The sequence below is a fragment of the Pleurodeles waltl genome, chromosome 4_1, assembly GCF_031143425.1.
Source record: "Pleurodeles waltl isolate 20211129_DDA chromosome 4_1, aPleWal1.hap1.20221129, whole genome shotgun sequence".
Lineage (NCBI taxonomy): Eukaryota > Metazoa > Chordata > Amphibia > Caudata > Salamandridae > Pleurodeles > Pleurodeles waltl.
The window spans coordinates 218,331,007-218,403,095 of record NC_090442.1 but is presented as its reverse complement, the minus strand read 5'-3'; positions in this window follow the sequence as shown (position 1 = coordinate 218,403,095).

The window sequence follows — 72,089 nt, the reverse complement described above, 5'->3', positions numbered from 1 at the left end:
AGAGTGGCTGTGAGAGTCTCTATCTGGGTGTGAGAGTGCGTGCATCAGTGTCTTAGTGGGTGCGTCAGTGCCTCAGCAAGTCTGTGAGTGGGTGCATGAGAGTGCCAGTGGTTCTGTGAGTGGGTGTTTGAGACACTGAGTGGGTCTGTGAGGGGGTGCACGAGGGTCTGAGTGGGTCTGTGAGTGAGTGCGTAAGAGTGAGTTGGTGTGTGAGGGGGAAAAGATTAAAAGAGAGAAAGAGTGAGAGAGATACAGATAGTTTTTTAGGCTTTGATGGATGATATACTTAGAATGAGATATTTCTGCACAAATTGAAAAGAAAAATGCATTTGTCAATTAAAAACAGTGATATCAACTTCAGTATGAGCCTTAAACATTTGTAGTTGAAAATAAATTAAAGGGGAAATGTCTAAGGATACACCAGGAATTGAACCCTGAACACTCAGTTGGCCATTCCGAGTGTGGCAGTAACCTGACCGCCACACCGGTGGTGGTATAATGACCGCCACCAGGGTGGTGGTGCAGACCGGCATATATAACGAGTAAGGCAGTGAACCCAACGCAACACAGACAACTAACCACCAGCACCGCTGACGAGCAGCACCCCGCGGCGGAAGCTGACTCCATGCAGGCAGAAGCCAATGTCCTGCCCACCATATTCAGAGTCACCAAACCACCAGGATATCCGGGGCGGGCTTGCCGCTATGAAAAACCTGGCAGAAACGGAAAGTACAAAAGGAGATACCCACCTCCAGGCACAGAGACGCCTCCGCGGCCGCCATGGCAAACAAACTGCTAGTCTTCCCAGCGTTGTATCTCACCATACAACTTCAGGGCCACCGACAACAACAAAGACAATAACTGTAAGTATGCCTAGAACAGAGGGGAGGGAATGGCAGTGATACACTCCCACACATAACACACATTCCTCCCACAGACTACGAAGGCTACGCATAGGCACACACAATATACATCAATGCCAAGTACCCAATACACACACAAAGCCAAGCAGACACGTGCCAAACATAACAGCACAATACACAACAACACCACCAACACACCCCATAACCACACAACGACAACTAGACCACAAACACCTCAACGCAGGCATAGACAGGCACGTTGTGCGACATCACACGTACACACACACACACCATGAACAGTATGTAGCAATGACCCACAATCAATAGCAGTGAACCCACATTCAAACAATGACTCAGATGACACAACACTTACAACCAACAATCAAGGAAATCCACACATGCAGCACCATACACACAGACGCACACAACACCCCATACAATCCCACAAGCAAGCAGTCACACATTACACCATCCCCGTGGCCCATCCTATCTACCCAGCGCATGCAACAACCCAGACACAATCCATACGCAGACCTCACACACCGTTGCACATAGATGTCACACCACCAAGTGGAAGAAAGCCAGGACAAGCCACAAATCTTGCCAATCACAGCAATGTGGGCAGATGTAATTTGAACCATAAGCATTTCAAAATAAATATATACATAATCTGCCAAATGGCAAGTCCAACCTGCATTAATGCACAAACGCATCAAGTCCATATATATTATGGCCCCAACTTCACTCCCAACAGCAAATAGGCCTCCACATCATAGGGGCATCAGTGGGATAGGCAGGCACCTCAGGGGCGTGGGAGTGGTGGGGGGAGGCTTGGATGTGGAGGGGCATGTTTTGGTTTGGGTTTGGGAGGGGTGATTTGCCACTGGGAGGGGTGGATACCTTGCTGGGTGGAGGAGTAGGGTAAACACCAGAGGGGGCACCCGAGGAATGGAGGTGGAAGGGCCTAAGAGGGGCAGGGGGGACACAGCGTTAACTGGGAACATGGGGTGGGAGGGGAGTAGGGAAGAGGTCAAGGGCAGCAAGGCAAACTTTCTTAGGTACACGGGGCCGGTCACATGATTGAGGGTTGGAAGTGGAGGTAGAGGGAGTGCTCATCTGACGTGTTGGTGTGCTGTACGTGGATGCTGGGGTGTGCAATGTGTGTGGCGGCTGAATGGTGAGTGGGTGCTTGTGCATTCATTGGGGGGATGGGAGATGTGTGAGTGAATGTTGTGGTGGTGTGTGCAAGTGAGGTGGATGTGCTGCAGGTTGCAAAGACATTAGTTGTGGTGAGTGTGGATGTGGTGTGTGTCTGTGAGTCTGCTGTTGTGGTGACTGAGGGTATGACAGGAATGGTAGCAGGACCAGTGTGTGATGATGCACTGCTGGCAGGTGTGAGTGGAGATGTGACTGTAAGGGAGGAGGTAGTGGGGGAAGTGTCTGTTGTTGTGTCTGCAGATGTGTGTTGTGTGTGTGCATGCCTTTGTGAACGTTTGTGATGCCTATGACTGTCTTTGTGCACCTTGTCTGTTGTAGTGGGTGTATGCTGGTATGTAGGTGTGCTTTGGACAGGTGTAGGGTTGTGGATTGGGAACAGGTAACTGGAGGGGGGATGGAAGATGAAGGGACACTGGCTGCCGTCAACGAGGAGGCCAGAGCCTGAAACGATCTCTGTAGACCAGACAATGCATTGTGCATGCCTTCCAGGAACGCATTGGACTGCTGCATCTGGGATGCCAGTCCCTGGATGGCATTCACAATGGTTGTCTGCCCCACAGAAGGTCCATAGCCTCCTCATTGAGGGTAGCAGGGCTGACTGGGGCAGGGACAGAGGTGCTTTCCTAGGTGAGCGGGCACAGGCAACTGGGTGGGGTGATACTGGGAGGGTGGTGCTGGTAAAGGGTTTGCGGACAAGGATGGTGCTGGGGTGGTCCCAGATGGGTCCGCCACTGCCAAGGAGCTGCCATAGGAGGAGGAATCTGTATCAAATCCAGTCTCCCCTGTGGTTCTCCCCTCGCCCTCCGTCCCACTGGTCCCCTTGGCTTCACTGGTGTCAGCCTCCTGGGTCCTGTGGGCTGCTGCATCCCCACTCACCAGTGCCCTTCCTCCTTCGCCAGATGATGCTAATGCACATATAGACAGAGGTGGAGAGAGAGAAGGGGGTTGGGAGAAACAGAAAGGGAGGAAATGATGATAACCCACACATCAACTTTACATACATACAATACAGATTGCAGCCCCTGTCGGGGAAACAAGAGACCATTTAGCAATCATTTACTATTGAGCCATGCAAGCAATGCCCAAACTCACCTCAACCTTGCAGCATAAACACCTGAATGAAGACCACCACATAGCTATCAACTGCCTAAATGACTTATCCAACAAACCACCCTCAGGACATACCCATCCACATGTCATCCGTTACGGGATGATACAAATCTGAGCACAGAGGGACTGAGAACACTAACTAACTGAAAGGAATGTGTGGAGTACATGTGGTACAGAGGCCCATTGATGTAGCAAGTGAAGCAATTGCAATGTTCATGTAACATGCCTGCCATTACCCATATACAGTTCCAGAATGACCACCTTGTACTACAACAGTACACGCAGAGATGGAGGATGCAGCCAGTGACATGATAGCATACTTGAGCAACCCATATGTACAAGTGAACGCGTGTCATAGTACCACCACTTCTTTTCCTGCATGGCTCAACATAGCTAACATGACACACTCCTACATGATGAGTCTGATGACCTGGACTGTGCATTCCCTAAATCACATCTGACCACATAATTTCCAAGTCCAGCGGGGGTCACAGTAGGCAACCATGCAGTAGTCACCTGACAGTCAACACTTACCCCCTTGCGGCTGATGTGCTGCCTTCAAGCGCCCATCCGACTCTGGGTAGGCCACCGCCAGTATGTGGGCCATTAGGGGGGGTTAGGGTCCGACGGGCACCCCTCCTACATTGGGAGGCCATCCCTAGCTGGGACTCTGCAGTCTTCCGGCCCAGCGACCCAGGTCCTCCCACTGCTTCCTGCAGTGGGTGCTCTACCGGCTGTGGACCCCCAGGTTCCGCACTTCCTTGGCGATGGCTCTCCATAACCCTTTTTTCTGGTGGGCGTTGATCTGCATGGGAAACATTCCAAAAATGGGGGACATGATACTAATTATAACAATACAGCAGTAACCTTTGACGACACACAACAAACACGGACCATGCACACTGCCAATATCCCACACATCATGTGCTTGCTAAACACTTGATCAGTCATGACATGTCAATGTGCACACACATACATTATCAAACACCACTTGGCATGTGGGACAAAGGACGTTGTACTGACCTGTTGCCCTGGAGCACCGTACAACCGCTCATACAGGGGTAGGGCCCCTTCCACCAGTTTCTCTAGTTCCTCCATAGTGAAGGCTGGGGCCCTACACCCTGCAGTGCGTGCCATCATTGCTCCAAAATACAGGACACAGCAGCATACGAAGTGGAGGTCTGTCTTGCTCGAAAGCCAGGGGTCAAGTGAGCTGGCCCATACAAAATGGCGGTTACAACGTCAGCGGTCATGACCGTCACCTCCGACGGTGATAGTCATTGGTCCCAGTCTCCCATAGACGTCAGTGTTAACCAATGGGGAGTTACACGGTGGTTCAGACCTCCTTCCACCATGACGACGTCCGCCGGCGGAACGAGGTCATTTCCAGCTGTCCAATGCATGCCGAACAGGCGGATGCCATATTAGTCTGTAACATGACTGTCCTGGGTTCACACTGCGTAATTACCTGCATGTCGTCACAAATAGATACATCAGGTGGATAATGACACATGTAGTGAGTGTCTGGTGACATCACCACACTTGTCACTACAGTTGTCAGCATATATGATCAGTGTAGTGGAACACATGGAAGGTGTACGTGTACATGTGTTGTATATGTCCATTGCCACAGGGATCATGTGTCATCATGTGGTTAGGAATGGAGTGTGGAGTAATGTGTCTTCCCACAACATGACAGCCACCTTGCATGAATAAAACTTTGTGACTGTCGTATGTCATACTTGGTGCCCTACATTGTGAGAGGTTCCCAGATTGTTGTTTGTGTCCCCGCCCAGATATCGCCACAATGGAGTGATGAGGAATGCACCAGTCTACCGGCCACTCGTAGATCTTGATACAATAGAAGAGCGCCACATCATCCTGACCTATCGACTGTACTGTTTGTGCATCAGGGAACTGGTCGCCCAGTTGAAGCCAGACCTCCTGCCGGGTTTGAGAAATCCCCATGCCATTCCTTTAACAGTCCAGGTGTTGTCAGTCCTGCATTTTCTGGTGAGTGGCTCTTTTCAGGTTACAGTGGGACTGGCTGTAGGGTTTTCACAGCCCCAGTTCAGTAAGGTGTTGTAGGATGTGCCTTACTCAAGCATGTGCACAGGTACATTAGGTTCCCTTTAACGTCCAGAATTGGCCACTGTAAAAGCAGCCTTCTACAACATATCAAATGTCCCACGTGTAATTGGGGCCATCTATGGGACTTACATTGCCTTGGTACCTCTGAGGACCAATGAACAGGTCTACAGAAACAGGAAGAGTACATATTCGCTCATTGTACAAGTGGTGTGTCTTGCAGACGAGTACATAACACATGTGAACGCTAAATTCCCAGGATCAGTACATGATTCCTACATCCTGAGGAACAGCAGTGTCCCTGCAATGATGTCGCAGCTACAGGGAGAAAGGGCCTGGCTCAGAGGTATGTGTACTGCCCTCCATGTCAGACGTTTGTACACCTCATGACACAGTCAGCACTCTTCCTAACATTGTTACCTATGGTCATGTTCCCCTTTCCACACAGGTGACTATGGATATCCCAACCTTCCCCGGCTCCTGACACCTTTGAGACATTCAACTACAGGAGGGGAGAACAGGTACAATGAGGCACATGGCCGGATGAGGCGAGTGATTGAGCGGACTTTCGGTCTCTTGAAAGCTGGATTTCGTTGCCTTAATTTGTCTGGTGGTACCCTACAGTATCAACCAGGAAAAGTCTGCAAGATCATTGTTGCATGCTACATGCTCCATAATCTGGCCCCCAGAAGGCACATCCCACTGTTGGAGAAGGGGGACATTGATGCTAGAGCAGTGTTTGGGGCCAGCGACTCTGATGCTGAGGGGGAGGCAGATGAGGATAAGGCACATGACAACAGGACTGACATGAGTCATCACTACTTTCAATGATGTACAGGTATGTGTGAATTGTATGTCTGCACATGGAAGACGTATTGCTCAAGCCAGTCTGTAACCAGTATTTGCATGCATCAAGGTGTCTGTGGGGACTACAGCCTTCCATCTTGGTTTCTGAACTTGAAAGGTAGTTGACTTAGCATGAGGGGTAGTGGAAATGCACTGCTGCTAAGTACATGTGTGGAATGCTGGTTCCATTGCGGTACAGCCTTATAGTTATAACAAAGGTTTAGGGTCCTCTGTCTGCCTGTTTGAGGATATGTTAGGGGAACTTATCAGTCTTGTCCTGCTGCGTAGGCATGTCATGTTGCATTGTCAGCTGCTGTGTGGCAAGTATCTGTTCCTGACTACTCAGGGAGGTGAACAATAGAGGATGTTACCTATGTTACAACTTTCCTGTCCCACACGTGTGTGAGTGCCTATGCATGCCCTTACATATGTGGTATCATAGCTGCTGGGCCAGTCATCCTGTGTATGTGTTCAAATTCTGTGGATGTATGTCTTGATTCACATGCTGTAGGAAGTTGGCTCTGTATGCACTATTTCAAAGTAAGAAATAGCATGCACAGAGTCCAAGGGTTCCCCTTAGAGGTAAGATAGTGGCAAAAAGAGATAATTCTAATGCTCTATTTTGTGGTAGTGTGGTCGAGCAGTAGGCTTATCACAGGGTAGTGTTAAGCATTTGTTGTACACACGCAGGCAATAAATGAGGAACACACACACTCAAAGACAATTGCAGGCCAATAGGTTTTTATATAGAAAAATATATTTTCTTAGTTCATTTTAAGAACCACAGTAATACTTCAAATGAAAGGTATTTCACTCAGGTATCTTAGGAACATTGAATCAACACAATATCATGTACAGTTTTAGCAAAAATAGCAGTAAGCTATTTTAAACCAAGACACTGCAATTTTCAACAGTTCCTGGGGGAGGTAAGTTTTGGTTAGTTTTTGCAGGTAAGTAAAACACCTACAGGGTTCAAAGTTGGGTCCAAAGTAGCCCACCGTTGGGGGTTCAGCGCAACCCCAAAGTTACCACACCAGCTGCTCAGGGCCGGTCAGGTGCAGAGGTCAAAGTGGTGCCCAAAACACATAGACTTCAATGGAGAAGGGGGTGCCCCGGTTCCAGTCTGCCAGCAGGTAAGTACCCGCGACTTCGGAGGGCAGACCAGGGGGGTTTTGTAGGGCACTGGGGGGACACAAGTCAGCACAGAAAGTACACCCTCAGCGGCACGGAGGCGGCCGGGTGCAGTGTGCAAACAGGCGTCGGGTTCGCAATAGGTTTCAATGGGAGACCCAGGGGTCTCTTCAGCGATGCAGGCAGGCAAGGGGGGGCTCCTCGGGGTAGCCATCACCTGGGCAAGGGAGAGGGCCACCTGGGGGTCGCTTCTGCACTGGAGGTCGGATCCTTCAGGTCCTGGGGGCTGCGGATGCAGTGTCTTTACCAGGCGTCGGGTTCTTTGAAGCAGGCAGTTGCGGTCAGGGGGAGCCTCTGGATTCCCTCTGCAGGCGTCGCTAGGTGGGGTCAGGGGGGTCAACTCTGGCTACTCACAGGGTCGCAGTTGCCGGGGACTCCTCCCTGTAGTGTTGATTCTCCGCAGGTCGAGCAGGGGGCGTCAGGTGCAGAGTGGAAAGTCTCACGCTTCCGGCGGGAAACGTGTGGTCTTTAAAAGTTGCTTCTTTGTTGCAAAGTTGCAGTTTCTTGGGAACAGGGCCGCTGTCCTCTGGAGTTCTTGGTCCTTTTAGATGCAGGGTAGTCCTCTGAGGCTTCAGAGGTCGCTGGACCCTGGGGGACCCGTCGCTGTTGCAGTTTTTCTCGAAGTGGGGAGACAGGCCGGTAGGCCTGGGGCCAAAGCCGTTGGTGTCTCCGTCTTCTCTGCAGGGCTTCAGGTCAGCAGCCCTTCTTCGTCTTCAGGTTGCAGGAATCTATCTTGCTTGGTTCTGGGGGCCCCTAAATACTCAATTTAGGGGGGTGTTTTAGGTCTGGGGGGTTAGTAGCCAATGGCTACTAGCCCTGAGGGTGGCTACACCCTCTTTGTGCCTCCTCCCTGAGGGAAGGGGGGCACATCTCAAATCCTATTGGGGGGATCCTCCATCTGCAAGACTGAGGATTTCTAAAAGTCAGAGTCACCTCAGCTCAGGGCACCTTAGGGGTTGTCCTGACTGGCCAGTGACTCCTCCTTGTTTTTCTCATTATCTCCTCCGGCCTTGCTGCCAAAAGTGGGGCCGTGGCCGGAGGGGGTGGGCATCTCCACTAGCTGGGATGCCCTGTGGCGCTGTAACAAAGGGGGTGAGCCTTTGAGGCTCACCGCCAGGTGTTACAGTTCCCGCAGGGGGAGGTGAGAAGCACCTCCACCCAGTACAGGCTTTGATACTAGCCACAGAGTGACAAAAGCACTCTCCCCATGTGGCCAGCAACATGTCTGGTGTATGGCAGGCTGGCAAAACTAGTCAGCCCACACTGGAAGTCGGGTATGTTTTCAGGGGGCATCTCTAAGCTGCCCTCTGGGGTGTATTTCACAATAAAATGTACACTGGCATCAGTGTGCATTTATTGTGCTGAGACGTTTGATACCAAACTTCCCAGTTTTCAGTGTAGCCATTATGGTGCTGTGGAGTTCGTGTATGACAGACTCCCAGACCATATACTCTTATGGCTACCCTGCACTTACAATGTCTAAGGTTTTGCTTAGACACTGTAGGGGCATAGTGCTCATGCACTTATGCCCTCACCTATGGGATAGTGCATCCTGCCTTAGGGCTGTAAGGCCTGCTAGAGGGGTGACTTATCTATGCCATGGGCAGTGTGAGGTTGGCATGGCACCCTGAGGGGAGTGCCATGTCGACTTAGTCATTTTCTCCCCACCAGCACACATAAGCTGGCAAGCAGTGTGTCTGTGCTGCGTGAGGGGTCCCCACGGTGGCATGACGTGCTGCAGCCCTTAGAGACCTTCCCTGGCATCAGGGCCCTTGGTACCAGTGGTACCAGTTACAAGGGACTTACCTGGATTCCAGGGTGTGCCAATTGTGGAGACAAAGGTACAGGTTAGGGAAAGAACACTGGTGCTGGGGCCTAGTTAGTAGGCCTAGGCACACTTTCAAATCATAACTTGGCATCAGCAAAGGCAAAAAGTCAGGGGGTAACCATGCCAAGGAGACATTTCCTTACACATGCCTTACAACATTGTGCCTGATTCCATTTCATTTTCCCTCTTCAGGTCACATCTCTGTCTGCAAGCTGATGTCTGGATTGTCTGTTGCCATCGTTGACACTGGATATCATTACAATTTGGACGAACTTGCCTGGGTGTCCCACTACATCTGTCACTTCAACATTGTTGTGGTGCTGACATGTGTATATATTTGCTGCTTAGAAACAGGATTACCACTATATACAATGAAGAGACGTGCACCATGACTTGTGGGAATTTGTGTTTATTAAGTGTATGACATCACAGTCCAGAGGAGTGGGGTAATGGTGTGGGTGCTGATCAGAGTTGGTGGTACAGCTGTTTGTCTCACAGGTCCTGTATCCATTTGCCCAGTATGCTGTGTACTTGGTATTGGACAGCCAACAGGGTGTAACAGTAGCACACAAGGGTGACAGTTCAGAAGAAGGTTCACTTCCTGGTGGGGGGAATTGGTCTTGGCCTCAGGTCCTGCAGGATGTCTGGATAGGAAGCCTCTTTTACGGGGGGTCCTTCAGCTGCAGGGTTAGGGGTGCTGGTGGCCTGTGGGCCCTCCTGCTGTGCCTCAATTCCAGTAGCAGGTGCTGATGTTGTTGGCAGTGGTGATGCCTGACTACAGGATGTGGCCTGCTGTTGGGTTGAGGATGTCCGTAGTATATGGTTCAATTCCTTGAACTCCCCTAATATGGAGACCATGGTGGCATTGAGTGCCTGCCACTGGTTGCAGGACCGGCAGCCTTTGCGTGTCCTGCAAGCTAGTGAGTATCTGGCCCATCTTGTCATGGGTTTGCTGGTAGGCTCCCAGGACTCTGGAGTCGGGCTCCTGGCCAGTCGTGTCCTATACCAGCCTTATCCCTTGGCCCACGATTGCCCTCCCACTGGCCCTTGCCCCCTGTGCCCCTGGTGCAGTGTGCCCCCTCCCATTGACACCAGGACCCTCGTTGTCTTTGATTTGCACCATTGACTTCTGCCCCTGTCCTGTGTGGCCCAGTGCTGTTTGATGTGACCTTGGGACACAGGTATGGGAAGGTGGGATCTGCTGTGCATTGGCTGCCACAGGGGAGGTGGTTTCAGTTATGAGCAGGATGAGGTTGGTGGTGGTGGACTGACCACTCATGCCTGATGGGCCAGATTCGTCGTCCATATCCAGACTTCCAGGGGAGTCCTCCCCTATTGGACTTGCTTCCAGTCCTGGGCTTTCTGCCACTGGGCTCCTCTGCTGTGTGGCAGAACTTGGGAGACATGTGGAATGAGAGGTATTGTGCCAGTTAATGTTATTGTAGCAGTGACACACATGGTTGTATGCCATCATTAACTGGATTTGCAGAGCAGTAATGGCATTGACGGTTACCGGTCCACTGCTTGTGTTACCATCAGTGGATTGCTGCAGTGGCCCTATTTTGTCTTGCTACTGTCATTGCCTTGTTCTGATGTGCATTCCTTATACTTATTGGTGATGGGGAGTGACATGGTTTAACGTGCAATTGCAGAGTTGTGATGTGGATGTAGTAGTCATGCAAGGGTAGGGAGTGTTGCATTGCTGTAGATGTGGTACTTGCTGCAGTGTGAGGTATCCATGCACTAGGTGGGCCTGTGAAGGAATGGTGTCAGTAGGGTGCTGTGGCATGCAAGGGTGGGTATTGGGTCCCTGGTGAGTTTGTGCACGAGTGTGGTGTGAGGGGGTGAGAGGGTGGTAGGGGTACATGCTGTGCACGGGTACATGTTGGCCAGGGAATACAGTAGACTTACCAGTATCCAGTCCACTAGGTATTCCAGTCAGCCCTTCTGGATGTAGAATGGCCAGGACCTTCTCCTCCCACTGTGACATTTCTAGGGACTTGGTAGGGGCCCACCACCTCTCCTCATAACGGTGATTTGGTGCCTGGAGGCCAATGCACGTACCTTGCCCTGTAGGTCGTTCCACCTCTTCCTAATGTCCTTCCTTGTGTGTGGATGGTTCCCCACTGCATGACTATCCTCTGCCATAAGTCGTTCTTCTGGGCTATGGATGTCTGCTGGACCTGTGCTCCAAACAGTCGCTGCTCCACTCTGACGATTTTGTCAACCAATACCCTTAGCTCCTCTTCTGTGAATCATGTTTTTTTTTGGTGGTGCTATGGTGGTTGTGTTGTGGGTGGGTGTGTATGTTGTGCAGGGATTCTGGGTGTGCTGTTTGATGTGAGTGTATGTAGTGGTATGTGTGTCTGTGGTGTTTGTGTGCAGTTGTGTGTTGTGTGATGCGTGTTCAGTGTGATGGGGCCTGTGGTATCTAGGTGCAGTGCCTCTTTTCAGTGTGCTGTTGCCTCACCCTGTCAAAGATTCTGGTTGCAAAGGGTTCTGGGTATGTGTGGGGGTGTGTTTTGTAGTGCTGTGGACAGGTGCGTGTATGTGTCTCAGGTGTTGGGTGATGGTATTGTCCAATGTGGTGCAGTGATCTGGTGGTGGTGCCTTTCTTTCCCGCTGTGGTTCGGACCTCCAATGGATTGCCACCGTGTTGGGACCGCGGTGTTGATTTGTGAATTGTTATTTGGTGGGCAGGATATTCTCAGGGTGGCGGAAATGGTGTTGCAGCCGCCTCCTTCACGCCGTTGTTTCAGCTGACGGTGTCGTTTTTTGGGTGTATTTTGGGCTGTGTTGTGTGGCTGACTCGTAATGCGGCAGTCTTCACTCTGCCATTACTGATGCTCTTTCAGCGGCCGCTTGCACGGCGGTCTTCGGTGATGACCGCTAAACACGGAATGACCACCTCAGTGTGAAGGTCTGTGACCTTTGCCATTAGGCCACAGCCTTTTTTTTATTTTAACATTTTTCTTGCCCTTTACAGGCTATCTGGGACCACGGGGAGCCTCAAGGCCTCCCCTGTGGTCCCTGCTCATTAATATATTTTCCATTATTTTTAGCCCTTTACGGGCTATCTGGGACCGCGAGGGGAGCCTCAAGGCTTCCCCTGTGGTCCTGTTGCTCCAGCAAGCAGGGAGCTGCTTTTAACAGCAGCTCACTGGTTGCTAGAGTAATATTTTAATCTGTCTTCCCTGCACGCATATTTGCATGCAGGGAAGACAGATAAAAACTCCGCTTTCTCACAGTGGGAGCTGCATGACATGGAACAGTTCTGAAACGGAAACCCTTTCCATTTGTTACTATTTGCCCTTGGGAATTGGTGGTCTCAGGGGCTGTGCAGTAAGCCATTGGACCTCCCCCACATAACAAAAGAATTTTGAGGTGGTGGTCCCCCAGGCACAAGGGGCCCCCCGCACACATTTTTCTGGATGCCTTGGGGAGGTGGTGGTCCCCGGGACTATGGGGTGGGGGCCAGGAGGCCCCCCCTATTAAAAAAAAACGAAAAAACAATGCCCCAGGGATCTGGCCCATGCCGGAGTTATTAAAAAACAAGTGCGGGTGCCTGCGCTTGTTTTTTTTTAATGTTTACCGCAAATTTGCAATGTCATCTCGATTGGCCTCACCAGTGATATCACTGATGACATCATCCAGTGAGTGTTTTCTAAAAGTTTGAGTGTTAAACATGAATACTAAGGTACTACTAAAGTTAAATCAGTATACTTTGTGTAGTACTAATGAGTGATACTATATTATCAATATGGAAGCCTAGGAGTTACGATAATTCATCCTTTACAGAAATGGAGCTACAACAGGGGCACCCGTTATCTTCATATTTGTAAGTGCTTCCTGTAGAGTTTTAATTTCTGTGAAATGAGCATCATGGCCAGAACAGCCCCAGGAACCCCATCCCACAGGGTCCGGCCACAACTTAATGGGGAGGGGGGCTACGCAGACCCCCCTCCCCAGGCTGATTTCAGCCCCAAAGACCCTATCTGCTGGGCCCCAGCATTAAAATATATCATTTTTTAATGGGGGGGGGCGTGCAGTGTGTCTGTGGACAGGGAAAGAGATGAAACCTCCACTTCCAGGGGGTGGAAGCACAGGCCCCAGGGCCATGTATGACACCTTCTTATAAAAAACAAAAAAACAAAGCCCCTGGGAGGTGGTGTTGTGCGGGGGAGTGTACGTGGCCCCACTGCATATTAAAATAAGCCCCAGGGAGGTTCTGGTCCCCACGGTCCAAGGGATCCGTGCAACCTCCTCACCCACTTTTTTTAATTAATGCCCTGGGGAGGTGGTGGTCTCTGGGGCCTGGGCAGGGGAGGTCTGGGAGATTCCTCCATTATATTTTACATGAGCTGCAGGGAGGTAGTGGTCCCTGGGGCATACAAAATGCCCTGGGTGGGGGCCTGTGCGCCCCTCCTTTATTTTTTATGTATGCTTAAATGCCCCTTCTGAGGGCTTTAGTATAAACAAGCACAGGAAATCTCCCTCGTTTTTCCCCCATTTTTTCTGCAAATTTGTCATGAATTCCCGGCAGCATTTTTGTTAAATAAGTGCTTTTTTGCTCCAGCAGGGTCTTTCTGGGGCCCTAAGAACAATACTTGGGGGTCAGGGTATTCCTACAATGCCCCCCTTTTTGTTCTGTTTTTGAAGTGTTGGCAGATCTCTGCACAAGCTCGTCATTATTTGCAAAGTCATTACGGTCACAGATATATAAATTTGGATTTCCTTCAATATCTCGCAAACTACTGAATGAATTTAAACCAAATTACAAAAAGCACAATCTGTGGCCCAAAAGCTAGCTTTCTGCCAAATTTGGTGTAATTCCGTCCAGCAGTTTCTGTTTAAATTTCCTATGGGAATTAACATGGGAAACACACTTTTTTTAACCCCCCCCTTTTTCTCTGCCCCCGCTTGACAGATCAACCCAAATCTTTCCATGCGCAGCAAGAACACAGGCACACTTTTTAAAACTATTTCATGCAAATTCGTCAAACGACACCAAAGATCTAGCCAAGTCAAAAAATGCTTTTCCTATGGAAACATGGTCGTAATTATAACTACCTACTGGCGACCGCCTGTAGGTAATCTATCTATCTATCTATCTATCTATCTATCTATCTATCTATCTATCTATCTATCTATCTATAAATTACATTCCTTTTTACTAATTGGGGGAAGACCCCCCAACCCACCATTTTTAGGTTTTGCCTAAAGCGCCCATGTGCTGTCAGCGTAATGTAAATAAACAAAGTTTAAAGTTGGGCTTAGAGTCCTCCCCCATACTTACCATTACTTACCATTGGTTGACTCCCACGTCTCTCTCCCCCCAGTCTCCACTGGTCTTGGATGTCAGGCTTCTGGTCAGAAAATCTTGGCACATTGATGGGAAGTTTCTGTCCCATCTTTACAATGAAGTTTCAGACAGACTTTGTGTATTTCAGTCTTTCAGGTCTATGGATGGTTCTGGGCAGTTCTGTGGGTTTGTGATTTTGCTTCAGACTGGTTTGGGCGTGGTTTTTGTCAAAAGTGTGAACAAAGAGGTGTTGTATAGCTGCGAGCTTTCTGTCAGGAAAAAGCAAAAAGAGGTACTAAATATGTGGGCTGTTTCAGAGGTCACCGTCCCAGAGAATTGAGGCCAGGAGAGGGCAGTGTGAAGCTCCTTGAATTCAAAGTGACCAACTCTCTCCTTTCCCAAACACACTCTGGTCTTGTGGCGAAAATAAGTGCAAGGCTTGTTACCACCTTGTCACTCTTGCTTGATTATTTTAGAGTCCTCTGATTGGTCAACACTATGTGACAGTGTGATATACTTTTCAGTTTATCTGGTGATGGCTGTTTTTTGGGCTCGTGCAGTACTGGGTGATGGATAAGACCTGTAGAAGGTATATGTTATGTGAGTCTAAGAGGGTTAAACTACACTGGGCAGTTTGCCTCTGGGTGTTATGGTATTAGTATTCATGTGGGCCAATATCTCCCAAACATCACACCTCAGCCTTGTTGATTTTTCGCACATTTCACTGAAGTAGTGGGCCCAGTTCAAATTCCATATGTCTCCCTTAGGTCATGTCTGGGCCTCCTAGAAAGGTAGCTGTCACATATCCAAATCTCCCTAAGAGTACAAACCACGGTGAGATCGTAGAAAAAATATTTGTTTATGATAGTTCACTTTAGACACATTTTGACAGTATGCTTGCTGTTTAAATCAGCTGCTCCCTCTTTCCCTGTGCAGGTGACATCTGCCTGCACTTTAAAGAGGAGACAGAATTCCTCCTGCAGGCAGGTGCACTGAGTGACTGTACCCATCAGTAGGGGGGGGTTTGTGGGGTGTTCATAGGGCCCCCTTTCTCTCCTTGCAGGAATCACACTGACTGTTCATCACTTTTCTGTATTGCACACACCCTGCACCTCCTGATGGGCTCTTTGCCTCTGCTCCCACATCCAAAATAGGGCGTAGAGTGTTTGGGCGACAGCCCCATGCTATTGAGGTAACCCGCCCCTGAATATAGCGCACTCCATGTGTACCGGCGCTATCTCTATTACACAAGAGAGGTCACAACTATCCGCACCTTCTACTGTAATACTACAGCTCCCTTAGGATGCAGAAAATGCATGCACACGTCCATTGGCTCTGGGGCAGTGTTTGTAATTTGGCGCTTGTACTACTTGGGTTCTAATTGCTGAGGTGGGAGCAAGAAATCCTACACTTTTTTGATCAGTTGCTGATGTTGGGAACCTGGAGGCGCTGCATACAGTGAGGCCTGGAAGAAGATGTTTAGCTGCAGACTGGCAGATCCTGTACTTCTTGCACTTTTCTTCATCTAGTCCACCTCCCACTCTAGTGCTCCTCTGTGGGGACATCCTATCTGCTCCTCTGCTTCACCCTTGCTCTGAATGTCAACACTGCTTTCCATCCCCAAGCGAGGCCACCCTGGCTGCACATAATACAGGTTCTTTTGCCAGAGGTGATGTGGGCGAAGTCATCAGCTCATGTTGTCTGCATACTCAGGCATTCGTTGTCAAACTTCATCTGGTGAAAGTAAAGGTCAATGCCACCTCATTTCTGGCTATTATAGACCTCTTCTAGAGACCTACAAAGCAGCAACGTGGTCTTCTTTCAATAGTCTTTCTTAATACTGTAAGAAAATGGATTCCAAGGTTAACATTCCGTTTGTCTGGCTGTGTTGCAGATTGTCTTCTGCCAGTGTGGCTTGCTTTAACTCCCACTCATCCCTTGTTTGTTTGCAACTGACTGAGGCGGGCGGCCATATGACTTTCCCTACCAGGATATTAGAAAAATCGAGTAAGATTTGTCAAACATTGTGCATGCAAAGAAAATCCACGTGATTGCTTTTGGCTACCAGCAATAACGCGCATTAAAATGGAAACATTCAGCATCCTTGCTACCCGTGGAAGAGACCCACAGAAGGTACATAATACTTATGAGCATAAAAGGAATTTAAGTGTGCCACACTTTATGGCAACGTGTTGTTGGTGGCTTGCTGTGGATTTTGCATACTCGGGCATTTTTAATAGCAAATTGTATCAAAATATAGCTGAAACGAACAGAGACTAAAGCTCAAAAAAAGAAAACTTTCCCAAAATGCCAGTGTCTTTCTTTGAAGCTGAAACCCACGCCCATTTCCCTTTCATCTTAGTTTACCTCTGCTGCCAGGAGGACGATGGCAGCGTTAACGTTTCAGAAGCCATTTATCCTTGACATCTTCTGCCCTCTTCTGATCCCAAAACTATAAAGGCCCCCCGGCTTCTTTGATGTGGAGGGCTCAGAGCGCGGTGGAGGCTTCGGAGGACTTTGAAGTTGGGCCGCAGTGAGGACAATGCTCTGTGCACTTAGAGGGGAAGTGCTCGGGCCCAGCTCAGCAGGAGACCCTGCCAGTGTAAATCTATCAGAGGCGTTTGATGTACTGTCGCATCAGAGATTTATTTGTATTTTAGGGGGCAGAACATGAGGAAACAAGTGTAAATGGTTTCTTCCTCACTATGTACAATTTGATAATTAGACTCACTGTGCAACACCCCCTACTTGACCTACTCTGTTTTACACCTGCCTAGATATCAAAGATATCAATATTGATGGTAGTCTTAGCTTGACTCAAACTCCTATGTTGACTGAGTGAGCAATCTTTCTTCCATAATGCCTACTGTAAATGAAATGCACTAAATAACGTGTGGTTTTTATAGTGTGAGCTGTATTGTTTTGAAACTGTATTTTGCAGTTCAGGTGATATATATTGGCCCTGTAGACGCGCGCGAACTTAGTACTGACGAGGTTACACCGCAGCATCAGTAATTGACAAAAAAATCTGCAGCGACGGAAATGGAAGTAAATTTGGGCGATGGCTCGTCTGGAACTTTATGATATAATTTCATATTTACTTTTAGTCTTTAGTCTTCAACCTGCCACAGTAGGCGGTGGGCTAACATATTCATTCTTTATACAGGTTCAACAAACAGATTCCAGTACTACTTTCTCCACTTTAGTATACAGAGAAGGCAAAAATGATTAAACTAGAGCAACACTTTTAGACGTTGTGTTAGTAAATGGATTATACTGGGTAAAAAAGAAAAAGAGGATTAAAATCTGTATTTTTCTGGTGGTGGTAAAACACGTCATTTTCTACTTAATGAAACTGATAAATTGTGACATTTCTGCCAATTTGGTGTTACAATAATCCCCCGCAAAAGTTTCCTTCAAAGAAAATCAAGCATCACAACATATGTAGGCACTTTTATTTTGGTGCCTGGGTCTATTTGTTGTCCCACTCGGCCCTGCTTTCTAGGTATATAGTAGTACACGATGGCCTGCTACTCACGTCTGAGCACATCCTTTTTTGTGTAGATTTTTTGGTACAGCAGTATAGAACACAGAATACATAACAGCATTACATAACTGATCAACTGGCCTCTCGGATAATGAACTAAAACAAGATACAACCATCGATTGACAGGGACCCCTATTCTAACAACCCCTCTTATCTGGGGAAGATGCTAGTATTTATTTTATTTATTCATATTTATATAGGACATACATTACCCAAAGGTGCTAGAGCCCTTTACAAGAAAAATATTAAGTTACATGGAAGTTACAGATGGTTTAAGAAGAACGAACACAACTAAACAATTATAAAGGTTGAGAATACAACATGGTAGATCATTGTATAAAACAGGATGTACATAGCCTTAAAAATATTGAGGTAGTGTATATGTTTGTACAAAGAGATGATTGTAGTTTCTTAGCTAAAATATCGGTGGAGAAGAACAGCTTTCAGGTCCGTTGTGAAAGTTACCAGTGAGGTAGTTGCGCGTAGATTTGGAAGTGATAAGTTCCAAATTCTGATTGCTGCACCCGAGAACGAGTGTGCCATCAGTTTTTTTTCTTTTTTTATAAATGATGGGGGTTGAAGCAGCATTGCTTCGGTGTTTCGTGATGGTCTAGAGCCACCTGATAGCTGGAGTTTACCCACCAGGTAACAGCAAGAGAATGTGTGCAGAACATTATAGGTGATGCAGGCAGTCTTGTGAATAGTCCTGGCTTCTATTGGCAACCATCAGAGAATGATCAGCATAGATGTTATGTGGTCATTCCTTTTGACCCCATAGATGAACCATGTTGCAGAGTGTAGAATAGATTTCAGGGGGGTGAGATGGGCTTTGGGGAGACCAGTCAAGAGAGATTTACAATAGTCTATTCTAGAGAGTAACAGTTGATAACTCGTCCCGACCTAGGTACTTTACTTACACTGGGACTCATTTTAGGCCAATTAATCTTTTGACCCTGATTGGAGACACCTTAAGACGAGATATCTATTCTGCATTACAATCAATAAATCAATGACTTCATCAATATTCACAATAACAAATCATTCAAATTAGTTAATGGCATTAATGAAAATCGAAACACACCATGACCTTTCAGCCATGAATATCCACACAACCTTTAGTAAGATTTAAGATATTTATTCCCTATTTGTTACACTCTACTAGCAAATTCATTAGTCTCAATACCAACAAACACATTAACAATGTAACAATATGACAACTTGAATAAGACTTTATCAAAGCAAAGATCATGAACATTAGAACAAAGCACGACGTCAACATAAATCAACTTTAGCAGAGTATCATTAGTACAGTATTCAACAAATCAAAGATTCAGTCATTTGTCTATTTGCACCCAATATTAGTGAATTCCTCAACTAACCTCTAATCAGCATCAGCATGTTGGGCTTCATACAAAACAATTTAGTAACACGAATTTAGAAAACATCTAACTATGGCCCCTGTCAAAAGAGCAGTTGGTACCTAGAAAGGAAAGACAAATAGACAATTACAATTTATCATCATATAGTAACCCTCCGTAATGGGTCAGCATACAGAGTCAGTCTTCGTCCTCAGGACAGCAGTCGATTCGCCATCTGCCAGGATAGAACAGAAAAGTTCAGCAAGGTAGGGTAAGAAGGAATTCTTCCCTCATAAGGAGGAGAAGTAAGTATCGGGCAAGGCAAAAAGTGAAATTGTTTTAAGTATCAGAACAGCAAAGACTAAGACGGAATATCAGAGTAACAGCAAGAGTGTCCCTCTAATGGCTGATTTCCCTTTGTGCCACGTTGTTAAATTGAATTTGCCAGACAAGTCTCTAATTTCCAATTGGTCAATGTTTGGTGCATCGTTATCTCTGTCCAATAATCCGTTGATCACCTTACTAGAATTTTCACCTAAGACAGTTCTCATGCAGTTTATTGGCTCCTGTGATTGACGTCTTCAACAGGTAGAATGTCAGGTAAGAAAAGTTACACTTGTCGCTCCAGTCAGTAGTTCCATTGTCTTTACCAGTTTAGGCGACCTTGTACCTGTTGCGAATTACACTGTAGCATTCGGCAAGAATGTCTCCTTGAGCAAGTCGGGTCTCATGAGAAAGAATTTACTACAGCTACACACACATTTCTAGCTTCTGGAAAAGTACAGTTTTCATGTCCTTTAGGAAGACAGCACATTGCACGTTAGAAAAACACATTTAATATGAGACCAGGCAGCTAGGCACAGACCCTTGCTAACTAAGGCCTAGTGAGTAATGTAGCCAAAACCTTAACATATAACTCTTAGTGCTAATACAAAATCATACATTAGTACATTATTAATTAATTATTAGTCAATTTCATTAATCATCGTATAGATTGGTGGCCACTCCCCGTGGGCACATTTCAAATGCGCACATCAGTAGCACATTAATACATTTTTTGTGCAGCATCATTGTGCATTATTTTGCAAGCATTTCATGTTAATATTGATTATAAAAGCTACACTCCAACAATCCCTCCTCTGATGACTCTTGTCATCACACAAATCCCTTTTTCCACAAATGTTTCATTTTCTAAATTCTGTCATCTCAATTTCTTCCCTTGGTTTTGCCTTTTCATATTTTGCTCTGAACATTTTCTCCCTTTTCTTTTCTTCCCTCCTCGCATTATGTTTTGCCAATTTGGCTTTAATCCTTTTACTAATTTTGCATGATAACCACAGCCCAAATAAACAAGCCAAAACAATCACTATTCCCTGTATTATTTTTCTCAATATCCCATGCCAAATATTACTAAACCAGCTTCCCACTTTAGCAAGTCCCCTTCCAACCTTTTCCCAAACTCCTGGCTCTTTCAGTTCCTTCAAATCTGCACTATCTCTTGTTAGGTTGGTAAGCATACTTCTAATCTCATTACTATTGTCAGGTATGTAGGCACAGCAGTGACGCTCATTAAGCATCTTACAGACTCCGCCATTTTTTGCTAAAAGAATGTCTAAAGCAACCCTGTTTTGAAGAGTCATAGCCCTCTCCGCAGCAAGTTCAGTATCCATCAGGAGTATAGCCCCTGTGAAATTTGTCAGCATGTTATCCACAATAGTGGACAACTTTAGAATCTTTATGGAGTTTAAAATAACTCCCACTGACGGAATTATTGCTCCAAATATGTCTCCTACTACACCAGCAGCAGTCTCTCTCTTTTGTCTAGTACGAAGTAATTCAGACACCTCCGGAAACTTCTTTAAGTCCTCTAGCTGATATATCTTTGGGAAAACTATCCCCAAATAACATGTCCCATACCATCCCTTTGGAAGACGGTAATAAGCATTAAGTCCACAAATGTAATAGACCCCAGGGATCGCTGGATCCTGTCCATTTAACATAAAAGTCCACTTACTCTGAAACAAAAACACATGCTTACACTCACTCGTTCCCACAAACACATTGTCATAATATGACTTTGCCCGTGTTATGCAAAGCTTACCTACATGTAGTGCATCTAAAGCTAATTTCCCTTGTTCCCTAACTCCCTTGTAACTCCCACTATTAATAAAGGATCGCTGCTGCAAGCCTTTTTCCAGTTTCCCCTTCAGAACCCTTCTTCTATCTTCAGTGTGATCTAGAAAGTTTTTCTCTATAGGTGTAAGCAAGCAAGTCAAATTATTGCGGTGTGCATAAGATGTACTAATGGTTACTCTAGCTTCAAAGAACCCTTTATTCAACTTTATGGCATAATATTTAGCTACGCTATTCAAATCTTCTATGATAGGCACATAAGAGAACACAAGGTCGTAAATGGCATAAAAATATTGCACTTCTTCTTGGTTATAGAAACATGTTAGTAGCAAACTACAGCTTATCCCATAGGTTGGGGCAAACTATGGTAGGTAACTCCCTCTTGTACTGAAACGGGAATTTGTGTACACACATAACAAGCTTTCGCATCCATAGTGTCGACATACTCACTCAGCAAGCGATAGAAAACATTAGTAGACAGGTCCCCTTTTGTGTTAGTTTCCTTATGCAAATACTTCGTATCTTGCTCAAACCTCTCTCAGGGTGTTAGTGTAGCAGTCACAGGAACTGTAGCATTGTTAGTCTCATTCTCATCCACCAATCGCATTTCCACAAACAAAGCTATAATGAATATCACACATACAACGCCCAAAGCAACACCCAAATATTTACAATGCTTACACCCCTCATTATTGTCTCCCGTGCTAGGCATGATCTGTAAAGAATCAGAAAGTAGAATGCTATAAGTGTAAACAACCAACTGAGGATGGTTAAAGCTTTTTTTTTTTTTTTTTTCTCTTCGGCAAAGCTAAGCAAAGTCTCTCTTTGTCAAGTATTTACAGATTTACATTCACTCCCAGGATCCTTGTCAATTCAGTTAGCAGCTTGTCACAATCAGTTTTCAAAAGGTCAATTCAGGTTAACAGTGTCACATCCGGTAACTTATCAGTCTCTTTTCTCAGGTTTCCTTTAATTCAATTTCAACTTAACACAGTCTCCTTTCCTTGTGGCCAAACTCAGGTACCATAGTATTGACCTGGGACTTCTCGATCAAAACAGAATGCCAAGAATTCTTGTTGCCTCTCAGCTGATGTTGCGTATGCCCATTCAGGACCTGCGTACCTTCTATTTGCTACTCTCTTTCTTTTTAACTTGCGGCCCCCCTGTAATTCTTCTTCGCTTAGGTCTTCTTTCCTCTTTGTATCAACCTCTTCTTCAATTGTCTCATTAACGAGCACTTTTCCTTTTGTCACTTGCGATTCTGCCCACTTAACTCCTTTCAGCGACTCTCTGGTCTTCGGTTTCTCTTGTGGCAATTCGTTGCCCTCCTCTGTTTCTATGGTGTTTTCTCTTGATGGACCTGCAAGTGGCTCAGGAGGAGTCTGGACACTTTGACTTTCTTCCGCCTCAACTCCTTCGCCTTCTGGGTCTGTCAGGGGCTCTACTTCAAACCCATAGCCGTCTGCTTCTGGGAGAGCCTCTCTTTGGGTCGGTCCTCCTGGCGCCTCAGTTGAGATAGGCTCACAGTCACTCCTCTTGGTCCCGTTTACTCTTTGGGTGACCAAGCCATCCTCAATGGGCTCTCCTTCTGTCTCAGTTCCCCTTTAATTACTCTCCGGCCTTGAGAATTCCTTTTCTGCTGTTGTTACTTTCGACAATTCAAATTCCTCATCAGTTGGACACGTCACCTTCTTTGTGTGGCTGGCATGAATCCAGTTTGGAATTCACGCACACTTCACACCAGTAGTAGTTGTCAGTATTACTTGATATGGCCCCTTCCAACGTGGCTCCAAACACGACTTCCTCATGTGTTTCTTGATGACAACCCAGTCACCAGCTTTCAGGTTGTGACCTGGATCACTTATCGGTGGCAATGTGGTGGCTTCCACCTGGTGAGAGAAAGGCGGACCACGTCAGCCAGACCCTTGCAATAGTCCAACACCATATCATCCGTGATATTCACAAGAGCTTTTGCAGGCACCGCGGGCAGTCTCATAGCTCGGCCCATGAGAATTTCATGAGGAGACAGTCCTGTTTTCTTGTTGGGTGTGTTTCTCATTGACATTAGAACTAAGGGCAACGCATCAGGCCATTTCAAATTTGTAGCTGCACAAATTTTTTGCCATACTCGACTTCAGAGTACCATTCATCTGCTCCACTAATGCTGAGGCTTCAGGGCGGTAACTACAATGCAACTTCTGTTCAATGTTCAATGCTGCACACAAGAGCTTAACCACCTCATTGTTGAAGTGACTTCCTCTATCTGATTCTAAAGAGATCAGGAACCCGAAATGTGGAATCAATGCCCTAAGCAACAACTTCGCTACTGTGAGACTGTCATTTCTACGTGTAGGGTAGGCTTCAATCCAGTGACTAAAGATACACACAATCACCAACACGTATCTCAAACCTCCACACACAGGCATCTGAATAAAGTCCAATTGCATTCTGCTAAATGGACCTCCTGCTCTCCCAATGTGGCTCAAATTCACCACTGTGCCTTTCCCCGCTTTCATCTGTTGACAGATGATGCACCTGTGACAAATCACTTCTGCGGCTTGCCTGAATTTCAGGTTGAACCAATCAATCTTAAACAACCTGATCATGGCATCTCTCCCAATATGTGCTTGACCATGATAAAACCTTGCAAACTGTGACAAGAGACTGTTCGGCAAAACCATTTTCCCCTCGTCTGAGACCCACAAATCATCTGGTCTTTGTACATATTGTATTTTAAGCCAAGAGCGTTTCTCCTCTCTGCTGGCACGACCCTGCAACAATTTGAATTCCTCCAAAGTGTCAACCACCCTTAATGCGTAGCCTGTGCATGTCTCATTTTCAGTTTCAGGTAACAATTCCCACTGATCCTTGAATGATATACAGTTCAATGCACAAAACCTTGCGACTTGATCTGCATATCTGTTTCCCATTGACACAATGGGGGTTATTCCAACTTTGGAGGAGGTGTTAATCCGTCCCAAAAGTGACGGTAAAGTGACAGATATACCACCAGCCGTATTACGAGTTCCATAGGATATAATGGACTCGTAATACGGCTGGTGGTATATCCGTCACTTTACCGTCACTTTTGGGACGGATTAACACCTCCTCCAAAGTTGTAATAACCCCCAAAGCCTTGTGATTTCACATGAGCACTGCATTTCACCACGGCAATTTCAAGAGGTAACTGAATTGCGTGCAACAACTCCTTAATTCTTTCACCGTTTTTCACTGGAGAACCAGACAAGGTCAGGAAACCCCTCTGGGACCATAGCTGGCCAAAATCATGGACAATTCCAAATCCGTACCTGCTGTCGATATAGATAGTCACTTTCAGCTTGTCAGCGGCATGGCATGCCCTAGTAAGAGCAACCAACTTAGCCACTTGAGAAGAGTATACTCTTTCAAGCCAAGATGCTTCTAGGAAAGCAGTGATTGTACACACAGCGTATCCGGCTCTCTGTGGTCCTACTGAGTCTCTCAAGCACGAGCCATCAACATAGATAATGTAATCATTTTCTTCCAATTGGGTATCTTGAATGTCAGGTCTCGGTTTGGTGCACAGTTCGGTTACCTCAAGACAATCATGTTCTACCTCATCAGCGTCCTCCACCTCTGTGTTTTCATTTGGAAGCAAAGTTGCCGGGTTCAACACAGTATATCTTTTCAGTGACACATTGGGTGACCCAATATAATCGTTTCATATTTTGTCAATCTGGCATTTGTCATGTGCTGGGTTTTGGTTCGGGTCAGTAAAATCTCGACTGAATGTGGGACCATAACTGTTAAAGGGTGTCCCATCACTATGCCTTCACACTGTGTGAGGCTTTCATCCAACTGCTGCAACAGCACGCAGACAACCCGGTAAGGCTGCTGCGACTGGGTCCAAAGTAGCTGAAAAATATGCTACTGGTCGGTTTGCACCTCCATGGACCTGTGTCAGGACAGGCAAGGAACAAGCATCACGTTCATGACAAAACAGGACAAAAGGCTTTGTGTAATCAGGCATACCTAAAGCTAGAGCCCTGGACATACACTCCCTCAACTCAATGAACGCCTTCATCTCTTTCTCAGACATAGTTATGGAGTGTGGGCCATCCTTAACCTCCTTAACTGTCAGTCTCACCAATGGCTTCGAGATGACGTCTCTCCGGGATGTTGGGGGATTCATCTGCAATATGGCAGTCACTCTTTCTTTGGATGTTTTCCTTGGACCTTTCTCAATTAGATGACCTAGATATTTCACCTCTTTCTGACAGTACTGCAGCTTCTTTGGGGACACCTTATGCCCATTCTTTCCCAAGTGGTTTAGTAAGGTTATAGTATCATACTTGCAGTCATCTCTTGTTTTGGAAGCGATAAACCAAGTCGTCAATGTACTGCACTAGAGTCGATTGGAAAGGCAGCTCCAATGACTCCAAATCCTTCTTCAGGATCTGATTAAAGATGGAAGGTGACTCCGAAAACCCTTGGGGGATTCGACACCAACTGTAAACCTTGTCCAAGAATTTGAAACTGAAAAGAAATTGGCTGTCCTCATGAAGAGGCACAGAAAAGAATGCTTGGGACAAATCCACGACTGTGAACCACTCTGCATCGCATGGGACCTGGAACATAATCACAGCTGGATTTGGCACCACTGGGCAACACTTCACCACTATGTCATTGATTTTCCTCAAATCCTGCACAATCCGAACTTTCCCACACGGCTTTCTCAACCCCATTATAGGTGAATTACATGGGCTGTTCATCACTTCTCTCAGGACCCCCTGCTTCACAAAGTCTGCAATTATCTGTGTCACCTGTATGAGGACATCCTGTGCCATGTGGTACTGCGGTACCTGGGGGAACACAGCATTTGGCTTCACATCTACTTTGACTGGTTCTACTCCTTTTATCAATCCCACTTCCTTTCCTGTCAGGTCCCATACCTTCTCTGTGACTGTTCCCTGCAAGTATGCTGGCAAATCGGTCACTGTGAACATCAGGAAGAAGCTTATCAAGGGGTACTCTTCATCTGTGGTCTCTGTTTCTGGCTCTGAGATCTGACCATCGTCCCCTTCATCGCCACTGTTGGTCTGCACCTCTATCCCTTCGTTGGAACAGGTGATTGAACACCTCGTCTTGCACAGTAAGTCTCTTCCCAGTAGGGACACCGGACTTGAGTCGCAAACCACAAATCTGTGCAATCCCTGGAAGGTACCAATCTCAACCTGAACCGGATCTGTAATCGGGTTAGTCAAGAGCTGGTTCGCCACTCCTACCACCTTTATTGTACGTCCTGAAAGAGGCAACTTCGGAACCTCTGCACTTCTGACTGTAGTGCGCGTAGCTCCTGTGTCAACCAAAAATGAAACCTTGTGGCCCATCACTTTCCCTTGCACATAGGGCCCCCTTTGATCTACTTCTAGGGATGCTGCAAGTCTACACTCCTCACTATCTGAACTGTCATCCGACCATTCGTCGTTTATTCCATTCTCACCACGCAAAGGGAATTGTTGTACTGTGTTACTTTGACCCATTCCTTGACCTGTGACCTGTTGAGGAAGCATCACCTGTTGCTGTCCCATTGGTGCTAAAGGCAACTTCATTTGCTGTCTAGGTACCATAAGAATCTGCTGTTGCACCTGCTGCATCTGCACTGGTTGTACATGTGGCATCTGCACTTGTTGCATGGGTTGGAGACCCTGCATCTGAACCATATTATTCTGGAAGATCGGATTTGGACCCCTTATTGTAGGTCCTTTAACATTTTGAAATGCATTGACATCATTGCTTTGTTGAACCACACCCTCCTGCACCATCATCGGGCATTCCCGCTTTCAGTGTCTGACGCCCCCGCACACATGACATGGTAATACCTTCTTCATCCTTTGTACGTCATTCTGAACTGTAACGGTATTTAAATCTGGACCACGGTTCACAAAACCTCCTCGACCTCTGCCTCTCACTTGCGTCTGAAACATCCCGTTCCCTTGCGGCTGTTGCACCATCTGTTGCACTCCATTTCCCTGCATCCCTGCTTGCGCTGCCTTAATCTGCATCACCATCACTTTCTCCTTTAACTTCCTCTGCTTCAACTCAATCTCGTCACTACAGTATTTCGCATACTGCAACACCTCATCAATCGGCTTCGCTTGCCAACAGGTCAAATGATTCTTAATCATCTGGCTAATCTCTGGTCTCAATCCCTCAACAAACCTGAACACAAGGTGATTCATGTCTTTCGGCCCTATGACCTCTGTACCACTGTAATGCTTGAACGCTTTCACCAACCTCTCATAGTAGGCATGTATCGACTCTTTAGGTTCCTGTGCCGTTCTATCAATCTTTTGCCAATTGATATTCTGTGGTGACACCTTCTGCTTCAAAAACTCAATCACCTTATAGTAGTACTTCATAACATCAGGAGGCGGTGCTCCTGTAACCCTGTCCCTTGCCGGTTCTGCTGTCGGCCAGTCAACACTCCTCTGGCACTCAAGCCACAAATCAGCTGGAACTATAATCTCAAACAGCGTATTTAGGTCTTCCCAGAGACACTTTGCAAGCTTCACAAACCTGTCTGTCTGCTGATACCACTCTATTGGCTTCTCCCTCAGCCTGGTGAAGTCATTTGTGAAAGACAAAATGTCACCTCTAGACCACGGTACATGGACAAGAACCCCTCCAGCTGTTTCTCTCATGGGTAGCATTTTTATTGTACTGGTATCCGGTGCTGGCTTCGCATACTGCTGCTCCGAGCAATCACTCTTTCTTTTATTTCTTTTCTTTGCCCATCTGCCTTCCCACTTTTCTAATGCTCCCCAAACTTGAGCGCTCTGCAGTATCTCTTTGAGGTATGCCTTCATCCCAGTAGACCTCATGTGATCAAAATCCTTTGACTCGAAGTCTAACCTGTAGCTCCTCTTCAGATGCTTAGTATTGTCTAAGTCTATGCCATATTTGTCTGCTAAGTTTGCCAACCTCTGATGCACTTTGCTCACTTCTTTAGTTATTTTCGGGCACAGAGATCTCAATTCTGCCTCAGTATAAGACTCTAGTCTGTTTACTCCTATGCTCCCTTCTACTAACTCTGCTGCTTCCATGCCCAACCTCACAAAATTCAGGTACTCTTCCCTTTCCGACTGCTCTGCTGTCACAGGGGTAGTCTGTGGTGTATTCAGCTTGTCTAACCATTCGTTCAATTGTTGCGCAGTTAAACCTTGCAACAAGATATTTCCAGCCTGTATCATTGGTGTTTGTGACGCATTCGCACTTGGAATCTGCGGAGTTAGTAATCCCAAACCTGAGTGTCTCATGGCATCAGGAGGAATCCCTATCGGACTGAAGTCTAACAGTGACCTTGACCTCTCTACCATCTGTTCCACTAGAGTCATCCCTTGAGAGCTCCCTACGAACCCTCCTCTTGTCATGTCCTAGGTCAATACCCCCTGATCACACATGCTAGGCTTGTCCTGCGCGTACAATGGCACTGGTGGACCAACCGTAATGGGTAAGGATATGGCGGCTGGGGCCGGCTTATTCCCCACAACCTGTGGAACACTGGCTCCCATATTCTGGTTCATTATCTGTGCCGTAGTTAACTGCGGTCCTGTGACCGAAGTATAACTCGGAACCACCTGTTGCTGCTGCTGGGGCAGTAAAAGTGGAGTCGGCTCAATCTGCACTAACTTTGGTCTCATATATGCCTGATCAGGTGGCACCATCAAGCTTGTAGTAGTGTCTAGTTTTGGGACATCAGGGTAGAGCCTCTGAACTGGTGGCGGCTGCAACTGTGTCTGCATCTCTGGAGCAGTGGACACACTGAAACTATTCTGCACTGGAGCTGGTGTCGCAACTGCATTTACCTGTGCTGTATTCGCTGTCCCCTGGTTCTGTGTTGAGTTTACAGGACCTGCACTAGTACTTGGTCTATTGTCATCCATGGCATATGGCGGTGGACGATCATGTAACAACTGATTGAGAAACTCATCATCATCTGAGTCATCTGCATCTGCCCAAGACCTTTTAGTCTCCTTTTCCTTGCTAGAACCCTTATCCGTTTTACAAGTGGCCTTTCTTCCTTGCGTGTCGGCTTCCTGAGTTATTGCCGGGAACATCCTGACTCCGTCTATTATCCCCCTTCTCCACATTCTGTGTTCACTATCCCATCTAGCCTCCGCTAGTGTCTTCTCTGCTTTCCTCATTCTCCTCTCAAATTTTTGTTGCCGTTGTCGTATGGCCATCAGTTCCCAAATTGCTAACGCCTCAAACTGTGCTGGCCTCGGAGGTGGCTTTTGGTCATTTAACGCCTTCCGCAAATTTTCTAAGATCATTATATTAAATGACCCGTTCTCTGGAAACGCTAAGCTCCCATCCTTTTCTGTCAATTTGCACCATTGTTTTAGCCAAAGACATGGCGCGACTCCCTTCTCCTCCATTACAGCATACGCCGGAGTATCCTCTGGCGGTGTAGGCTCCTCCACACTCGCGGTAATGTACACATCTCCCCACAAATCGCTCCTTAGAGCCTTGAAGAACTTAATTTTTGCGTCTTTTATTTCGTTTATAATTGAATCAGGAAGTGACTATAATTCCCAGAACACCCTTCGCCTACCTTCTCAACCAATTGCCTCTCACGGACGGCTGCCAATCCGTGCGCAACCCTTCTCACTAACCGACACACACACTGCGGCTGACAAAGTCTTGCGGCTTGTCTCCCTCACTCTCAATTCACACAAAACTAATGCAATATATTGCGAGCACTAACAAAACTCAAATTTTCCGGTTTACTACAGGAAGGGTAACAGAATCGCTTCAGAGCTTTACAGAGATTTCACTTTAAGCCTCGGCCGCTACTCTCTCCTTCTCAGATCCCGCACTCGCAAGCAAAATTTGACCTGCAAATTTTACTCTCGACTTGTCAATGGTTTGTTCTAGTGCACTTTAGAACTCCCCAAATCTGCATCGAAGTTTTCATTCACTCACTTTGACTTAAGCTCGACTCGTCAACCACGCCCGATTGACCTAATAAACCGTGCAAATTACGACATAAACTAAGTGTCTCATACACTTATCAATATACTCCGGAGTCTTACACCACGCAGGGTCCGTACAACAACCACATGGACAATTTTTGTGCACAAAGCGCCACACTCACATGAATTTCACTACTCTCATACTGCGGAGTACGCACACTCCTACTAAAACATTACCTGGCCTAAAATCCTCACAAACCTCACAACTCACCTGCAGTATGCATAAGCTGTGCAAGCGCAAACCCTACGTCACTCACTCTATCACTAGAACGCCGAGAACATACTCAACTCACTTCGGCAGGCTCCGGGGTCCCGGGAAAGTCATTTGGGACTTAGGGGAACATCATCTTTCCAATCTGCATTATTGCAGAAACAACTCTAAAACAATGGTCCCTCGTCTTGGGGCCCCAAAAGGCCGAAACCATCCTCTGCTACCAGAATTGATAACGCGTCCCGACCTAGGTACTTTACTTACATGGGGACTCCTTTTAGGCCAATGAATCTTTTGACCCTGATTGGAGACACCTTAAGACGAGGTATCTATTCTGCATTGCAATCAATAAATCAATGACTTCATCAATATTCACAATAACAAAACAATCAGATTAGTTAATGGCATTAATGAAAATCGAAACACACCATGACCTTTCAGCCATGAATAACCACACAACCTTTAGTAAGATTTAAGATATTTATTCCCTATTTGTTACATTCTACTGGCAAATTCATTAGTCTCAATACCAACAAACACATTAACAATGTGACAACTTTAATAAGACTTTATCAAAGCAAAGATCATGAACATTAGAACAAAGCACGACGTCAACATGAATCAACTTTAGCAGAGTATCATTAGTACAGTATTCAACAAAGCAAAGATTCAGTCATTTGTCTATTTGCACCCAATATTAGTGAATTCCTCAACTAACCTCTAATCAGCATCAGCATGTTGGGCTTCATGCAAAACAATTTAGTAACACGATTTTAGAAAACATCTAACTATGGCCCCTGTCAAAAGAGCAGTTGGTACCTAGAAAGGAAAGGCAAACAGACAACTACAATTTATCATCATATAGTTACCCTCCGTAATGGGTCAGCATACAGAGTCAGTCTTCGTCCTCAGGACAGCAGTCGATTCGCCATCCGCCAGGATAGAACAGAAAAGTTCAGCAAGGTAGGGTGAGAAGGAATTCTTCCCTCATACAGAGGAGAAGTAAGTATCGGGCAAGGCAAAAAGTGAAAATGTTTAAGTATCAGAACAGCAAAGACTAAGACGGAATACCAGAGTAACAGCAAGAGTGTCCCTCTAATGGCTGATTTTCCCTTGTGCCACGTTGTTAAATTGAATTTGCCAGACAAGTCTCTAATTTCCAATTGGTCAATGTTTGGTGCATCGTTATCTCTGTCCAATAATCCGTTGATCACCTTACTAGAATTTTCACCTAAGACAGTTCTCATGCAGTTTATTGGCTCCTGTGATTGACGTCTTCAACGGGTAGAATGTCAGGTAAGAAAAGTTACACTCGTCGCTCCAGTCAGTAGTTCCATTGTCTTTACCAGTTTAGGCGACCTTGTACCTGTTGCGAATTACACTGTTGCATTCGGCAAGAGTGTCTCCTTGAGCAAGTCGGGTCTCATGAGAAAGAATTTACTACGGTTACACACACACATTTCTAGCTTCTGGAAAAGTACAGTTTTCACCTCCTTTAGGAAGACAGCACATTGCACGTTAGAAAAACACATTTAATATGAGACCAGGCAGCTAGGCCCAGACCCTTGCTAACTAACGCCTAGTGAGTAATTTAGCCAAAACCTTAACATATAACTCTTAGTGCTAATACAAAATCATACATTAGTACATTATTAATTCATTATTAGTCAAATTTATTAATCATTGTATACACTGGTGGCCACCCCCGGGGGGACATTTCAAACGTGCACATTAGTAGCACATTAATACATTTTCTATACGGCATCATTGTGCATTATTTTGCAAGCATTTCATGTTAATATTTAATATAAAAGCTACACTCCAACACAGTGTCTGAGCAGGCGATTCTAGATCCTGCTCTGTAATGTAACATCTGATTCCCCATAGAAGACGTAGTTGACAGTGCGTTGTTTTGGCTAGACTGCTGATTAGAAATTATAGGTTGAGCCTTTTGTCTAGGATTACCCCTAGAGATTTGGTACTGTCAACAATGGTGATTTTACTGTTAGCGATGTTGTGTGCATCCATCCAGGATTGAAGCAGAAGAGGTGATTTTTAAGGAGAGATCAGGAGAAGTTCAGTTTTAGAAGGGTTTAACTGTAGGTGGCAAGAGGTCTTCCAGTCATGAACAGAGCTTAGGGTGATGGCAAGATGCCAGATATTGTTTTGTGAGACCTGTAGATACAGCTTTGTCTCGACTAACCTTTGATGAAAGAGGATCCCTGCCTTCTTAAGAAGGAATCTAAATGGCTCAAAATATAGGTTGAATAAGGTCGCAGCAAGGATGTACCCCTGGGGGACCCCTTGTCCAACCACAATCAGTGAAGAGAGATGGTCATCAATTTTTACTCTCTGCATCCTGCCCATGAGGAATGAAGTGAACCACTTAAGGACCATGCCATCAGTGCCCAATCGATTTTTAAGTGTGTCTAGAAGCTTGTGGTGGTTGATTGAGCTGAAGGCTGATAATATATTGGGAAGAATCAGGAAGCAAGGATTGTCTGGGACAACATCAACTGCGTGTAATTGAGCGGTTTCTGCACTGAAGCCATGATTGAAATTATGACTGGTATTCATCTAGGAGGTTGTTGTTTTTGTTGTCTTGGGTAAGTTGCTCCTTTTCGAAAGGAAATGCAGATTGTAGATCAGGTAATAGTTGTTGAAGTCATTAGTATCTGCTGAGGGTTTTTTAAGGAGAGAGTTGATTTGTTCAGTTTTGAAGCAGTCAAGAAATGTTTCTTGGCTGAAAGAGAGATCCACCAGTTTTGTCCAATGGGAACACATAGGAGAATAAAGGTATTTCACAATGTTGCCTGGGATTGAGTCTACAAAGTGGTTAGGGGGTTAGAGGGCCTTTTTTTCTTCATGATAATCTTGACAAGTCTTCCTCTGTAATGGTATTAAGTAGTTGCCAAGTCTCTTTAAAGTTGCATGCAAGGGGAGAGAAAGGATGAATGCCATGATGTAGAAGCAGTTGAACTTTGGAGTCACAGAACTGTAGAAACTCCTCTGTTTTTGATGGCGGGTCTTCAAATTAGATGGATGAGAGCATAAAGGGGTTGTTGGATGTTTTGATTGGGTCAAAGAGTTCTTTCTGTTGGTTCTTGGCTAATTCCAGCAGGGGTCTAAAGTGGCTGGATTTCTCCCACAAGATGTGTTTTTTTGTACAGGGACCTAGCATTTCTGAGGTAATTGAGGTTAGTGATGAAGGATGACTGCCTCCATGTCTTCTGCAGGATTCTTAAAGCTTTCCTTTCCTCATAAAGGGCATTGTTGAACTAAGATGCTGAGGGTTTAGGTTGTTTCTTTTTGCTTTGGAGTGGAGCTACAACATCAGGCACAGCAGAGAGGCATTCAAAGCTGTGGGGGGTCATGTTAGTCATTTTTTGTGGGGCCGATGCAGGGTATGATCTTATGAGCAGTATAGCAACTCCTACCCTGCAGTGATATATGAAACAGTTCCACTAATAGCGGACTTGTGGTATTTTGAGTTAAACCAGTGCTTGGCAATACATAGGGGGTCATTCTGACCCTGGCGGTAAAAACCGCCAGGGCCAACGACCGCGGGAGCACCGCCAACAGGCTGGCGGTGCTCCCATGGGCATTCTGACCGCGGCGGTACAGCCGCGGTCAGAAACGGAAAACCGGCGGTGTACCGCCGGTTTCCCGCTGCCCTGGGGAATCCTCCATGGCGGCGCAGCTTGCTGCGCCGCCATGGGGATTCCGACCCCCATACCGCCATCCTGTTCCTGGCGGTTTTGGCCGCCGGGAAGAGAATGGCGGTATGGGGTGTCGTGGGGCCCCTGCAGACACTGAAAATCGCGACGGGTGCAACTGCACCCATCGCACCCCTTCCACTCCGCCGGCTCCATTCAGAGCCGGCATCCTCATGGAAGGGTGTTTCCCGCTGGGCTGGCAGGCGGCCTTCTGGCGGTCACCCGCCAGCCCAGCGGGAAACCCAGAATACCCGCGGCGGTCTTTTGACCGCGCAGCGGTATTCTGGCGGGCCCCGCCAGGCCGGCGGCTGCCGCCGCCAGCCAGGGTCAGAATGAGGCCCATAATCTTGTGATTACTAATGCAGTAAATATAAGTCTCCCAGTATGCCTATGGACCTCGGGTGAAAGGCCCGGTAGAATTTTTTTTATTTGATGGGAATAATCTAATCACAGTTATTTCATACAATGTGTTAAATATATACTCCCAATACGTCCATGGATTACTATAGGTGACAAATGTATGAGCTGCATGAGCTAGCATTGCTCCGGCCTCTTCACTACATCGAAAAGACACAGAGTTGGATCTTCTGCCCCAATCATATAGTGTTTAGGTGTGTAATAAAAAGCAAAAAAGTTCTGCAATGCTGCATCTTCAGGATGGCCAAATTAACCAAAGGGTGACCGTGGGATATACTGTCCCTACCCTTATATACCTACCGCCACTAGGTATTTTATATATACATCTTCAGGTTGGCCAAATTAACCAAAGAGTGATCATTTATATAGGGTTAGTGACAGTTTCTCCCATGGTCACTCTTTGGTTAATTTGGCCAACCGGACGGTGTATATATAAAATACCTAGTAGCGGTCACCACTAGGTAGTGATAGTTAACACCATGTTTCAATAGAAAAAGCGTTTTTTTGACTTGCCTATATCTTTGGTGCCGTTTAATGAATCTTCACAACATTTTCTAAAAAAAACGTGTTGCAGGGATTCTTGTTATGCACACAAAGTTTGGGAGTGATCTGTGAAGCGGGGGCCAAAAAAAGGGCGGATGGTAAAAAAGTTGAGTTTCCCATGTTATTTCCTATAGGACCTTTAGGCCGGTCTACATCCCTAACCACTGGACGAAAATACACCAGATTTGCAGAAAGCTAGCTATCGGTACGCCAATCACACTTTAGCTTATTTGGTGTAAATTAGTGCAGTAGTTTTTGAGAAATTTAGGTAAAACCAAATGTGTATATCTCTGGCCACGGCGACTTCATGATTATTTAGCAAATAATTTGCAAAAATTTGCAATTTTTTGAGAATGTGTGTGCGAAAAGAAGCACTGTGATTGGCTGACTGCAACCTGACTAGAAAGTTGCAGCCGCCATTTTATTTCATGGGACACAGTCCCCATGAGTGAAAATCCTAACTGAAAGTGGCATAAGGGGTGTGATATACGTGTGTTTTAGGGGCAAATTATGGGTTTAAAATAATTTTGCATCATCAGGTGCAATATTCATGAAAATTTGCGAATTTTCATGAATGTTTTGCAAAATATTAGCGAATGTGAAAAGATGTGAAAGACACTTGAAAGAAAGACCACAGACTTTCATAAACTAATTCATTCACTCATACATGTACTCAGAGATTGATGCACCCACTCAGACATTTCATGCACCCATTCAGACCCACTCATAGACACTCACCTGATTATAAGGGGTTTGCTGCAAGGCCTGGCTGCAGGCCAGCGGGATTGGAATAACGTATAGTAATTAAAATTACTATTAGTTAAAAAACTAGAAATAAAAATATAGAAAACATAGAAATTCACTGAAAAAAACAAAGGTTACAGGGACATTATAGTTAGATTCTGAATTTACTCTTACAAAATCATAGATATTCAACAGTTGTAATTAGAGTTCTTTCAAGTAACTATAACTTACACCCTGCTCCTGCCTTCGCTATGCACAGTTTTCTTATGAATAGTTTTATTGCAAATGTTGCATTGATAATATCAAAGATGTCATACAAGATCTCATCAATTATATAATATGTTGAGTAATTAGCTGTGCATGGCGAAGGCGAAAGTTATAGTTACTTGAAAGAACTCTAACTATAACTGCTGATTTTCTGTGGTTTTGTACGAATAAATTCAGAACCTAACTATAACGTCCCTGTAACCTTTTTTTCTGTGAATATATAATATATATATACCCTACAGTAGGTAGTTATAATTAGAATCTAGTTTTCATAGAAAAAGTATTTTTTGTTTTAATCTTCACAAAATCTTTAGATCTAGTCAAGCGGGGGCAGAGATAAAGGGGGGTCCTAAAATGCGTTTTTCCCATGAAATTTCCCATAGGGATTTTAGACACAACTACAGCGTGAACCGCTGAACTGAATTACACCAAATTTGGCAGCAAGCTAGATCTTGGTCCAGAAAGAGCACTCTTTGTGATTTGGTGTAAATCTGTTTAGTAGTTTTGGAGTCATTAAAGTGAAAAGATTTATATATATCTAGACACACGTTTTAGATCTGTGTATCCAGGTGCCCACAGCATGGGTCTGATGGAGGGGTCTTTGAGGGACCCCTCATAGGCCATAAATTGCCCAAAAACATTTTTGGGGGGCGCATGAGGATCTAAAGATCCTACACTGTGATCAGCGCGGGCCCCCTTGTGAATCTGCTGGAGATACAGATTCTAATTAAAAGAACACATACACCTATTCTCAGACCCACACAGCCACTCATCCATCCATTCACAAACTCACACACCCACTCATGGACCCACATAACCACTACCACACCCAATCACAGATGCACACAGCCACTCATACACCCAGTCGCATACTCACGGCGATGGCATACACAGCATGGGGTTGGCTACGTGGGGGTGAGGGGTGGGGGGTGGGAGTAGTGTGGTCCCCAGTCCGTGCATGGTGGCAGTTGGATTAACATATGGTAATTAAATATTACTTTAAGTTAAAAAAAAAAAAAAAAAGAAATTCACTAACAAAACAAAGTTACAGGGATGTTATGGTTAGGTTCAGATTTCACACAAATAAAATCATAGGAATTCAGCAGTTATAGTTATCTTATGCAACTACAGCTCATGCCTTGAGGTAACTATAACTCAAGCCCTTGCCATGCACTGCTAATTACCCCACATATTAAATCAGTCATGATATCTTTTATGACATCATTGATATCACTGCAACATTTGTAATATAATTATTGATAAGAAAACTGTGCATGGTGGGGGAGCGAGTTATAGTTACTTTAGAGCATAAGAGAACATTTTATTTGCAAAAATGCAAATCTTTGGTTGGCTCAGACTACTCACAGAGGCCACCAAAGTTGGATACATTATAACTTCCACCTGCCTCTGAATTTGATATTATCAGGGGTTTTCAAAGATACTATTCATCCATGCTGGACAGATGCATTACTGGTTGTTGCTCTTCTTCAGGCAGGAGCAAGTCTGGGTTCCTTGAGACCCTTTTGCTGTGAATGGTGGCAGAAAAGAAGATGGATGTTTAGGTGAAGAAAATCGATACTCTGATTCCTAAAAGACGTCCACAAAGGCCACTCAGTTATCTTGATCTTGTGCACAATGCCTTAAAACTGTGACTAGCCTTGAGCCACTGAACTCTCACAGTGCAGGTCGGAAAAGACATAACTTAAGATAAAGACCAAAGCCTAGGTATTGAAGTTGTAGAAAGGCTTTCCTGAACCATCTCTGGTCTGAATGAACAGTTTGCAATCCTACCTGTAATGTTAAGGTGCCTTAATCTGCCCTTTACAATGCCATAGAAACATACGTTAACAGCTTTCACCATGTGTGTGGTCTTCTCACTGGCTGGAGGTGGCCATTCTATGTGTAAGTCCATTTGAACTATTTCTCTAGTCCTTAGGTTTCAGCAAATATCACATAGTTGGGCTTGGTCGCGAGACCTAAAGTCCAATTGCTAAAGGGATCTGGTAGAGCCTTAGGTCCAGTAGATGACCCCAGGCCTGTGAGTGCCTCTGCCACCACAAGAAAATGTACAGTGACGGGTCCCAAGAGAGAGGAACTGACAAAATGTAACACCTGCTACCATTACACAACCTTGAAACCAAGTGGGACCTTTGCTGATCTCTGAAAAAACATGAACTGTGCCCAACCTTGACACCAGTTACAGGATCCCTGGACATGATGGGCCAGATATATGGACTGTCTGGTCACAAAAAGCAGTCACAATTTGCGACTGTACTTTTTGTGATCAGAAACGTATTTTGCAAACTGACCCATGTATACTTATGGGTCAGCTCACAAAATAAACTATTGTAGTCAGTCACAGTCTGACTTACCTAATTATTATTCATTAGGTAGGTCACAAACTGTGACATACTCTGCCTGGTCACAATTATAGGCATGGTAGTCAGCAGAGCACCACGCCTGTGATGGCTTTTAAATAAACACAGTTTTTTTAAAGCAGCCCAATTTCTTTAAAAAAGAAACAAGGATGCAAAAAAAATTCTCCCTTTGTTTTTTAAAGTTTCATTGAGAGTTGGCAGGGGTCCTTTGGCCTGCTGCCTATTCTCTCTGAAACTTTCACTGCTACCCACAAACGGGAAGGGATCACAAGGGGACACTGGAAAACAATCATGAAAAAAAACAGGTATCTTGTGACCTAAGTCATATTTAATTAAATTGTTTGCTAATGTTTCTATTGTACCACCCAGCTGCTTACAAAATACTCATGGCATATGTGGGAAACAAGCGGTGGAGGATCATGGCATGAAGACTGTGGCTGACTTTTTTTTAGCACAAAGATATTAAGCAAGTGTTTCCTTTGCCACATCTCGCCCACTGACAGATTTTAGCTGTCTGTTTGCAAATTGCAAAATACCTCTTGTGCACCATACCAAAAATGTACAGTGTGCTTATAGCCTGCTCACTGCTTACCTCTGGTTGGCTTCACTGTCACTATCATTTGCTTGCTTTTTATTCAGTGATTTACCTTCCTCCTATTGGGGTTGTCCCCCTTCCCTGGAGCATAGCCTCATTACCATCCTTCTGAATGGGTGGTTTATAGCCTTCTCCTGCTTACAATTTAGGAACTATTTTTTTTCTTTAAATTAATCACTCCAGGGGAGAGCATGTGTTTTCACGTTCTCTCTTGTGTGCTACTACTTCCCCTCAAATACCTCCACTGCTTAGGCTTCACTGATCCTCATCTGTTCCTCTGATGCTCACTACCCCTCGCAATCCTTATAATAAAATGTTTTCGTTCTAATTTTTATGGAGGGTGATTTCATGCAAATAAAATCTCATTTACCCGGTAGCTTGAATCGGTAAATAGGTGTGTGCATACATCACGAGAAATGCCACACCTACAGAGTAATGTGGTTATATCCTTGCGCTTTTTCTTTAGTTGCTCTCTTTTTTTGGCCAGTACTGAACAGCATCAGCAAAAAGCATTGGCATAGTCAATAGCAGGTCAAAAAAGCTAGACTTTTTGGGTTAGTTACTTCTTCAATTTAGCCTGTCCTCACATAAGAGCCGATTGCATTTCTGCTGAGCTGCTAATGACTGTTTCTCAGCTGGTTCCATCTAGCTGTTGCAAGCACAGGGATGCCATTCCACGATGGGGAAATAAACAAACCTGGGTACAAACTGTGCTTATAAACATATCTTTGAGGGAATATTTTGGTGTATTCCAAATAGTTGAAGATTGTTTCACTTTGTTACTTACATTTTTGCAATTTTAGCCTGCCAAACCGTTAATCACACAGGGAAGATGATTGGCCTCTGACAGTTTAAACATAATAATTCAATAGAATACAGAATTAATTGAGAGTGTTTTCATCTAGCAGGTAGTGTGAGTATAAGGACAACCCTTTGAAATAACACACATTAAATGTTTCTTCTTACATCGTGTGCCCCTTAAATGCTTCTTAATCTTTACACAATCACCAGAGCAGCATGCCAGTGTTAGAATAGAGTTAGCCCAAAGACCACGCTGCTTTAATTTGCCTTAACCATGTATCTCCACGGGGAAGATCTTGGCGAGTACCTTTGCATGTCAGATTTTCAACCAGTGGGTTTATTTCTCATTTCCCTACAGTTGAGAGTACACTCATTCCCACTTTGAGCCTGTCTTTCTTGGCAGCTAGGGAATCTCCCTAGTTGTCAGAGATGACACTGGCCTTGAACTACCCATGTATCCATAGTGCGGCCATATAAGAAGCAGACTCCTTAGAATAGCTCGGATACGTTGTGAGAGACCCCTCCCGCCCAAAAACATACTCCCATCACACAAAACCGCACAGGTTGAATTGTATGACTGCCCTGATGTAATGCAGTTCTAGCCTATGTGCTGGCTCTGTGACCCGGTGAAGTCAATGTAATATTAAGTAGCTCTATTTCTGGAACTTCTCTGGAACTGAGTGACTCCACCAAGAAAGGCTCGTCTCCTTCTGGCAATTAGTCATGCAGTAGTAACTCCGTATGGTAGAGCATGACTGCAGCGGCCATTGTGCTTGATACTCTTGCCAGCAAACGTTGTCCAGGACCAGCTCAAGTAGGCCAAATTTGTAAATGAATTGGATATCCTGCACAGCTTGTCGCAGGATATTGTCCAGGCAATTTGTATTTAAATTGAGAGCAAGGACGTACAACTGTTTCATCTCCTCAAAAGTTGGATTAGGCAGGGGAACTTCCCATTTGTCATCCCTTGGAACATTTCAAACAAAGAGCATTAGCAAGTAATGAATAAATTACCTAACTAACAACTAATCATACTGTGTGCCTCACAGCTGTGCCTACTTTATTGAACCTAAGTCTGCCTCACATCTATGAAGTTCCTTGGAAAATGTTCCTGATTAAGCTAAGTATGTTTTTGTAACCATCTCCAGGTTCAAATATTACTCTGCTATACAGAACCACTTTCAGAGCCTAGTCGTGAAGAAAATCTCTCATGTCAATCGCAGTTTGTAAGGGTTTATGAGAATTGTAGTCTGTGGATCACAGTCCCAGCCAACTAAGAGTTACCCTAAAAACATGGGAGGGAAGTGCGTTGCTTATATTGAGCTGGGAAGTGCATTTATATGGTGTTAAGAAAAGTTCACAATAGAGAAAAGTGGTTACAACCAAACAAAGGGAACATGCAAGTTTCTTGGGCCAGAGAGAATGGGATTGAAAAATTAGGACAAGTAAAGTTTGCCACTAGGTGATAGACAAATGTGAAATTGGGATATGACTTTCAAACACCCACAATAGGGCAAGGTGACTTGTGCCGTGCCTGTGGGATCGAGGAAAACACTGACACACGGAAGAGAGTCGCCCTGACATCCAGTTAAACAACAAGCCAAGGAGAGATAGGCACTAATATCAGGACGGGTATGCATTGGCACAAGGGAAGGAAGGCACTGCCCCTGGCACAATCTAGGTACAGACATGGTACTGCTGCTACCGCAGAGAAGACCCTGCCACTGGGACAGAGAGGCACTCATCTACCCTAGGATGGGAGATGTTGACATTAGCAAATCATACACATAACTGGGGTTAAAGCAAGTTAAAAGAGGTTCACACCATAGGGAAGCCCAGAGGGAACCAAAAGGCTTGAAAGTGTCAAGAGGCAATGTATTTGCAAGGGAGGGTGGAAAATGTTCCTTTTCCTCTCTGTTTCCTATGCTGTTGTCTGCAATATTTGCCCTCCCAAGGTCGGATTGCGCTTTCTTGGCCAGTACCTTTTGCCTCCAAATAACCTCCCAACCCCTCCTGGTTGTCCAAGCATAGGCCAGTTCAGCCACTCTGGATGTCCTCACAGGTTAGCTGAAATGCCCTCACTAGAGGAATGGAGAAATGCAGGACTTGGAAGGTTTGCTGGTGAGCAAGATGGAAAGATCAAAAGTGGAATTCCACTCCTGGATGAAGAAAAGGAATGCAAGAAATTCTGGCTTTTGTACCTTCAAGTGAAACATTTCCTCTACACGGGTATGCATGTAGTTAGCCTATAGTCTGGAGAACTCTTGTGCCTAAGTTGTACATTAAAACAATACTAATATATTAAACAACTAGGTGGAGGTCTGCAAGACACAAACCCGTCCACCCTGTAGGGTGAAAACCTATACCATAGATAACAGCAGTCGCAAGGATGTGGTTGGGAAACTGCAAGATCTCCAAACTTTCATGACTTGGGAAGGTCAAATTACCTTTACTGGACCATGCGAGGCGAGGCATGGCCAAGGAGACAGGGCTCCTCTGATGGCATTGATGGGCAATGCCTCGATCACTTTCAGCAGTCTGCCAAATGGTCTTATGGATCGAATGCCGAGCTTTACAAAAAAATGTCTTTTCTCTACTTGTATCATTTTGCTGATAACCTAATTCAATTTTTACACAGCCAGAGGCCAGTTCTTTTCGCAATTAGCTGGCAACAACACCCAGATCTTTTGCCAACCCAGCCTTTCAGTATCCCTGTCTTTCAGTAGCCCTGTCTCTCACTGGCCTAGCCTTTTCAACCTTCGGAGCCTCAGGCTGTCAAAAACACATCTATTAAAATACATTGTAAACGCTCCGAGCATTTTTTGGCGGGGAGTTCCCAGATTGGAGAATTTGATGTCTGGATCCGCGCGCTGTTATTCATTCGTCCCCCGGGACCCTGTGTTTGGATGGAGGGGGCGGGCCTGGCCTTGAACGGGAGGTTACAATGCGGGGCTTGTTGTCTGTAAATAATCGCTTGATGGATGTTCCTCCCCCTGCCCTTCGTTGCTCTCGCATTAGAGATGGCCTTGTTATCTTTGGCTTCGGCTGCGCAGCCCGGCACATCATTGTTTCATCCCTTCCAAACAAAACAGTGTCAGTGCCAGAGGCTGCGACCTCTGACCTCCACAGTAAGGGCCCATATTAAACGCGTCCTGGCTCTCTTTCGTTTGTTAACCAGCTTTCATGAAAGAAGCAGCAGTGAAAACAATGATTAAGCATGTTTGCCAGTGATGAATACCTTTTCCTTGTTTGCTATTGTGCTCGCACCTTTCTGCTTTTTCATACAAGCTCTGGTTTAGACTCACCCACCATGTTAGAGCATGATTGGGAGCAGTGCTGGTGTTTCCGCTTGGGGGACGTGTGTCCTTCAGCTGTAGGCGCGGTGGAATGATATCTGGTTGTGCTGCAGAGCGATGAGAGCTGTAAACTTGCCGGAACAGGTGTATCCCATTCATTGTGGGTGACAGCAGCAGGACAGGGGACAAGCAACCACATAGGCAGCAGGTTCTGCTTTTTATAGTCAATGGATTTTAAAATGGCCACCATTAAGCTAAGACAGCATGCCAGACAGGGTCTCCAAGAACACCCACGCAGCATATCAGGATTTGATTATACCAGGATTTGGCCCCATTATGCGAAGCATCTCAACAGTAGGCCAAAAATAACCACCATCGTGTGATAGATAGGTAGACCACTATCTTTGCCAACCAGAGTCTGGCTACCAAGAAGAGACACTTCAGTGCGGGAGGCTTACTTGGAAGCCTTCAAACACCCTCCTTGCAACCCCCCCCCCCCCCCCCCCCCGGAAAGAAGGATTTATTGTTACTCATCTCTTTACTCGACTCCCATGGTGCTCATTTGCACGACCACACCTGGATCTAGCATGTTGTGTGCACCTCTGTTTAATTTATTGCATGGCAGGTCCTGCATTCACAGACTCGCATTGAATGACAGCAAAGGATCTGCAGTTGGGCCATTCACCATGTGGCGCGAATCGCACAGTAGTTGGCCGTGTTGCAGGCCCAGCTTCGTCGTTCACAGTGAGAAAATGTGAGGCCACTTCCAGAGACAAATTGAGTCTTTGGCCTGACACGGATCCAGAAGAGGTCCACACTACAGTTTTTGACATTGTTGCCACATAAACCCTGGCTAGTGTAGAACAGGAAGGCAACATTAAAGAATAGCTACAGAAAATATGTGCCACAATGCTGGCAGAGGCATTCTTCTCACGCTTCAACTGTATTTAGTATTCCCTTGACAGCAGCCGGATCAGCAGTTCACTTTCTGCTGTCCCCATATGTACAGAGGGACTATTTAACCCACAAGCCACAGAAGTGACTCACTTAATTCATGCCTCACTATCATCTGCCTCAGTCCAGATCAACTGAAATATGTGCTGATCACCCTGCTGCTGAGGAAGCCCTCAACATACCCTACTATTTTATCTAATTACAGACCCACATTGACCTCCTACTATTCGTAAGTAAAGTCTTGGAAACTGGAATTACCAAGCAACTACATGAGCATTTGGGAAACAACAATCTTATTCGTGAACAGCAAGCAGGTTTCAGGTTGTGATGGTGGATAGGCAGGGCATTTATGGCCATCCATGTAGACCTCCTCCTGGCCTCAGATGATAATGGACATGCATAATTGATTCTGCTCGATATATCTGTTTCCTATAACACTGAAGGTCACCAGACCCTTCTAAGGCAGACAAAGGAGGGAGCAATATGTTGGAGACAGCCCTGATTTGGATTGGTTCCTTCCTATCTAACACAGACAAGTAGGTTAAGATCAGGTCTGTCAGCTCCAAATTCCACCGCCCAAATCATATTGTGGAGACATCAAAAGTATCTATCACAAAACAACCATGGTTTTGTAAGGCAGGCACATGCGTTTTTGGTCCTGGGTTCGACAGCCATATAGGGAAACCTACCAAACCCAGACATTTCTGGGGGAGTTCACAGAGATGTGACTTGTGTTGATTCTCCAAAGTTTTCTCACCCAGAATACCCTGCACAGGTGAAATGTTGAACAAAAACTCTTTTATTTCTTGCATTTCTGTCACACAAACTACAGGAATATGCTGGGATCCACAAAATTCCTACCACCCAGTACTTCCCCACCTGTCCTGGTAAAAACGCTACCCCACTTGAGTGCCTGTACATAGTGCCTGCGTCAGGAATGGATCACCCCAGGGTCAACAGTTGCCCTCATTTAAGGACCAACATTGACCGTTGTGTGATCTATTCCTGTTGCGGGCACTATGCCTACCCACACAAGTGAGGTACCATTTTTATCAGGAGACTTGGGGGAATGCTGGGTGGAAGGAAATTTGTGACTCTTCTCAGATTCCAGAACTTTCCATTACCGGAATGTGAGGAAAAGGTGTTTTTTTGCCAAATTTTGAGGTTTGCAAAGGATTCTGGGTAACAGAACCTGGTCAGAGCCCCCACAAGTAACCCATTCTGAATTCCCCTAGGTGTCTAGTTTCCAAAAATATATAGGTTTGCTAGGTTTCCCCAGGTGCCGGCTGAGCTAGAGGCCAGAATCCACAGTTGGGCACTTTGCAAAAAACACATCCGCTTTCATTGGAAAAATGTGATGTGTCCATGTTGTGTTTTGGGGCATTTCCTGTCGCAGACACTAGGCTTACCCACACAAGTGAGGTACTATTTTTATTAGGAGAATTTGGGGAATGCTGGGTGGAAGGAAGTTTGCGGCTCCCCTCAGATTCCAGAACTTTGCAGCACCGAAATCTGAAGGAAAAGTGTTTTTTTGGCAAATTTTGAGGTTTACAAAGGATTCTGGGTAACAGAACCTGGTGAGAGCCCCACAAGTCACCCTATCCTGGATTCCCCTATGTGTCTAGGTTTCAAACATGCACAGGTTTGGTAGGTTTTCCTAGGTGCCAGGTTTCCCCAGGTGCCAGCTGAGTTAGAGGCCAAAATCCACAACTAGGCACTTTCCAAAAAACACATTAGATTTGAATATAAAAATGTGATGTGTCCATGTTGCATTTCCTGTCGTGGGCATTAGGCCTACACACGCAAGTGAGGTACCATTTTTATCAGGAGACTTTTGGGAAACACAGAATAGCAGAACAAGTGTTATTGCCCCTTGTCTTTCTCTACATTTTTTCCTTCCAAATGTAAGACAGTTTGTAAAAAAGACGTCTGTTTGAGAAATGCCCTGTAATTCACATACTAGTATGGGCACCACGGAATTCAGAGACGTGCAAATAACCACTGCCTCTCAACACCTTATCTTGTGCCCATTTTGGAAATACAAAGGTCTCCTTGATACCTATTTTTCACTCTTTATATTTCACCAAATGAATTGCTGTACACCCGGTATACAATGAAAACCCATTGCAAGGCGCAGCTCTTTATTGGCTCTGGGTACCTAGGGTTCTTGATGAACCTACAAGCCCTATATATCCCCTCAACCAGAAGAGTCCATCAGACGTAACAGTATATTACTTTTGAAAATATGACATCGCAGGAAAAAGTTACAGAGTAAAACGTGGAGAAAAATGGCTGTTTTTTTACCTCAATTTCAATATTTTTTTAATTCAGCTGTTATTTTGTGTAGGAAAACCTTGTAGGACCTACACAAATGACCCCTTGCTGAATTCAGAATTTTGTCTATTTTTCAGAAATGATTAGCTGTCCGGGATCCAGCATTGCTGTCACTAACTGGAAGAAGGCTAAAAGCACAAAAAATAGTAAAAATGGGGTATGTCCCAGTAAAATGCCAAAATTGTGTTGGAAAATGTGGTCTGCCTGTTCCTGAAAGCTGGGAAGATGGTGATTTTAGCACCGTAAACCCTTTGTTGATGCCATTTTCAGGGAAAAAAAACACATGCTTTCTTCCCATTTTTCTGAACACATTTTAGCTGTATTTTGGCAAATTTCTTGGTCTCCTCAGGCGAACCCACACACTCAGGGTACCTTTAGAATCCCTAGGATGTTGGGAAAAAAGGACACAAATTTGGCATGGATAGCTTATGTGGACAAAACGTTATGAAAGCCTAAGCGCGAACCACCCCAAATAGCCAAAAAAGGCCTCAGCACTGGGGGGAAGCAGCTAAGGGGTTAAGCAAATATGTATGTCTAGATTTGCTCATGCAAAAATATGTTGAGTATTTACAAGTTCACTTTGCCTCCAATTAATTTTTTCTCCAACTGTCAGGAATACATTTCCAAGCTTTCTCAGTCTGGAAAAAAGTTAGAGGAGAGCTGTTAAAAACCCTAAAAATGCAACTTGGTAGGTTTGCACAGACTCCAAAGGGCATTTCAAACCTGGAACTTTTGTGCTTTCTACTACCCACAGTCTCAGTATGTACATCTGTGGAAAGGTGGCAACATGAGAGATGTGCTACTATTCAAACCCTACACTAGTATGAGTCTTGGCATAAGCAGAGAAGCTTTTATCAGAGCCCTTGTGTAATGAGGTTGCTGCCATAATTTGTCGTCGCACTACATGGCACCAAAAGGATAAGTGGATTTTGTTGCAGGACAAGGAGATTTATGAAGCATCCTGTCCCATGGACAAGTTGATATTTTATTAAATTCCACACCCCTGGGCTGGCGTATTAATTTGTCTGCACAGCTCCTGCCTGAATCTGAAAATTGCTGCCAATGTATTACAGTCTCTTCAAGTAAATGCCCTGGCCTCATGATGGCTGACGCCTCTAGAGCTTCACCGGTGGGTCACTCATGACATCTGCAATCAGAAAATCCTCTTCAGTCCCAGCACTGGCAGCCATATGACACTCCAGAGTCCTTGCATTAATTCAGGTGACATCAGAGTGGGGCACCTTGGCCTCATGTGCAGGCACTCTACTTTGTCTCTTGCCTCAACTACCTGATGGTTCTCACCCTGAGATTGGTCCTTCATTTCTCCCTTAAGGCGGAATACCTTGCTGTCAGGGCAGAACCACAGCACATGCTTTCAAGGGTTGTATGAGGTCCTGTACAGTAGTGTGCTCTAAATAGGTCTCTTGTTGCGTTTACTGGCATCCTCTCTATGTTGGTGGTCTCAGCTTGAAAGAGAAGCAAACACCTGGACCTTCATACCCATCACTGCAGGTGACACTTGCTTCATGTTTATTCCTTTTTATTCTGGTGAACGTGAGGCTTTTTCCTAGATTCAGTAGCCGCAGGGCTTTTCTGAACCACATTCTATTCTCCAACACTATTTAGGACCCATTCATTTGCCATCTCATTGCCAAGGATGCAGTCTACTTTGTGAAGTAGGTAAAACATTACACTACTCTAGGCTGCCACCGCCGTATTTCACAGATGACCAGGGCCTAGAAGGTAATACTCAATATTGTAAATATAATTTCTTCCAAAATTATGCACCAAGTTCAAGCTCATGGAAGTTCCGTAGAACACAGGGGGCTATCCACAATGGTGTAGGAGCTAGAATCTTCTTGGCCCAAACTTTTATTAGAATATAACAAACAGGGACTCCCTCGTCCTTATTTAGTTTTGTGTAGTTTTTTCATTTCACAATGAGACCCCAATGCTATTTAAAAGCTTTATCAGAGGAAATCTGCATTGCAATTTAATTAAGGCAACTTCTCTAGACTGTAGGGTCTTCTTTCCACCCACTCATGGAAACTAAGGTGACTGCCTGCCCCATTCTGTCCCTTTTTTACCAGACTCTGCACTGAAACTCTTGTGGTAGGAGGCATCCCATGATAAACATGCTTTCAATTGTGAGTGGGCTGTGATGATACCAGCACAACCATCAGAGTCTGTAGTCATCTGCAGCATTTTCTTCTCTTTCCAGAAACCTCCTCTGTCCCTGGGATGTTTTGGGACTCCTCTTTGCTCGCTCAAATTTTTGGAAAATCATTTTGGTGATTACTCCCATCGCTACCTTATTTCCGCTAATAGTGGTCGAATTGCACCTAGACGTCTTTTTGTATCCCCAGGTGTTAAGCCTTTAGTCACCTGCTTCAGCAAGCTCTCCTGGGTCAGAGATCATAGTGTCCCTGAATTTTTGATGCAAATCCAAAAATACATTACCCAGAAGCTGCTCCCCTGAAATTGAGTTGCACAGATCATCGTACGTTTCAAGACAGCAGCCATTGATTAACCCCTTAAATTACTTAAATGCAGATGGCACATTATCGAGAGTTCTCCAGGTCTCTCTCAAGTGTCAGCCTACACTTCTTAAGCAGAGCTTTACAGACATGTGGTTAATGAATGGAGTGAGTAGGATGGAGAGCTGGACTGTCTTCATTTAGCTCCCGCGGTAACCTATGGATTGCAGTATGTCAGTATTTCTCTTCGGTTTGATGAATGCTGCTGTTGAGCTTAAAAGCCACAACCAGATTTCTGTGTAGCAATAACAGACAGGGTATACACTGTAAACATCATTGGGTATGGGTTACAAACTAGAAAAACAAGCATTTGCAATGCAATAGGTCTTGCGTTTGAGCGAGTTAGAGCTATTAGCATTGTAAATTCCTAACTGAACCTTCCTTGACACATAAATTGAAAATAAAAAGTAAAACAGTTGACATAAGCGAGCCGATTCAAAGTGCCATGGCTTCTATGAGCATAAGCGCAAAGGAGAGACACAAAAGGAAAAAGAAGTTTGCTCGCAGTCAAACATATCAGCAAACCTGCAATTATCCATGTAACAGGGCTGATGGCCAAGGCGGTAACAAAACTGCCCCAAGGAGGGACAAATGTAAAGCATTTACCAATAATAACAAAGGATTTTTGAAAGGCAAGCCCATGAATACGTAAGAGTGATCGACATGCGGTGTTCTTGGTTAAAACCAACAGAGATTACAACACGTCAGAGCGCTTGCGCGATCGGCCTAAAAAGAGGCCACGAAAAACTACACCTAAGGAGGAAGAGCTGGGAAGCTGGACCACCACAAGGACAGCAGAGTGCTTTCTGAATTACTCGCCCACTGCAAAGACAATGAGCAGCATAGCCAAATAAGTTCATTTATTCAGAAAGACAATCTTACAATGAGGTAAATAGTCCATAAGTGAGTGAAGAACAACTTGTGTGTAACCTTTCCAATGCAGCTCGTAGCAAGGCACTTGTCACGTATCAATCACTGGAGAAAGAATGTTCTACCTCTATGCATTGCTCTTTGGGATATTCCACTAACCGACAGACACAGCTCATTCCAAATGAGAGGGGACTGGGAATCTGATATTGACCTGAAAAGGACCTTGTTAATTCATGGCACGAGTGAGCTGAGATAGAAGCACATAAGTGGCACCCAGGAGGATTTATAGGAAGAAAAGAGCTATTAAATAGCAGTGGGACTCCATTGTGAAAAATTACTATACAAAACTTAAATGAGGACCAGGGAGTATTTTCTGCTAAAACGTTGGGCATAGAATGTTTCAGCTCTTAAGACATTGTGAATGGCCCTTTGTGTTCTTCAGAACCTCCATTGCTTGAACTCGGTGCATACATTGTAGTGAAAATCTGTATTTGATTTGAGTCAAATACTTTGTATTAATTTCTACAAAATGGCACTTTAAAGTTGTGCTTAGTGTTGTCTTTCACCATGTCGCTAGTTGCATACTTACCTACTATCATGTGTTGATATTTTTGCTTAGTTGCTTATTATTGAAATGGTTATGTATGGTGACCCGCACAGTGTTTGGGGTCTTTCGGGAAAAAAATGCAAAACAGGAATAAAAAAATGTCTTCTGATGTGTTGGGTTTTTGCATTAGTTTGGAAACTACTGCTAATTTCTGATCATCTTCCTCACCCCCTTTTTTCACAAGCGATTTTCTAGGTCATCACCAATGACATAAGAGACTTTCACGCTAGAAAGGGGGGGAGGTCTTGGTTAACGTATTCTCAAAGTTCCACTCCTTAGACTGTCACAGCAGTGAGACGGGAATGGAGAAGGACCCCACAACATCACTAGTTCAGGATGCCAGACAGCCCCATCTAGCAAAGTCTGTCCTTTTCCCTTCCAGGGAAGTGCCTTCACGTTCAGGGCTAATTTGTTCTCTTTCGAGGCCAGATGAAGCTCCAGTCCTTGTTTCTTCAGTGCATCTCATTGGCTTTGAAGCTATCTGTGGTGCCTCAGGGGTTTGCACCTTCTCTTATGGTATTTGCTCTTCATCTCACATGCCTCCTAAGCAGCGATTTTGCTTCCCAGGATATAAGGACGTTTTCCTTTCTCCCCGTCTTTACCTGAGAGGGATTAGAGTGAGCTCTCTTTCATTGCAGTTTTCTAACAAAAGAGATCTTTATTTTGTGCAATTTAGCCAGCAAAATCTCTGTTTTATCCAAAAAGAAATAAATAACCTTACAGGAACATATATAACTAGATTGCTAAGGCTGCCTGGTGCGACGTGCTAAACACAAATAAGCTCAAGTCACTCCTTTGTTTTTAAAAGTATGGATGCTAAATAATGCCGCCTCACTAAAAACAGTGATACATGTAGTGGATAAAATAAATCAGGTGGACTGAAATCGATGTAGTAGGAGTTAACAACACGTCTTACATGTGAGAGCCAGAGCTTTTTTTCACCAAATCTAAAAATTAGGAAAACTGCTTGGAGTGCACCAAAGCGCCGTCTAGCAATGGCAATAATTCTGCTCAGAGAAGGTTCACTACAATCATATCAGTATTCAAAGGAGGACCGTTCTACTGAAAAGCATTGAGTCAGATGACTTTATAGAAATCTCTGAAAACGGTGAATCTTGAAATGTAAGAAAGACAAATATGATCACTCATTTCACTGGAAAAGAAGACGTGTTTATTGTTAATGCACAAATGATATTTGTATTAGTACGTGGAATTCTTGAGCCCGGCCATGGAAATGCAGAATACTGCGCTTGGTGGTTAGGGGACGAAAGGTTGCACGGCGGTCTCAGGCAGGAGAAACCAACAATGGTCTCCACGCGTCAGGTAAAAACTTCCTGCGTATCAGCGGCATGGATCCCAAGTTGACTGGGCTCTTCTAATTCAGTGGGCCGTCTTATCATTGGTGGTCAAAGAGTGGGTCTGCATCCTGAATCGCTTACAGACCTCCTGCCACACCTGTAATGACCCGCTTATTCTCTGCTTTCACAATACTGCCCCCAACATATGTGGACAAGGGAGTACTATGGCGGTTAAGTGATACGTCCTTTATCTTAAGCATGTAATGTTAATCTTACGTGGATGAACTCAGAGCTGGCACACTTGCACTGATACGTTTCCAACTCCAACCTTTCACACATATTTTAGAAATATTTTGTAGCGACAGTAACGACTTGTAAACTGTACCTAAGAATGAAAAGCAACCCCAGCAGCGGCGGCTTGTGCCTTTTTAAAGTGGTGGTGCGAGTAAAGTGGCCCACCACTTAGCAAAAAAAAACACCCCCTCCCTTCAAAACCCCAAAGTAAACCACCCCTCTGTCCTAAAGCCCAAATAACACTAACTATAACACAAACACTACTTACATGCGCTACACACTTACATACATTACACACATGCATTACACAAACATTACACATTAAAAAAAAAAGCCACTTACCCACAGGTTGCGCATCCTCCTCCATGTGCTTCTACTCTCCGATGCCAGAAGAGCTCCCCTAACCAATCCAGATGCTGCTCTCATGCTGTTAAACAGCATGAAAGAAGCGCCTGGATTGGATGGAGCATCCTGACTGGACCCTCCTTCATGCCCTGAAGGCCTCTGTCTGGTCTTCACCCAACTGTCTTAAACAGCTGAGTGGAGAGCTTCAAAGTGTGCATGTCATTTTGGCCTATGCAAAGCAGCCGGCAAAAGTGACATGCGCACTTTAAAGTGTCCATGCCAGGCACTGCTCCAGTCACCTGCTGCCGGAAACAGAGTCAGTCTTCTGCTGCAGGCAGCAGAGAACACGCCCAGCATGTTTCTGGGCTGTTGCGCGCTGTGGGGGGAAAAATAAAACGGCAATGAAATCTTTGCATTGCCATTCTATTTTTCCTGCGCAGCTCGCAGGGGGCTTGAGGTGAAACGCTCCCTCGCCCTCGAGAAGAAACCGCCACTGATCCCAGTAAAAAAAAGAATACATATAACAGTAAGTGTACTGAAGATAGAACGTTGAAGACTGATACAGGCCTTTACAAAGACAACATTAGGTAGAGCAGTAGCAAAACCACCAAAATACACTCATCTTAAAAAGGGCTCTCTTTATACACAGCAGCATATTTATTCTGTTCTTGGAAGATTTCCAAAAAGACTGTTAAGAGTGAAATCTAGAATGAAAAATGGGGTAATAAGAAGGTGGGCTGGTAGAAGGAGTTTGTATTGAAGAAGACCGCATGTCTGGTCTTAAAACCAGACAATATTTATTGGGGAAATGGCTACCAGGAGAGCAAGAATTTAAATATGACCATTTTCCCTCTACAACCTTCTAAACAGGTATCTGTGGAGCTATATCATGGACATATTTAAAAGTGCCCAACATGAAGAAAAGATAAATTATTGATGAAATATATTGAGTTTTACAGGCTACATTTCCTCACCACTTCAACTCATGGGTTAGGTGTGTAGTTGAAGGTGTCCAATACATTAGTATAATAGTACCATGCAAGCACTGAGTCTTTGTAGGTCAACAGAGAAGACACTGGGCACCACTTCCTCCCACTAGGACTCCACAGGAAGTGCAGGGAAGAACACAGACATTCGAGTAGGAAAGCAGGAACTGCATGAGAGAGACAATTTTCCAAAGAAGTAGAGAACAGTAAAGCAGAGACGATATCAAGATAATAAAACAAGAAGTAGCTTATCTACCTCTTACTAGTGCATTGCAGCCTTCCTACACCTACAACATAGGAACTGCCGACAAAGGTATTTCCAGATAAATAAAATGTTATTTAATGTTATTGGCTGTATGTTCCAAGTTACCTATTCTACATTTAGTAATATGTTATCACTTCCCTTTTGACTTTGATGTGGGTCACGGTATACAGTTTTTTTTTGCTGTATAGTGTTACTTCTTTGCCAATTTGGGTTTGTGGATTGATTGGGATTTTGCGGTTTACGAGGCATCGCAAGTGATTTAGAGGGGTGTTATCTATCTTTATTTGCTGCTATAATTTTTGTTTTAAATCTTGTGTTTGGTTCATTAAATGATACTTTGATATAGTTCTAGAAAGTGAAGTGGTTCCCGCGCAGTGTAACCTCTCCCCAACCACCCCTAACCCACACCACAAAATATGAAGAACTGGAAGCAAAACAAGTTACTTTCTCTCATCTGCCTTTGATGCCCAATGCCAGCATGAAGTAATTCTGATTCTTTTTTTTAAGGGGTTGGAAAGATGGGGGCTGAGTGGGGGAGGGGGGTACAAAAAACCCATAGAAAGCCAGTAATGAGTCACTGCTTTATGTTCCACAGAAGAGCAAAACACCAGGTTTTTTAACAAGGGCTCTATTTTGTCGGGAGTGATTTCCATGAAATTAAAAGTGACGGCTGAACAGAGTTTCATGTCAACCCATGTCTTTCCCCTCCCAAGTGAAGAGACAATGGACTAATTTTGGTTCCTGGCGAAAGGCAACATGGTTGTAACTCTGGAATATAGATGGATCCGAAGCAGCCCAAATACTCCGGTTGTGATGCCCGCTATTTTCATTTCAGTGCAGGGAGGGCTAGGGGAGGCTTGTTCTTAACATCTGGATCCTTTATGGGATTTTTGTCTCCATCAACAATTTTTTTTAAATTCAAGACTGAGCGATGTGCCAGCTTTTATAAAGGGGGTCCTCCGTTCCACATCGAACGAGCTCCACAAACAACCCCATGAAATTAAATTGACCATAACATTTCTTTCAAGTGTTGACCCAGCCAGAGAAATGAAGAAAAAGTGTAACATTTAATAAGATTATATATGATAGCAGCTTACATTCAATTACATTTATAAATTGTTAAATTTATGAGCCTGTAAGTGAATTACAAACCTAAAGCCTTTGCACGATTTGGTAAGATTGATGACACTGGGGCAGGCATTTCCATGCTCAAATGGACTCAAAGAATGTCCTGCTTATAAAAAGAATACCATTTGCAGGATGGCAGATGAAGTTTTACATGCAAAAGAACGAAAACTAGAACTCCGCAAAAAATAAGGAAAAAACGTCACTCTGCAAATACGTAAAGTGGAACATTACACTTGCTGCACTGTGAAACACAAGTCTGTTAATATTCAGCTATCAATATGGATCTCATGATATACAATGAACATTTAAATGCAAAGAGAGAAAATGAAAAAGCAGAAACAATAACGTGGACACTAAAAACACGTTTGTTTTCGTCCCCCAACAGAGTGTAGCTTTGCAAGTTACAAAAGATATTGCCCGTCGGCCTTGGTTGGATGAGCTTGGAGGAAGAAGGGAAAATGTTGCACTTAGTGAGCGTAGTGTAGGTTGCAAGCAATAAGTTACAAAGCACATAGAAATGAAATGAGAACTAGAAGAATGCATTCAATATCAATCTCATCTCCATTTTAGGTCGAAGCCTACCAGACAACACAGCTGTCTGTTTGCCTCCTTAATCTGATCTTGGAATGCATTCTGCCTGTTACTTACCATTGGCTTTGTGTTTTGTCACTTACATTTGTTTGATTTTTGTTTGTTGGCTTTATTTGTTTTAGCATGTCTTTATCCTTCCCATGGGACATAGCCTTTTTCCAACCTCTCTATTCAGCTCCTTCTTGTCTTCCACGAGTGCTCACTTTTCAGGAACTGTTTTTTTAAATGTTTTTGTACAGCCCCACGAGGATGCATATGTTTTGTAGTTGTATCCATTATATGCTTCTCTACTCCCTTCACTCTCCTCTCAAACTCTGTATGCTTCTGTGCATCCATCATCCACATTACTGTTTTGCTCATGAGCTTCTGTTCCCTTCCACCCCTATTGTTCCCATATGCTGTTCTGCTGTCTGTGCGTTGTTTATTGTAGCAAACAATAAAGACAGGAGAAGCTAAGTGTTAGAAATGGGGTCTCTAGTTGGCAGTCGGTTTGCACCCTGTCCAAGTAGGGACCCTCACTCTAGCAGGATACTGGAGATACCCAGCTCAGATAACCCCTGCTCAACCCCTTGGTTGCTTGGCCCGAGCAGTCAGGCTTATCTCAGAAGCAATGTGTAAAGCATTTGCACATAACACACACTAATACAGTGAAAACACTACAAAAGGACAACACGTCAGTTTAAAAAAAAAGTCAAAATTTATACATGTAAATCAAGACCAAGACAAGAAAAATCCAACATACAATTATAAAGATATGAATTTTGCAAGAATTACTTAAAAGTACAGTTCCTTGAAGTTGATAGCTCCATCTGGGGCTATCACGGCACTCGTGAATAACAAATCCAACAGTTAGGGCCGGCCGCGGCATCGCAGGCCAGCTAAGAAGTGCAGAAGACCCGCAAACAGTACCTTGGAAATGCAGGGCGTCATGATCCACACAATGAGACCCAGAGTGTGGCATCACTGGCGTCGGTTCCGAAGGTCGGTGTGGGGGTCGTCGGGCCCCTGAAGTCACACGCGTTGCAGGTTGAACACCGGGCTGATGCCGAAGTCAGGAGCGTTGGCGTGGATGGCGTCGGGGCCGCGGTGTGAAATGGGACGATGCGACATGCGGTGCGACAGGTCACAGTGCAGGCAGCGGCTCAGTGATGGCGTCCTGCGGTGTCGGTGAGACCAGGGCTGCGGTTTGAAGTGGAGCGATGCAACGTGCAGTGTCTCCAGGTCACGGTGCAGGCAGCGGCGTTGTTGTTGCTGAAGCACTGTTATAGGCAGGCCCAAGGTGTCAGTCCAGTGTGGTACGGGCTCCGTGTGGCACCCACGGTTCGCAATGCAGGCAAGGGCGTCTGTTGACGACACTGGAGTCGATGGCGCTGGCGTAGGTGGGCCGGGCTGCGGGATAGGACAGTGTGTTGTGTACCACACAAGCGGTGTCCTCAAGCCACTGTGCAGGCAGCGGCGTTGATGTCAGTGTGGAGCGGCGTCAGGGATGCCAAGGCTGCGTGTAAGCAAGGCAATAGCGAATGCGGGGCCCACAGGTCATGGTGCAAGCATAGGCTCAGAGACGGCATCAGGTGGCAGTGTCACTGAGACCAGGGTTTCTGTGAGACGTGGAGCACGGCTCCGTGTGGGGTCGTCAGGTCATTCACAACAGCCCAACTGTCAGTCTGACCCAGACGTGGAATACATAAGCAGGCAGAGGCACAGAATAGCTCAAGCAAGAAAATGCCCACCTTCTAAAAGTGCCATTTTCAAACTGACAATCTTAAGGCCAACTTTTCCAAAAGGTGTATTATTCCTAAATTGTGCGTTCAGAGACCCCAAACTCCAAATCTCTATCTGCTCCCAATGGGAAACTACACTTAAAGGTTATTTAAAGGCAGTCCCCATGTTTACCTATGAGAGAGGTAGGCCTTCCAACAGTGAAAACCGAATTTGGCAGTATTTCCCTGTCAGGACATGGAAAACACATCAGTACATATACTACCTTTAACACACTGCAGCCTGCCCCTGGGGCTACCTAGGGCCTACTTTAGGGGTCACTTACGTTTTGGCCTGGCAAGTGGTTACACTTGCCTGGTCGAATTGGCAGTGCAAGACTGCACACGCAGACACTGCGAGGCAGGTCGAAGACATGTTTACCGGGCTACTCGTGTGGGTGGCACAATCAGTGCTGCAAGCCCACTAGTAGCATTTGATTTACAGGCCCTGGGCACAATTAGTGCACTTTACTAGGGACTTATTGGTAAATCAAATATGCCAGTCATAGATAAGACAATCACCAATACAATTTACATAGTGAGTACGTGCACTTTAGCACTGATCAGCAGTGGTAAAGTGGGTAGAGACACTAAACCAGCAAAAACAGAGTCTATCATACCATAACAACAGGAGGTCAGAAGGCAGAAAGACAGGGTAACCACACCAAAAGATGCCAGGTCTAACACATGTCCCCTCCAGCTGAGAGTAGGGAGAACTACCCAACCTCTTGGGAGTTCTCCTCACTAAGGCAGAAGAACCGGGACAGACCATCATCTTTGGTGTGTTCTGTGCCAGGACAGAGTTCCACCATAAAGTCCATACCCTGTAGGGAAATGGACCACCTTAACAGTTCTGGGTTCTCACCCCTCATCTGCAGTAACCATCTGAGGGGCCTGTGGTCAGTCTGAACCCGGAAGTGGGACCCAAACAAAAGGGGTCTTAGCTTCTTCAACGTCCAGACCACAGCAAAAGCTTCCCTTTCAATTGCACTCCACTTCTGTTCCCTGGGGAGTAGTCTCCTGCTAAGGAAGACTACAGGCTGGTCTAGGCCCTCTTCGTTCCTCTGTGAAAGTTACGCTCCCACACCATGCTCTGAAGCATCTGTCTCTACCACAAACTCCTTGGAGAAGTCAGGAGCCAGCAGCACAGGCGCCATGCACATGGCCTCCTTCAGGGTGTGTCAAACGCAGTTTGGCACGCCTCAGCCCAGATCACCTGTCTAGGCTGCTTCTTGGAAGTCAGGTCTGTCAAGAGGGTAACAATGGTGCCATACTCCTTGACAAATCTCCTGTAGTACCCGATGTGGCCTAAAAAGGTCCTCACCTCTGTCTCTGTCCTGGGGGTGCCCAAGCCTGAATGGCATCAATCTTGGGTTGTAGGGGTGCCACCCGGCCGCTTCCTACCTGGTGTCCCAAGTACACCACTGACCCCTGGCCTATCTGGCACTTACTGGCCTTGATAGTGAGGCCTGCGGCTTGCAGCACCTTCATCACTTCCCAGAGGTGGTGCAAGTGATCCTCCCAACTGGAGCTGAAAACAGCATTGTCGTCAAGGTAAGTGGCACTGAAGTTTGCAAGCCCAGCCTGGACCTGATTGACCAACCTCTGGAAGGTGGCAGGGGCTTTCTTTAACCCAAAGGGCATGACCCGGAACTCAAAGTGCCCCTCTGACATTGAGAACGCCGACCTCTGCTTGAGCCCATCAGTTAAGGCAATCTGCCAGTACGCAGACGTTAATTCAAACGTGCTTAGGAACTTGGCAGCCCCAACCGATCAATGAGCTCATCAGCTCTGGGAATGGTGTGGGCATCAGTCTGGTGATGGCATTAAGACCACAGTAGTCCACACAGAACTGAAGTTCTGGTATGGCACCAGGTGCAGCAGCCTTTGGTACCAAAACATTGGGCTGGACCAAGGGCTGCTGGAGTGCTCAATCACCCCTAAAGTCAACACTTTGGATACCTCATCCCTGATGCTGGCCTTCACTCTGTCAGCTAACCTGTAAACTTTGTGTTTCAAAGGCAGGCTGTCCCCAGTGTCCACACCATGCCTGCATAGATGGGTGACACCTGGAGTGAGTGAGAACAGAGTTGAAAGTTGTCCCAGTAACTGGCAAAAGTCACTCTGCTGCTCTAGAGTCAGAGAAGGGGAGAGGACCACACCTTCTACTGATCCATCCGACTCCCTGGCAGACAGGAGGTCAGGATGAGGTTCACTCTCCTCTTCCACCCCATCATCTGTAGCCAGTAGCATGGTTAACTTAGACCTCTCAAAGTGGGGTTTGAGGTGGTTTACATGTAGGACCCTCAATGGGTTCTTTGGAGTCTGCAAGTCCACCAAGTAGGCAACATCACTCTTGCGCTCCTTTACCTTAAATGGCCCTGTCCATTTGTCCTGTAGAGCACAAGGCTCTACTGGGGCCATGAACCACACTTTCTGACTATGCTGAAACTCAACCAGAGTGGTATTCTGGTCGTATCAGCGTTTCATATCCTCCTGGCTTACCTCTAGGTTCTCTTGAGCGAGCTTCCTGAAGCAGGCAGTCTGGTTTCTGAAGGCCAGCATGTAACTAAATTAATCCTGGAGTAACTTCCTAGGAGCTTGCTCCCTGCCCTCTTCCACCAGACTTAGAGGTCCTCTGACTGGGTGCCCATACAACAGCTCAAAGGGGATAAAGCCAACACCCTTCTGTGGTACTTCCCAGTAGGCAAAGAGAAGGCATGGCAAGAGGATGTTCCACTTACACCTCATGGAGTCTGACAGACCCCCAGTCATGCCTTTCAGGGTTCGGTTGAATCTCTCAACCAACCTGTTACCCTGGGGGTGGTAAGGACTGGTGAACTTGTAGTTGACCCCACATTCCTTCCACATGGCCTTTATGTACATGGACATAAAGTTGGTACCCCGGTCAGATACCACCTCCATGGGGAAACCCACTTGGGTAAAGATCACCATCAGTGCCCGGGCCACAGCAGGCGCCGTCACTGTCCTCAGAGAGATAGCTTCAGGGAAGGGTGGCATGGTCCACCAAGACCATCTGTTGCCCACGGCTGTCTTGGGGTTCAGAGGCCCTACTATGTCAATGCCCACCCACTCAAAAGGGGTGCTCACAACAGGAAAGGATTGGAGGGGAGCTTTACATTTCCCTCCACTCTTGCCATTTCCTTGGAAAGTCTGGCAGGTCCTATAGAAAGAATCTGTATTCTTTCTCATTTGGGGCCAGTAGAGGTGGGTGACAAGCCTTTCAAAGGTATTGCCCTACCCCGAATGTCCTGCCAGAGGCACATCATGAGCCACGCCCACTAGGAAGGCTCTGAAGCACTGGGGTACCACCAGCACACAGGTTGCCCCAGGCTCAGCAGCCTTAGGCTCGCTATACGGGAGACCATTCTCCCAAATGATTAGGTGATCCTTGGACTCGGAGCCAGTTGCCTGGTCCTTGGCCTGCTGCCTAAGACCTATGAGAATAGGGCACACCTTCTGCTCTGCATGGAACTCCTCCCTAGTGGGACCCCCTTCTTGCTGCCAATGGGTCAGCTTGGGTAGGTCTCCCAGTTCTCTTGAGCGAGCTTCATGAAGCAGGCAGTCTGGTTTCTGAAGGCCAGCATGTAACTAAATTAATCCTGGAGTAACTTCCTAGGAGCTTGCTCCCTGCCCTCTTCCACCAGACTTAGAGGTCCTCTGACTGGGTGCCCATACAACAGCTCAAAGGGGCTAAAGCCAACACCCTTCTGTGGTACTTCCCAGTAGGCAAAGAGAAGGCATGGCAAGAGGACGTTCCACTTACACCTCATGGAGTCTGACAGACCCCCAGTCATGCCTTTCAGGGTTCGGTTGAATCTCTCAACCAACCTGTTACCCTGGGGGTGGTAAGGACTGGTGAACTTGTAGTTGACCCCACATTCCTTCCACATGGCCTTTATGTACATGGACATAAAGTTGGTACCCCGGGCAGATACCACCTCCATGGGGAAGCCCACTTGGGTAAAGATCACCATCAGTGCCCGGGCCACAGATGGCACCGTCACTGTCCTCAGAGAGATAGCTTCAGGGAAGCGTGGCATGGTCCACCAAGACCATCTGTTGCCCACGGCACTCTTGGGGTTCAGAGGCCCTACTATGTCAATGCCCACCCACTCAAAAGGGGTGCTCACAACAGGAAAGGATTGGAGGGGAGCTTTACATTTCCCTCCACTCTTGCCATTTGCTTGGAAAGTCTGGCAGGTCCTATAGAAAGAATCTATATTCTTTCTCATTTGGGGCCAGTAGAGGTGGGTGACAAGCCTTTCAAAGGTATTGCCCTACCCCGAATGTCCTGCCAGAGGCACATCATGAGCCACGCCCACTAGGAAGGCTCTGAAGCACTGGGGTACCACCAGCACACAGGCTGCCCCAGGCTCAGCAGCCTTAGGCTCGCTATACGGGAGACCATTCTCCCAAATGATTAGGTGATCCTTGGACTCGGAGCCAGTTGCCTGGCCCTTGGCCTGCTGCCTAAGACCTATGAGAATAGGGCACACCTTCTGCTCTGCATGGAACTCCTCCCTAGTGGGACCCCCTTCTTGCTGCCAATGGGTCAGCTTGGGAAGGTCTCCCAGTTCAGCCACTTGTTCCCCTGTAGGTGCCTGAGGCATCCCCCTCGAGGTCAGCCTCCTCCCAGACCGTGGGAATTTCAGGGGTGGTTTTCCTGCGCCCCTTGCCCTTTCTCTTGGCAGGCACCTGGGCCACTGTTTCACGCTCCAGATCCTTCTGATCACCCTGACTGGTTGCCTTTGACCGAATGGTCACACATTCCCACTCTGGCAACCCTAACATCACCAAGTGCGACCTGAACTCCACCTCCATCCAGGCGGAAGTCTCCAGGTTGTTGCCCAACAGACAGTCAACAGGCATGGTGGGACTCACAACTACCCTCAAGGAACCTGAGACCCCCCCACTCAAAGGGAGCCTGCATCACCTTGCACTGGTGCACTGAGTTGTCCACTGCAACTACTTGGTGGAATACACCAGAGACTATCTGCTCTTCAGACACCAGGTGACACTGGTCCATGGTCACCCTGGCTCCAGTATCTCTGAGAGCCTCTACCCTCTGCCCATTGATGGTCACCCACTGCCTGTATTTTTTTGTGTTATTTGGCATTAGGTTTCTCTGGACCATCTCACTGTCCCCTAGTGAGACAAGGATCATCTCAACTGGTTCCTCACACCCACCTGAGACCAACTCCTCCCCAAGTGCTACACTCTGCCCACCGGTGGGTGGCTTTGTCCACTTGGGACATTTGGGATCCCCTTTCATGTGACCCACCTGGTCACAAGCAAAGCCTATACGGGATCCCGCCTCAGCAGGCTTTTATGAAGAGGCCCATGGTTTCTTATCTCCTGGGGGGCAGGAATTCTTACCCTGGATACTAGATTGGGGCTCTTTGGAGAGCTCTTTTTGTTTACCCTTGTCCCCCCCACTCTGTTGCTGGGGACCCTGCCCACCTTTGGCGGAGTCTCCCCCATACACCTTCTTGTGGACCCTGGTACTCACCCAGCCATCCGCCTCCATAGCAAGCTTCTTGGGCAGGGCCGGCTTTAGGACTGGTGGCGCCCGGTGCAACAGTTTATTGTGGCGCCCACCCCATGACCTCCTCCTCGGTTTCACTCACTGCCACCGGCAAATGTGCCCCTCATCTCTCCATCGCTCCCCTTTTACACACATTCATGTGCTTTAAAGCACTTGTAAAGACTGGCTTTACTAATCCACTCATCTAGCCACATAAAATATAGGGGCATATTTAGGAGCCCCTAGCACCATTCTAACGCTACATTAGCATCATTTTTTTTACGGTAATGTGGCCAGAAGCGCCGTGCCATAGAATGTATGCATTGCGCCACTTTGTATCCCTTCGGGCTACATTATGCCTGTGCCAGGCATAATGTATGCAGAGGTGGCATTCCCCTCTTTGGGGGGTCAAAAAATATGACAGATTTCTTTGTGTCATTTTATTCTGCCACTTTTAATGCCTGCTCAGAGCAGGCGTTTAAAGGAGGCATCTGTTGGTTACAATGGGCCTCTGGGTGCTTTGCAGGATTAGCTCAAATTGTTTTAACCCTGATCCTGCAAAGCGCCAGACTAGCGTCGAAAATTCTGACACTAGTCCCCTAACTACTGCCACATTGCACCGTATTTTAAATACAGCGCACACATGGTGGCGTAAGGGGAGCACTAAGGGGCGCAAGAAAAGTTGTGCAGCACTGTGTGCAGCACCACCTTTTTCAAATATGCCCCACAGGGGCATATTTAAGAACCCCTAGTGCCATTCTAACGTCACATTAGTTTAATTTTATTTAAGCTAATGTGGCATTAGGAAGTCAAAAATGCTGTGCCATATTTACGAATGGCGCAATGCATGCATTGCACCACTTTGTAACCATTTGCACTATATTATGCCTGTGCCAGGCACTGTGCTCACACTGTTAGGGGTGCCAAATAAATGGCGCAAAGAAATCTGAGAGATTTCTTTGCATAATTTTTTCCGGCACTTTTAACGCCTGCTCAGAGCAGGCATTAAAAGGAAGCTTCCATTGGTTACAGTGGGCCTCTGGGTGCTTTCCAGGATAACCGTCAACATTTTTGATGCTAATCTTGCAAAGCGCCGGACTAGCATATATAATTCTGAAGCTAATCCTCTAACTACTGCCATGGTGCGCCGTATTTAAATAGGACGCACACATGGTGGTGTTAGGAGGGGTGCTAAGGGGGCGGAAAAAAAGTGGTGGAGCACTGTGTGCAGCACCACTTTTTTCAAATATGCCCCATAGGGCAGTGCTTAATTTGTAAATAAAAAGGTGCCGGTGCCCAAAGCCCTCGTCTTAAACATGCGGCTGCTGCAATTAAATGTTTGAACACGTAATACAGAGGCAGAGTAATCCTGAAGCCATCTCGGGCCTCTTCAATCCATTTACAGGCACCCACTGCCTCTTCAGCTCACTCTTGCGGTTTTCTGCTTTTTCCCCATTGTGACACTTTTTCGTTTTTCTCTTCCTGCGTCTTTCCTATATGTGTCTTTTTCTCGCAATAAATGCTTGAGGCAGAAAAATAAGCACAGGCCCTCAAAAATAAGTGCTGGTGCTCTGCACCGGAAACAACAAGCACAAAATAAGCACTGCCATAGAGGCATATTTAAGAGCCCCTCGTGCCATTCGAACGCCACATTATTGTCATTTTTTTTACACTAATGTGGCATTAGAAGGCCAAAAACGCTGCGCCATATTTACAAAGAAGCGCAATGCATGCATTGCGCCACTTTGTAACCCCTTACGCTATAGTATGCCTGTACCAGGCATAATGTATGCAAAGGGGGCATCCCCCCGTTAGGGGGGGAGACAAAAAAATTCAGCAAAGATCTCTGTCAGATTTCTTTGAGTCATTTTTTTCCAGCACTTTTATTGCCTGCTCACAGCAGGCATTAAATGGAGGCTTCCACTGGTTACAATGGGCCTCTGGGTGCTTTGCAAGATTAGCGTGAACATTTTTGACACTTGTCCCCTAACTACCGCCATGGTGCGCCGTATTTTAAATATGACGCACACATGGTGTTGTTAGGGGGCTTTAAGGGGTGCAAGAAAAGTGGCACTGCACTGTATGCAGCGCCACTTTTCTTAAATATGCCCCATACTTTTGTTTTTTGCAGCAGGCATATTAACCCTCTATGCTACTTTATGTTGAGTCAAAGCTGCCACTAGGCAAAACTCTGATCTCTCTCTTTAGCAGGAACATTAATCACAAGAGGTATCTTGACATTTTAATTATTTCTTGAAGGCTAAACGCACAAGGAACTTTTCCACAGGTGATTTTAAATCGCAAGTTTCGTAAGTAATTGCTAAACACAGCGCCCCCATGAGGTCAGCGCCCGGTGCAGTCGCACCGCCCAAAAGCCGGCCCTGTTCCTGGGGTCAGTCAGCTTACTATCAGGCAAGTGCTGGTGCAGCTGTGCAAAACACAGACTAGACAAGTGCTCCCATGCAACTAAGTTGTACAGCTCCTGAAAATCTGTGGCATTACTGCCCTTCACCCAAACATCCAGTGTCCTGCAAAAAGAACCCACACATTCAAACCAGGTCTGTGAATCAATTTTCTTACTCCTTCTAAACTGATCCCTGAACTTAGGAGTGAGACCATACCTGGTGAGAAGGCCCCCCTTCATGTCAGAATAGGTGAGGTTGTACCCCTTACCCAAAGCTGACAAAGTGTCCCTCCCCTACCCTGTAAAGTGGTTCCACAATCCTGCTCCCCAATTCTTCTCAAGGACCCCATTCATGTGGATAGATGCCTTAAATCACTGAAACCCCCTCTGAATATTATCTCCCTTCTTGTACTCCCTGCCTATATTATTGAGAATGTGGACTATCCTATCTGAGTGCAGTGAGGTATTGCTGCCACCATCGCTGCTGGATCTACTCCTCTGATCTAGCTCCTTTACTCTGAGCTCATGATCTAAGAGCATCTTCTTCTTCTCCATTTGTAGCTTCTCCAACTCTATCTAATGTCTCATGGCTTCACTCCTGCCTTCCAGCTCCTCTGAAGTCAGGCCCTTTGAACCACAAATCCTGCCTGGCCTGGGGGGTACCCCCTCACCCCCTCCCCCAGCAGCTCCTATACCCCCCAGCACATCTTCCCTTGGATTTCGCTCCACAGTCTCCCCAGTTGGATCCTCAGAAAGCCCACTGGAATTTCTGGCTGCCATCCAGGCCCTCAGCACCTTTTGTAGCTCCTCTTTCTTGGTGAGGCCTCTAACCTGGACTTTGAGGCTTTTGTAAACTGACTTCAGTTCCTTCCCTGTGTAGGTTTCCAACCTATCCTCCTCAAAAACCAAATCCAGGGATGTAATTGATGATGCTCTTGACTGAAACATGATGTAGTAGGAAGTTCAACTTGAACTCAAGACCAAGAATAGATCAAAGAGAAGAAATCCAAAACCAAAAATCTGTATGTGGTACATAGTGGTCTGCGATATGGTAGTAGTGTACACCAATCACTGTAGGTCAAGTGCAAATGCAAGTCCTATCCTCACCGCTCACAAACAATGGTAGAAATGGGGTCTCTAGTTGGCAATCGGTTTGCACTCTGTCCAAGTAGAGACCCTCACTCTAGTCAGGATAAGGAGGATACCCAGCTCAGATAACCCCTGCTCACCCCTTTTGGTAGCTTGGCATGAGCAGTCAGGCTTGTCTCAGAACCAATGTGTAAAGCATTTGCACATAACACACAGTAATACAGTGAAAACACTAGAAAAGGACACCACAGCAGTTTTAGAAAAATAACCAATATTTATCTATGTAAATCAAGGCCAAAATTAGACAAATCCAACATACAATAATAAATATATGAATTTTGCTAGAATTACTTAAAAACACAGTTCCTTGAAGTCAGTAACTCCGTCTGGGGCAATCACGGCGTCGAGAACAACAAATCCAACAGTTCAGGCCGTCCACGGTGTCGCTGGCCAGCTACGGAGTCGGAAAGACCCGCAAACAGTACCTTAGAAATGCAGGGCATCGTGATCCTTGCGATGAGATCCGGAGTGCAGCGTCACTGGCGTCGGTTCCAGAGGTCGGTACGGAGGTCGTCAGGCCCTTGAAGTCACATTCGTGCAGATTGAACTCTTGATTGATGACAAAGTCAGGAGCGCTAGTGTGGATGGCGTAGGGACTGCGGTGCGAAGCGGGACGATGCGATGTACAGTGCCCACAGGTCACGGTACAGGCAGCAGCTTGTGACGGCGTCCTGCAGCGTCAGTGAGACTAGGGGTGCGGTGTGAAGCGGGGCAGTGCGACGTGCAGTGTCTCTAGTTCACGGTGCAGGCAGCGTCGTCGTCATTGCTGAAGCACTGGTGTCGGTAGACCCAAGGCGGCGGCGTGGGGTGGGCTCCATGTGGCAACCAAGGGTCGCAGTGCAGACAGGGGCGTATGTTGACGACACTGGAGTTGACGCCGCTGGCGTCAGTGGACCAGGGCTGAGGGGCGGTGTGTCGTGTCCTCTGGCCACAGTGCAGGCAGCGGAGTCATGTCAGCGTGGAGCGCCGTCATCGGGGATGCCAAGGCTGTGGTGTGAGCAAGATGATGCGGAGTGTGGGCCCACAGGTCACGGTGCAAGCAGCGGCTCGGAGACTGCGTCAGGTGGCGGCGTCGGTGAGACCAGGGTTGTAGTGCTACGTGGGGCATGGCTCTGTGTGGCGTTGTCAGGTCATGATGCAGTCAGCTGCGTCGTTGATGGCGTTGCAGTGGTTTTTCTCCTGTTGCAGCACAAAACACACAGTTCCCAGAGTTGTAGGCAGAGGAAGCTGAAGTCTTTGACATCCCTGAGACTTCCAACATGAGAAGACCTCTACTCCAAGTCCTTGGAGGAACTTCACAAGTAGGATACACAGCAAAGTTCAGTCTTTGCTCTCTTTAAGGCAGGATCAGCAACTGCAGGCTAACCCAGCAAAGCACACACAGCAAAGGGACAGTACTTCTCCTCCAGCTCTCCAGCTCTGCTCCTTGGCAGACGTTCCTCTTGATCCAGAAATGTTCTAAAGGACTAGGTGTTTGGGTCCACTACTTATACCCCTCTCTGCCTTGAAGTAAGCAAACTTCAAAGGAAAGTCTCTGTTGTTGACAAGATCCTGCCTTGCCACACACCGGGGGGGTTCGAGCCTGCATTGTGGGAGAACAGGCACAGCCCTTTCATGTGTGTCAGCTCCTCCCTCCCCACTGTAGCCCAGGAGACTCATCAGGCTATGCAGGGCACACTTTGTGTCTAAAGCGAATTTACAACAACCCAACTGTTAGTCTGACCCAGATGTGGAATACACAAGCAGGCAGAGGCATAGAATGGTTTAAGCAAGAAAATGGCCACCTTCTAAAAGTGGTATTTTCAAACTGACAATCTAAAAAACAACTTTACCAAAAGGTGTATTTTTAAATTGTGAGTTCAAAGACCCCAAACTCCAAATCTCTATCTGCTCCCAATTAGAAACTGCACTTAAAAGATATTTAAAAGCAGTCCCCATGTTAACCTATGAGAGAGATAGGCCTTGCAACAGTGAAAACCAAATTTGGCAGTATTTCACTATCGGGACATGTAAAACACACCAGTACATGTCCTACCTTTAACATACACTGCACCCTGCCCATGTGGCTACTGAGGACCTGCCTTAGGGGTGACTTACATGTAGTAAAAGGGAAGGTGTGGGCCTGGCAAGTAGGTACACTTTCACTGACAAATTGGCAGTGCAAGACTGCACACACAGACACTGCAGTGGCAGGTCTGAGACCTGTTTACAGGGCTACCAATGCGGGTGGCACAATCAATGCTGCAGGCCCACTAGTACTATTTCATTTACAGGTCCTGAGCGCACATAGTGCACTTTACTAGGGACTTATTAGTAAATCAAATATGACAGTCATGGATAAACCAATCACCTATACAATTTACATGGGGAGTACTTGCACTTTAGCACTGATCAGCAGTGGTAAAGTGAGCAGAGACAATAAACCAGAAAAAACAGAGTCCATCATACCATAAAAACAGGAGGTCAGAAGGCAGAAAGACAGGGAAACACGCCAAAAGATGCCAGGCCTAACACTAAGCAACTGTTTATCAGACAAACATAATGACCCTAGTCCGAAATCTGCCCACTGTGGCTGATTGCCATTACACAACAGTTTATTCAGTATACATCAAAAATACATCTTAATGCATGCAGTGAGTGTCTGTAAATTCATCCTGTTGCCTCTGGTCAGCTGTTCGTTCACAGCAGCCCTGAAAGCCCTGCCTCAGACAGCAGCCAGATCACCTCGGAAAACAGGTGATAAGATCACCATGGTGCAGAGGCCCTGGCTCCTCAGACAACCCAGCTGGCCAGGTAGTAAAGATATAAAATAAACGAGGCACATGTGTGCTTTCGGTTTCCAAGGGATATTAGACATGCAGGCCTCAATGTGTGAGGCAGAGACAACCAACTCCCAGTGATGAAGCTGATACTTCATTCACTACTTGCTCTGGTTCTCCATGGCGCTTCATACCTCCTTTTGCAGTTTCTAAACACTATTGAAAACACCACCTCACCCTAACACCACCACCCTAACCACCACTCTAACAATCACCACCAGCTCAACCACCACCCAATCCTAAGCACCACTACCTTATCCTAACCATCACCCTAACATTCACAATCACATTACCCTAACCAACACCACCACCCTAGCACCGCCACCCTAACTACCAGCACACTAACCACTACCACCCTAACTAGCCTATCAACATTCTAACACCACCATCCCCACAACAACCCCCAACCACCACCCTATCCAACACTACCACCTCTTAATCACCCCCCTAAACAACACCTTACCATAACCACTACCCTAATCACCACCCTATCACCTCCTTACCACTTCCCTACCCTAACCACAACTGTAACCACTGCCACTACTTTCACCACCACAATACTTTAACCACCATCACCCTAACCACCAATTTATTTGATTATACTTTTGTGTTGGTGTGCTATTGGCCCATTCTATGTCCTTCTGTTTACTGGCTTACCCTTTTCACTCTGTCTTTTCATCCTTTGAAAACAGTGTATTCCATCAGCTCCATGCAATATAGAGCTGGCATGTGAGTGGTGGACCCCCATGCAGTGCTGGCTTTAGGACAGTGTGACTGGTGCAGCAGGTGCTGCATTGCAGGCACTGTGTTTAAATATAACTAATGGGTTTAATAGCACCTGCTGCAGAGTTCCTTGTGTGTCCAGCAGTTTTCAGGCTACAATACAAATGTCAAGATAGCTCTAGGGATTAATGTTCCTGTTGGAAAGAGATTGGAGTTTTGTCTAGTAGTAATTTTGACTCATCCTAGAGTAGCACAGACGGTTAATATGCCTGCCGCAAAGGAAGTGTACAGTGCCTATCAGAGAACCTTTTTTATGTAGATAGCTCAGTGGGTTACTGCTTTTATAACAGAAATCCTGTTGTTACTTTCAGTTAATGAGTTACAATTCTAATACTGCACAGAGACCTATGAACTGTCTTCAAAGAGCTGCATGCAAACTGCATGGCAGTGGTCAAAACATTATGTTTTTCCACAGCCTTTAATTATCCTAATGTTGCTAAAAAGGGTTTGTTGGGGTAGCCTTTTTGCAGCAGTTGGAATTGTATTGGTTTTGGGTCGCTGACTAGGACTTCTTCATGAGAGGTGACCTGCTGAATTCATTGACTGGGAATAGTTTGGTGCCAGATTTTTGGGTAAGAACTGCAAAGGTATCTGGAGAATCGTTATTGGAGATGCCTGGTCCCGCTTAAAAAGTGCTGTTGGGCGCCAGTGTTGTCTTAATATGAGTTAAGGGCCTACACGAAGAGGCTCATCACCAGGGTAGTTTTCATAGCTGGCAAACTGGGATGATTAATCAGGTTTTAGCTGAAGAGGTGCCAGTGCTATAACCCAGTACTACCATTCATGGACGTCATTTAGGGGTCGCAGCTGCAACCCCCAGCTTGCTTCTTGCGACCCCTGGCACTGCCTTTGCGACCCCTGGCCTCACAGGTGGCAAAATCAGGGACAGGGGCAGCTCATCCTTAAGGTCAGTTGAGGATCCACTTCCTTGTTTTCAATCACTTTTTTTTATTACAATAATAGGGAATAATATTATATTATTCACTATTAGTATAATAAAAAGGGAGTACAGTTAGCTGGATTATGACCCACCTTGTTACCCGCGGTAAGTTAAACACTTTTAAATGTATGTTGCGTGCATGCTAGAGGTTGTGCGTGTGCTTATGTAAAAAAAGGTGTGTGCATGAGTGAGTGTGCATGTATGTGTAAGCATGTGCCCGAGTGAAAGTAAAGATTAAATAGCGTGTGATGTCACTTCCGCTACCCCTGGCATTTTGGTAAATTTACGTCTATCCTATCCTATAATTCTTATCTTTCTTGCTTCTAAGAGTTAAATCAGAGCTGGACAGTCACATTTATGTTACCTCACTTCAAACTATGGCTGGACGTGCAGTGCCGTGTCAACCTCTGGAGACGCCACAGCTAAACATATTGAAAGCATTGCAAAGCATTTTGAATGTAATGTTCCTCTGAGCTAAGAGGTGCAAAGAAGTGGTTTCATACCCTGGGAAAGGGGAAAAGCTTTTTCAGATAGTTTAGCTGCATGATGTTGCATTCCCTGAAGGCTGTGGGAATCTCTGGGATAATATTATTTTGAGGTAGTCTTGTAGAAATATTTTTTCAATGGAAGTTAATGCAGCCCCTAATTTACCATGCTTAGAACTTATAGAATTCCAGTACATAAGAAGAAGTATGTTGCAAGATGCATAATTTTTACCATTGATTTTTAGGGGATCAATCCCATACTCCATTTTCAGTGGTCAAGTTCGCTTGCTGAGCCTGATCTTTCTGTGCAATTGGGGGTGGGGGTAGGAGCTGTGGGAGGCTGGTCTGACATTTCCCAGCGCTGTTTTGGTTCCCAGTCCAAGGCGTTACGTTGGTAATAATAGCTGAGAGGGGCATACCTTCCATTGATGCAGCAGGTGTAGTGGCACTGGGGTAGGGTGACGAAGTGTCCCAGATTTGCTGGGACAGTCGCATTTTTTCACCAGCTGCCCCAAAAGATTTAATC